The sequence below is a fragment of the Amblyomma americanum genome, chromosome 9 (assembly GCF_052857255.1).
Source record: "Amblyomma americanum isolate KBUSLIRL-KWMA chromosome 9, ASM5285725v1, whole genome shotgun sequence".
NCBI classification, from domain to species: domain Eukaryota; kingdom Metazoa; phylum Arthropoda; class Arachnida; order Ixodida; family Ixodidae; genus Amblyomma; species Amblyomma americanum.
The window spans coordinates 127610834-127672073 of NC_135505.1; the positions used below are offsets into that span (position 1 = coordinate 127610834).

Below are 61240 nucleotides of genomic sequence, written 5' to 3' on the forward strand. Positions count from 1 at the left end.
ACCACGTGACCTAGAGTGACGTCACACCAGCTGTGTAAAAACGGGGCCCCATCTCACGCCGTCGCGAGGCGAGGCGGTAGCCACCAACGGCGGCCTAACTCCCGCTCCTCTCACCAGGGGCGCTTCGGTCACAGTGACGTCACACCAGCTGTATAAAACAGCTCCGCTCCTCTCGCCAAGGCAGTCATACAGCCAGATGTTACGATGGTGCCTACGAACAAGGCAGCTCGGCAGAATGCAAAGAGGAAGCATCAGCGAGCTACGGAGACGGAAGAAGAACGACTTTCTAAGCGGCGTGCCCAGTATGCAGCTCGGCGACAACGTGCAACCTCCTCTGTGGAAACAGCAGAAGCAAATGAAGAAATTATGCCCGACAGTGAGTCTCCTTCTACTAGTTCAGAACGCGACTAAACGGCAGAGGCGTGTCCAAGAAACCCCGGAACAGCGGCAGCAGCGGCTCGAGAAGGAACGTGCGCTTCGAGAGAAGGAAAACGAAAAGCGAAGAAAACAGCGTGCACAAGAAACACCCCAGCAGAGACAAGAGCGTTCGAAGAAAAGACAGGAGAAATCTCTCACCAAGGCTGGCCCGACTCAGCCCGAAGGACACATTGCAGTAGAACGACGCACTATCGCTTCGCAATCACCAGGCTTAACCAAGCTAAGCCACGGCAGTTTTTTTTTAAAGCGACTACTTTTTGAATGCAATTACACCAGTGTACAACGCTGTGTCAACGCATATTCCAAAACCTTGACGGTAGAAGTTTATTCTGGAGCCCTCCGATATAATGTCCACCATGGCCCATCCACAACTTCGGGACATTAATCCCTACGCACCGGAGTTCTCGAAATAGAGGAACAGAAAATAACTGGTCAAATTTGCCGACTACATGCTTACTGGCACAACACTCTGAATGTAAAAATATCTCCTTATGAAGCCTTGAACACTGGTGATAAAATGATTTCGCATCTATTTCTAGGCAGGGTGCGCAAGACTGCAGGAGCAGTACTATATTTGAGATGAGACTTTCAATGCTGGTGTCTCGCATTGTAATACATATGCGCTTGAGTTTAAAAGGTCGCGCCTTTTTGACGGCCCTGCGAAAGTAACATCTGTGTTTTTATTAACTCCTCCCCGGCAATATTTAAACCACGCTTGTGTTCTCGGATGGTTCCATGAAACGTACGTGGAAGTCGGTGCAGATTTACTGTCATTATGGCACATTGGCTGCTGGTTATGGAAACTACAGGGGAGTAGAAAACAGGAGGTTTGCGCTCTCCCATTTTTGTTTATACATGGATGTCCCTGAGGTTAGAGGGGATGCAACCGTATAGCTTCGAAGAACTAGTGCGAGGGACCTTGAATAGCCTTCGCGGCGTGCTGCCCCAGTAAAAGATTTCTGTGAGAATCTAAGTTTCTTTGGCTCGTTGTGCCTCTTTAGGCACGTTAGCTATGGCACGCTTGCTAGTAATGACTATTGGGAGATGCGAGATTTTTTCTTTTTTGTTTTTTCTACCTTTTTACTATGACGACAGGTGCGCGGATTATTTTCATGCGAAAAGAATGCAGGTTATCACACAAAGTAGTTCTAATGATCTAAGAGCAAAGAATGCTTTTAATCACGTTATTCCTGACAAGACAGACAGCTTGGCACTTTGGCAGCTAGCACGTCCTTCAAGAGGGGAGACGGCGAACTTCAACATTTTTTTTTTAATCCGAGCGCCACCAGCGTCAACGTCTTTTTGCCTAAGCGCCACCTGGCATTCCTCCCCTCTTTTTGATAAAACGCCTATAGTAACTGCATAGCCCTAGAAAGTGGCGAACCGCTTTCTTTTCACGTGGCGGTGGAAATTCCGCAACCGCTGCAAGCTTGTCGGGGTCGGGCTTCACGCCGGCGGCGTTAACGACATGGACGAGAAATCTCAACTCCTGGTAACCGAAGTGGCATTTTTGGGGCTTCAATGTCAGTTTAGCTGAACGAAGGGCTTCAAGGACCGTCCGCAGGCGTTCAAGATGTTGATTAAACGAGTCGGCGAAAACCACCACGTCATCGAGATAGACTAGGCAACACTGCCATTTAAGACCCGCAAAGACAGTGTCCATCATCCGCTGAAATGTGGAAGGCGCAGAACAAACATGGAAAGGTAGAACTTAAAATTCATAAAGGCCGTCGAAAGGCTGTGTTCTCACGGTCCCGTTCATCGACCTCAATTTGCCAGTAGCCACTTTTTACGTCGATGGACGAAAAATACCAAGCGCGCCGAAGGCGGTCGATAGACTCGTCAATGCATGGCAACGGGTAAACGTCCTCCTTCGTGACTGCGTTAAGCTTTCGGTAATCGGCGCAAAAACGCTGCGTGCAGTCTTTCTTTTTAACGAGGACGACCGGTGAGGACCATGGGCTGTTGGAAGGCTGTATAACGCCATCTTCAAGCATCTCCTGAACTTGCGACTTAATGACTTCGCGCTCTGTAGACGATACGCGATAGGTGTGTTGACGGATTGGGTCATCGAACGTCACGATGTGGTGCTTGGTTATGGTAGTTTGACGCACTTGCGACGATAAGGCGAAACACTCTCTGAATTCAAGCAACAGTGCACACAGCTGTTCCCGTTGGGTGGTTGACAGTGCGGATTTGACATCGAGGCTCTCGAGGTAGAAAGGAGGCTGCAGTAGTTCTGAGGAGAAACACTCGGAAACATCGGAGATGCGTTCGGCAAATGCTACGGAAGTGCCGCGAAAACGATGCCTATGTTCGTACGTAACATTGGTAGCAAGTACCTGTGGCTGGCCACTGCTAAGATGAATCAGACTGCGGGCCACGCACACGCCTTGCGTCAGCAGTAATGAAGGATTGGTTTCGGCGATGGCGTCACCGTCCTTAAGAGATTCGCACTCGACAGTAATGAAGGCACTGGTTCTAGGCAGCAGGGTTACAGTGTTCGTAGAAACAGTAAGAATCTGGCTTGGTCGCGGCGCGTTGCTGAGGGCGACAGCATTCTCATTTGAAAACGTGACCATGTAATCGCAAGTTCTGTAATCGCTCCATATTCACGCAGAAAATCGACGGCTAAGATAAGGTCGCTCGAACAGCTATTCTGAACAAGACAGCCCATGGGTGCCAGCCCATGGCGCGAGAACCTTTTTGAGAATGGCGGCGAGCTGGCTGCTGAGAATCGAATAATCAGCACCAGTATCTAATAACGCGCGAACGCGGCGGCCATCGAGCCTCACAGGTTTGTCTAAGGAAAACCGCTCGCGAGTTGTAGGCTCTGGAGGCGATGGTCGGGCACAGGCGTCGTTGTCCGAAGGTTTTGCACCGGTCATACGTCGGCGTTGCGTGTGCGACGCAATGGCGTCAGTGCGTTGGAGGGAGCGGTGAGCGCGGGCGTCGTAATCGGCGATGCGCCGTCACGTGTCAGCGTCGAGGTGTCAGGGCGATCGGAGACTGCGGACCTCGTTACCGTCCAAGCGTCTTTATGTCGAGGGAGCGTCGATGTATCGGTGTGAACGGTGACCGCGGACTTTGGAACCGTTGAGGCGTCGTCATGTCGTGTCCGCATTGATGGGGGGGTCCCCCACACAGCGTTTTCTAGCGAGCCCACCCTCTAAGGTCGCTGGCTGCAGTTTTGCCGCCGTGGGCTGGGTAACCGGCCTTGCACAGCCCAGAAAGAACTCGCGGTAGATGGTGAAGGACGACCCCTGGACGATGGGGATCGAGCCTGCTGCCGACGACACTGAAGCCAACGTTGATATTCAAGGAAATCCGCGACGGCCCGCGGTCGTTCGCCATAGCGGGGTCGAGGAGAAACGGCGGGAAGGCCTTCGAGGCTCAGACGGCGATAGAGCCAGTGCCGATAAAAGTGCCCCGGTCCGCCGCAGTGCAAGCATAGTGGACGCCGGTCGGGTGTGCGCCACACGTCAGCTTTGCGCGCGGAGGGTCGGGGAGCTTCCACGTACTGCAGCACGGGTGCAGGCGGCCTCGGCACTTCAGCAGGAGCTGGAACGAAGGACGCCGAATCCGGAGCAGGGCCCCGCAGGGCTTCGGGGTAGGTGGGACTACGGTCAGGAGAGACAGGAGGAGGGGACGGGCGAGGCTCATTGGCAGGTAAGGACGGCCGGAGCGCTTGCTGCACCTCGTCGCGGACAAAGGTCGTTATGGAGCTGGGAGCCATGGGAGGTGCTCCGTACAGCTGCCTGAGTTCGTCACGCACAACCGAACGTATGAGATCGCGTAAAAGTGAAGCGTCGGTTCCGTGGAATAGTAACTCTCCGGAAACGGAGGCGGCTGATACGGGTCGATCGTACGCGGATGCTCTTTGCTGAAGAACCTTTTCAGTCGTGGAAGACTCGGTGAGAAACCCGGCGACAGTCTTCTTGGGGCTGCGGACAAGGCCAGCAGAAAGTTGCTCTTTGACGCCACGCATGAGATGGCGCATCTTTTTGTTTTCGGGCATTGCAGGGTCCTCGCGCCTGAAAAAGCGCTTCATGTCCTCTGCGTACGCGGCAACGTTCTCATTTGTGAGCTGAACGCGAGATTTCAAAGCGCGTTCTGTCCGTTCGCGACGACCAGAACTGCCGTACGTTTCTAGGAGACGACGCCGGAACTCACTCCACGAAGACAACTGCTCGTCGCAGTTTTCGAACCATGTCCGAGCGCCGTCGTCTAGGCTGAAGTAGACGTTCCTGAGCTGGGCGGCATCATCCCTTTGGTTGAACGCGGCAACCCGCTCGTAGTGCTGCAACCAGTCTTCCGCGTCTTCAAAGATGTCGTCGTGGAAGGACTTCGAGGTGCGGGAGTTCCGGAGCGTGAAGTATGGAGTGGGCGCCCCAGGCAATAGTTCGGTCGCGGCAGGCATTGGGGTGACGACGAGTTGTTCCGTGGACATACCCGATGGTGCAGGTTCGGGTGGTAAGCCTCGAATCCGGCGGCGGGGACGGTGAACGGGCGTCTCAACGGGTATAGGGCTGGAGCTCCGGCAAAGCGTTGGGGTACCGGACATGGGATCGATCTCACCTCCACCAGATTTGTCACGGTGTTGGTGACAAGACGGGCAGCTTGACAGCACATCCTTCATGAGGAGAGACGCGAACTTCAGCGTCCTTCAATCCGAGCGCCACCAGCGTCGAAGTCTTTTTGCCTGAGCGCCACCTGGCAATATCAAGGGGTCGGAAGAGGAATAGTGCTAAGTAATGAGGTATATACAAAAAATACTGATGCCGATCCATAGTTTTTCGGTTCTTGTGTTTTCGCCTGATTTTTGTTGTTTGTAGTCGAAAAACTGCGGCATAAAAGAAAGGAACGCTTGCGGAGCACACCTCCAGGCGCATTGATGGGTCCTAGCACTGTTGGGCTTAGTGAGTCCTGCAGGCAGCATTTTATCAATTTGTATGCAATAAAAGCATGGGGTAAAAAATAGTGCAGTGATATTTACCAAGTAACTCCGGCATGATGTATCACTGCGAAAGTTGAACAGGTAGTTGTTTACGCAAAAACAAAGACAAAAATAGCAATTTACTGAAAAAGTCTTCTACCTCAGCTAAGATTTTTTTTATGAAGGGGGAAAATAACTTTTATGGCAATCGACATGAAAGTTCCACTCAGAAACATGTTATCTGGAACCGCAGGCCTTCTGGCAAAAGTGCCTACTTTGCTGATTAGCACACCGCTCTCTACGTATGTGCAAAAGTTCAGCAGGCCTGCTGCGCTCTGGGCCAAATGTGCTCAATGTATTCATGAGACCCCCAAGTCAGTGTTAACTTTGAGCCAGCACAGTATCCCCCCGGAAATATTTTGCCTTGTTTACTTTTCGGGGTAAGACTCAGATGTGTGGTTTCCACTGGCATGCCGGGGTTGCATGTCGGAAGTACAAGCCTCAGAGTTGATGATTCTTATCTCTGTCAAACTCTCACTGATACAGAAAAAGGAACAGTGCTTTATTTTTAGCCAAGGTTTAAAATGCACCCAGGCTGTGGTCCGAAGTGTTGTTGCATTCGGCGATGTCGTTTCCCTCCTTCCTTGGCAGAGAATCATACCACATCGAGGTACGGGGTCGCACATGGAAGTCAGCAGAGCAGAAAGCCTGCTTCTGAGTGATCCTGAATATTCTTACGATTAAAAGAAAAATTCAACGAAACGCAGGCGCTACTTTCTCTTCACGAGCATAGATATCCGGCGCGCCGCGTGTATGACTTCGTCAGCCATCTCAGAGGGTGCAATGTTGTGCAGCCATCGAACGATGCCCAGCATTGGTCCGCCTGGTTTGTAGCTCGCTCGGGGCAAGCATTCTCGTACGGCCATCTTCATGGCGTCGACAACCTCCTGCAAGTCATCCCTCATGAAGGACGTGTGAAGCACTTCGGCGGTGTGCTTGAAGTTGGCGACGGCGTGCTTGTTGACGCCTTTACGCACTCCCTCGGGAAGCAGATCCAAGTCTCGGTCAAACTCTTCCTCCATCCGGGGGTGGTCAACAATACCCGTCCTGCAATAGGGGTCAAAAGAAGCAATAATAATAATAATAATAATAATAATAATAATAATAATAATAATAATAATAATAATAATAATAATAATAATAATAATAATAATAATAATAATAATAATAATAATAATAATAATTATAATAATAATAATAATAATAATAATTGGTTTTTGGGGGAAAGGAAATGGCGCAATATCTGTCTCATATATCGTTGGACACCTGAACCGCGCCCTAGGGGAAGAGATAATGGAGGGAGTGAAAGAAAAAAAAGGAGAAACAGGTGCAGTAGTGGAGGGCTCCGGAATAATTTCGACCACCTGGGGATCTTTAACGTGCACTGACATCGCCCAGCACACGGGCGCCTTAGCGTTTTTCCTCCATACAAACGCGGCCGGCGCGGTCGGGTTCGAACCCGGGAACTCCGGTTCAGTAGCCGAGCGCCCTAACCACTGAGCCACCGCGGAGGTGTCAAAAGAAGCAAAAATGGCACTTTCGGCAGGAAGCTCTAAAGGCAGCATTTTAATGAGCTCTGCCACGATGGCCTGGGATGCTTGTCCAGATATTACGTTGATAAGAGAGCTGAACTTTAGCCATGTTTGCAGTGGTGGGTGCAAAAAGTGTACGGTCATATGGACAAAAGTTTTGCGCGATGCTGGTTCGCGGGTAAAAACTGCTTCTAAGCAGTGGGGCAAATAAAGTCAAGGAGAATAATAATAATAATTGGTTTTGGGGAAAAGGAATTGGCGCAGTATCTGTCCCATATATCGTTGGACACCTGAACCGCGCCGTAAGGGAATAGATAAAGGAGGGAGTGAAAGAAGAAAGGAAGAAAGTGGTGCCGCAGTGGAGGGCTCTAGAATAATTACGACCACCTGGGTATCTTTAACGTGCACTAACATCGCACAGCACACAAGCGCCTTAGTGTTTTTCTTCCATAAAAACGCAGCCGCCGTGGTCGGGTTCGAAACAATGAGAAGTCCATGTCCAGCTTTCTCTGGCAAAAATTTTGAAAATTGGAAAATTGTAAAACACGGTTATGGAAATATTGAAGTTAATGGTTCATTCTTCTGATGTGTAGCAAAATATTTCTTTTAAAATGTTCGCATTGATCGCTTCGAGCAGTTAGGACCGCCATATAAAAAAAAAACAATGGGGAAAGCTTTTGACTATAGCAAAAACGTTAATAGAAAAAAAAATGCCGTAGGATGATCTGCATATATATTGATTCTTATAGTGAAATTTTACATTCTATTAAAAAAATTCGTTCATAAACGATTTCCCGCTCAAAAATGCTTTTGTCCAGCATTGCTGGGTATATACTAGAATCCCGTAAACTTTTGTCCATGACTTAACTTTTGTCCTTGACTGTATATCAACTCATCACCGTAAGAAGTTTCACTTCCCCGCACTGGGAACGAAGGTTCGTGAGTTCTCAGTGCCTGTTCTAATGCCGCCAGTTAACTCTTTGCCTTAGCGTAGCCTGCAGTACGGCCTCGGTGCCTTTAGCAGAACCGCAAGATGACACAATGGAATGCGACTCGCTTGTGTGCAATAAATTTTCGAGAAATACTTGACGGATGAAGAGACCTTCGCCTATAATCCCGCTTTATGTTCAAAGCAATGGTGACGCACCCAAAACTTGCCTCACCCGAGCCCAGTGTGAAGCAGATACAGACCTGTACGCTCCTGGTTCAATCGTGCAGACGTGGAGGCCTTTATTGAAGTACTGCCGCCGCAGGCCGTCCGCCAGCGAAGTCACAGCGCACTTGGACATGCAGTAGGCCACAAACTCGGGCATGGTCATTCGTCCTGAGAACAGTGTAGACCACAGTGATTGTTAATTCTACTTCTCTGCTAGCCTAGTCAGGACATGAACTTGATGCACTAGGCATGTCTGGAAAGTACAGATACAAAGGCCAGCACAGCGCGGCGGACAACTTATACCCCACAAAATATGAAATCAAAAGTAATAATTTCAGATTTATTCATTTACCTTCATTATCCAAATAATTTGCTTAGCTTGGGAATAAGATTTTTGAATGCCGTGGTCATGGAAGTCTCCAGCTCTACAATGTAAACTACGCCATGACTTTTCTTTTAAACGTGTTATCGGTGAATGGTTTTCTATTGATATGCTTTTTCAGAGGAGCAAACGAGTGAAAATAACTGAGTGCCAGGTCTGGCCTATGCTGGGCATGCTCCAAAATCTTTCACTTGAATCTTGCCAGGAATGAGGTGGCGGCGTGCGCGGTAAGAACCCTGCAGGCCGCTCTAATGAGGCTGGCGTAAGCCACCTGTCATCAGTCCCTGCCGTTCGCATTGAATGCAATGGTCTTGTTCCAAGGTTTCTCAGTATGCGGCAGGGTTAACTATTGCGCCTGGCGGCATGAAGTTCCGAGTTCATGAACTATGCCTTATCGTCACCCGCCTATTAGACTGCATTCCATCTTTGATTTTACAGAGGTCACCATTGACAGCAGAAGTGCTCCCGTTCCTTTTTTTCGTGACGATTTTTGGGTTTGTGCCAAGTGAAAGTAACAATTACAAAAATCGAGTAAATATTTTTGACTGAAGGTCGAATCCGCAGCGGGTCGAACAGGTCATCTCCGGTGGCCGCTACGCAAGAGCTATAGGCTATCACCGCAGCCGAACACGTCTCGTGCTAAACTGCAGCACACTCTCGCACTATGCATTGCACATTGTCTTCTTCGTCTACTAATAGTGCCGTGGAACTAATATTCGCGCTTTGAGCTGAGTGGCGGTAGTGCCCGAGAGACGTGCGTTGCATGCATTGGTGTTGGCAAGGTTGAGGCATAAACACGGCACTAGAGCAATATGCGTCGGCGTTGACCACATTGCTGCAGAAACGCGGCACTCGAGCATAGGCCGCCGACGTGCCTTGAGTGTGCATTGACGATGAAAAAATTGGAGACGCGCATAACAGGCTCCCTGGGTCTGTGTGTGCCATTGTGTGAGGACAACAACAACAACAACAACAACAAACTAGGAAACTGGGCTAGTAGAACCCTCAATCGCGCTTTCAGGTACATGGCGGTGGTTTCTACCTGCGAAAAACTGCTTTCGCATATTATTTCGTGCTTAGCATTGGCTAAACCACAAGCAATTTTTTGTAAAGTGTGCTACTCGGCCATTCGCTGGTGGAGCGCTTAAAACGAGATTGGAGGAGGAAGCCTAAGGATGAAAGTATGTGGCAGTTGTCCCATTTCTCAACTGGTTTTTAACTGACCAGGTGGCGCGCAGTAAATTCTCACTTTCTGCATACGCCTTGTAGAAGTGCAATGCAACCAGTTTACTTTATCTAGAGAACGCTGGGATTAGCACCACGAGCAAAAAAACCTCTATGGACAAGACAAGCAATTGTTTCCGTTAACATGGCGTTGGCAGACAGCAAACATAGAAAAGGAACAGAATGAAACCTTAAAATGCAACCGGTAATATATAAAAGAAAACAAAGAACTCATTGTAATTGTACAAGCTACAATGTTCATGTATTGCAAAGAGAACAACGTGTGAAAGGCTACGAAGCAATCAGAGAAAGTAATAAAATGAACATAATGGTTTGCAAAAGGAAGGCTATAAAGCTTTTGATTTCTGTCTAAGTACAGAGCAAATTAGCAAATTAGCATATTGCAAGCCAATACGAGTGAAACCTGAACCACGGTGGGGATACTAGCGAGAAGGAAAGGACCCGCGTTGCCGGCTATTAAAGTCATTTGCTTGTTTGTGAAAAAGAAATAATTTCCAAGTTATCATTTCACTGTTCTAGTTTTTGCTGACGTAATACGGAGCTAACCGCACATAAGTCTCTGAAACCCTTACACTTTTTTTATGTGCGTCTCATTGACAGAGGAAAGTGGCATGGCAAAAAGGTGTCGTGCCCTCCTATAAAACCTGAATATCTTAAGGGTAGCTCTATGAAATGTACTAATCATCATTTAGTCACATAATTTCCGAAATAGAACTACGGCCTTAAGTTACACACATTTTCTCCTAAGCTGATGCTACAAGGAAATTGCTCGTTTCCTCTGGCGTCATCAAAGAAGAGAACAAAATGAATGTAATACGAACCAAAGAAGCTTGACACCAGGACCAATCTTCCCTGAGATTTCTTCAGCAAAGGCAAAAAAGTCACCGTCACTGATAGGGTTCCCAGCGTATTGACGTCGAAGACATGTCTCACTTTGTTTGTGGGCTGCCACTCGATGTAGCCGAGGGTTGCAACTCCAGCGTTTGAGACCACCGCCCAGAGCTCTGCGGTTAGCACATGCAAAAAGTAAGGCGAATGGTCTCAAATGCGAATATTACACTGCTACTACAAATACTAGACTACTAAAGTTACCCTTAGCAATTCAGCTTCAGTCTGCAATAACTATTTGAAGCATAGGTACTTGCAGAATTTACGGGCACTCCACTACAGCACACTCGTGAAAATTGACAGCGTTTTATTGGCAATGAAAGCTGCCGTCACCTTTTGCCATAGCTTGAAGTTCCATGATGTGAATAATGGTAATGTGTGACGACGGCGACCTACGCTGATATGTGGCCGAGGGGTACCGAATTTCCAACATTTCTGCAAACGCACGGCACACCAAGCGCACTGGGCTGTTTGAGAAATTTCTGAACTAGCGCGACAGGCCTAGTAACTGGTATCGAGATGGAGCTTCTGCAACTTATACGCTAACATGGACCACCAATTCTGACGACTGTGTGGTCAACTAGCGACGCTCATCAATCGTGATACTGGCATGGCAAAGACGGGGCAAGGGCTAACCGGCATTCAAGTATTACTCGGCAGCAGTATGGCCTGCGGCCAGAACGCACGCTACCAGGCAGCGGGCTAATGTCACTTGAAGTGTTCATCTTCTTTTCGTCGCGTTATCGCTGTTTCCCATGGTTCTGGCCAAATAGTGACCTCAAGAGCTCCGGCTTTGGCATTAATACCTTTTCTATTTTCCTACACTTACGAGTTTCACCGAAAATTCTTTTTTTTTAAGTTTCGGCAGTCGCCAGTGACCCACTCACTGGATCCCATGAACACCTGCTCGTATTTTTGGTGGAGTTGTCACTTTTTGCAAGATTTTTTTGTGGCATTATAAAAAAAAACAACTCGAAAAGTACTCACGAATGATACTGACTACGTAGAAAGGAATTCAGTGTAATTGAAAAAAAAAACGATATAATAGGCGCGCAGAAATTGTTATGCAGCCTAGAAAATATGCCTGATATTTTCGCTATATCTGGGGCTAAGAAATGACAGCACTGCTTGCTCGGTGCTTTTCATAAGCGCACCCACTGTCTGGCAAACAGCTTTCCATCTGAACTAGCCCAATTAGACCAATTTGCCTTAGGGCAGCTGATGTCCAACATTCTCGGACAAAAATTTTGAAAATGGGTACATTATAAGATACTGTGATGGAAATATTTAAGGTTGTGGACCATTCTTCTGATATGCAGAAAATCTTTCTTTTAAAGTGTTTCCATCGATCGCATCGTACAGTTAGGACTACCATAGAAATCCTTTGGGGAACGCTTCTGAAGATAGCTAAAACGTTAGTAGGAAAAAAATGAAAGACTACTGTCGGGTGATGTGCGGCTATAGATATTTATTGTTATAGTGAAATCTTACATTATATGAAAAATTGCGTTCATTAACGGTTTTCCGCTCGAAAATGCTTTTCTCGGAATTGCTGGGTATAGATGAACACTGCGGTTTTCGGCTGCGACACAAAAAGACGACGTGACGTCTAAGCCAAGGCTTTTCATCTTAAACGAATCACTCTTACAGCTGTCTCTTTAAAGTAAAGAAACATAGGCACTTCACCTTTACGTGCGCAGTTAACCCTGAAACAATCTGCAAATACAGATTTCAGGGCGACGAGATCAAGGTCTCATACTTGCTTTAAGCAATAAAAGGTTGAAGGCGCCTTGAAACACCTACTGCGGAGAGTACATAAACTCAGTCAATCTCTTCACTGCGTGGTCATGAACACTTGAGCCAAATATCACACTTGTACACGCAGCAGTACACCCTCAACCACGCGCAAAAATTGTCGAGCTCTTTCCAACTACTTTTTCATACCCGCGTTCTCCTCTGTTTGACGCTTCGGCGCATGTCGGTTAAGAGATGGCTATTTGATTCATTCAGGTGCCACGCAGATACCATGGACTCGGCTGGTCAGCGCGTCACTCCGGCGGGTCACGAAGCTCCGCCCTTCGGGACATTCCCGCGTTCGTCAAGAGGATAAGGAAAGGTGCGAAAACGATGAAATTCAAAAAAATTATTGTTTGAGGATATTCGTTTAGCGGTTTCCTTTCACACCGCAGGCATACCGCAACTTTACTGAGAACACCTTTCAAAGCCGATCAAATTTTCAGCCCAATATATTAACATGCACAACTTCGGATGCTTTTCTGGGCGTCATGTCAAGCTTGGGGTGAGAATAAGTGCCATGTGAACAAATTGTATGGTTATCTGCGTTTTAGTACTATTGTCTGACTAGATTCCTGCATTATCTTTCGTCTAGAACGATGTGTTTTGTGACTAAGAGTTTTTTTTTCTTTTTGGAGTATATCTCGTCCCCTTGTCTGCAACAGCCTCTTTCATAGGGCAAGCAGTGCACTGTGAAGAAGCTAAAATAAGTAACTAAAAAAGATTGAAGCAAACATAAAATAGTTGCTTTAGGACAAGCATTTACGCGTTTTCTTTGATCGGTATGCTTCATTTATGGCACTTGCATTTATATCAATATTTTCTTCACCTCGGTGGTTCGCTCGAAGGCCAGGCTTTGGACAGACCGGTACGAGCTGAGCAGCGCCATCTCCCGTTACTCAATAGTACTGAGTTGCAGAGATCAGTGCCATCTGCCGTTACTGAAAAGTACTGAGTTGCAGCTCTGGTTCAGGGAGATTAGCGGGGTAAGCCCATAGGATGTGGGCTCTTATCTGCAAAGCAACGTCTTCTGATCACCTACCGTCGACCTCATGTTGCGTTTTGCTTTTTTTTTTCTGTAACTAATAGTTTTCCGCCTGCGTCCTCCTATCGCTATTTTCTTTTTTTTTGTTCGCGAATAGGAAGGGCGCGTGCCCGAAGCTCTCTACATGTTCGCATTATCAGGTGCTCATTCTGCAATGCATACTAAAGCAGTCTTTTTGCGGCGTTTTTTCTAATTTATTGTATGCAAAACTGAAAATGGGTCACCGAAGTTCGAAGCCTCGGATTCTCGGCCTGGCCAGCTGGTAGCTCTGGTCGGGGTAAAGGTAGTCGATACTGTGATGCTATAAAGCATGTCACTTCCCATGTGGATAGGGCGCTCGGCTGCTGACCTCGGCTGCTGATTTAGGTTCAATCCCGGGCGCGGCGGTCGAATTTTGATGGAGGCGAAATTCTAGATGTCCACATACTGTGGGATGTCGGTGCACGTTAAAGAACCCCAGGTGGTCGAAATTTCCGGAGCCCTTCACTACGGCGTCTCTCATAGCCTGAGTCGCTTTGGGACGTTAAGTTCCTTGAACCATAAACCATAAACTTTCCATGTAATCTTTGTTTCTACTCATGCGTGACTGTAGATAATTGGATATAAACACTTGTCGTTTGAGCGATTTGTCTTCGGCGTCTTATGTTGGACGGCATCGTTTGCGTTGTGTTCCATGAAAGTACGCGAACTGAGAGGACCGGTAGGAGGCACTTTTGAACATTTCATGTGAAACTTGCCTCCCCTGCAGTGGAGCCCGTAAATGACTATGAGAGACTGGCTGCGCATTTGACTACGGGGTTAATGTACGACGAATCTCTCTTGCACGTAAACATCGCCATCACCACTCGCCCTTCCCTTGGTAGAGTGTCAGAAACGCGAGGGCAGAACGATGTGAAGTGTATTTTAGGCAAGAGCATTACTGCGTCGTCCGCTAGGACCAAAAACGAAGCAGAAGCCGGTGATGACTGAACTGGTAAATCATGGCACACAGTTCGACTCTATGTGCGTCATGCGAGGAAGTACGTTGAACCCTGTCGGCGGTTTGCAGAGCAGATAATTAAGTATTTGCATATCCCCATCGCTCAAGTAGTGCTGCCGTTTACTCTTCCCGTCCTCCTCAACCGTCAGATGGCATGCTCTTAAGCTGGTGTGTGTTTCAGGTATGTTGTCGAGACCGAGATATTTTTGTGTTAAGTCTTCGATCTTTACTCTTCTCTCAAAATTTATTTATGATTATTACTTTTTAGCTAATTTATTTGAACCCTCACCTCTTTGTTTCCGCGATTTTCATTCCAATCTTTCGAAAATATCTCAAAATTTGCTATTCGCTTTCCCAGATTCCTCATTTTTTTATTTATCCGCCGCTTGAGTTAAGTGTGGAGGAATTTTTCTCTTGTTTGGATGTGCACTTAACCCTGGCCAATCCCACACCGTGAGTATGACCCATCGCTTAAGAGACAACAACAACATAGTTCGGGAAAGGCAGGCGCGCATACTGCACGCTTTAAAATGCTCAGAAACAGCCCCCGCGAGCCATGAAGAATTGGCTGCTGTATGTAACATAGTTCTACAACTTTGATGATAAGATGCAAGACATTTATCTCTTAATATAGTTGCATACAAAGTCTCACCTCTGCCGTCCAGGCTATCTTCTACTACTTTTCGGGCTCGGCTGACTTCCTCAACCTTTGTGACGTCCATTTTCAGTACGAGAATGTTCTCCGCTTTCTTGAGTGCCCTCGCCCCGTCGCCATTTTCATCCAAGCAGCCAGCGAAGATGAAGAACCCGTCGCTGGCCAGCTGCTTCGCCAGCATGTGACCGAACCCTGTGTCGCATCCTGCGGTGGCGTGTGCAAAACTATCAGTGCTTTATATATATAGGAAAACATGGTAGCTTTTGAAAAATAATTTTCTGCCTAGCTATACTTGTGCGCTGCTCAGAAATCGCACTAGACATCCTATACGTTGTACAGCAAATGATTTAATATAATGTATTGCAAACTTCTGTTAATTACACGTGATGTGCGTGTGCGTTCCAGGACACAGACCATACCTGAGGCCTGGCCTGGTCTGACCTGAGAAGGCCTGAGATAGAGGTCGCCTCTTTGGTACTCTTAGGAATTCATGACACGCTTGAGCTCTAGACAGGAAGGTGCTCTCCATTGCTTTCCTTTCTATCTTCAGTACCACAGATCCTCAACATCTATAGGCCCAGGAGCACTAGCAGCCCAATAAGGTTTTGAGACGAGCAGCTTCTTGCAGTAAAGCTAAATTTTGGGAGTTGGAAACCATCTTTTTATATCAGGAACTGAATGCATTCAACGTCAAAAGGAGCCAAAAATGAAATGCACAGAGCGAGAGCTAGTCATGTGTTTTAATCTTCACGCGGCTCTCGTGATATTTCACAGAAAACTTGATTTAGTGAAAAAACTTTTGGCAAAGGTTCCTCATGTATGATTCACCTGGTCAAGGAAGCACGTCGAAGCAACACATTTTATGGAAACCTTGATTTCGTGGGAAAACTTTTGGCAAAGGTTCCTCATGTATGATGCACCTGATCAAGGAAAGAATGTCGAAGCAACACACAGCACGTAACAAAAACGCGAGAGGTAGAATTTTCCACTACATTACTTGACGACGTTTTAAAAGAATATCCTGCATTATTACACGTATATGTGCAATAAAACGATAGTTGACAAAAAACAAATTGAAATGTTAAGACGTCGTGTGAGAAACTGGTGCTGAAAATAAGCCTACAGCCTAATCTTTGTCACCTCTGAAAATTGCGACGAGTACAGCAAAATTTAAATTTGAGTTAAAAATCGCATTAAGCACCTTTAGATTTCACTTCTTCGTGCTGTTTATGTTTTTTGTTGCTTGTCTTGGGCACGAAAGCGCTTAGGTTTTCCTTTTCATCTCATCTACGCGTTCGAAGGCATCACTTTTAATGAATTAGGTGAGGTGGAACCTGTCCTTAATGATTTCCTTGTGAGATATCCTGCTTGCCCTGTTTTATGTGGTCAGAACACGCAGCCACCTGAGCTAATCACATTAAAATGTTATAGAAAGCATTGCCAGCCGAGTGTTTCCCGCTGGACGCACGTACGAGAACATCTTACCTGTGATCAGCACAGCCTTCCCTTTAGGATCGACGAGGCCGTTGAAGAACGCTCGACGAGCATGCCATAGCAACCAGTATCCAGCGCTCAGAGTAAGCAGTGTCAGGCCTACGTTTGTCGCCCCGGCGAGCAAAATAGGAATGCGCGAAGCCACAAGCCACAGCAGAGCTGCAGCTGGAAGCGTTAGCTGGGCCACCGTCAGCATACCTTGCACGTGCGAATCCCGACGTCTTGTGAACGGCGGACCGAAGCAACGACTTCGCTCTTTCCTCTCACGCCCATTTTTTGTTCGAGGAGAAACTGTCCTGGAGTCAAACGCGCAATCTAGAGCCAAAAGTTGCCCTAGCCGCAGAGGCAAAACACACGAGCAAGCTCGTTCCAGGCGCACCGACCTTCATGTTTTAGTGGCACTGAGACAGGACAACGCGTGGCCACGAGACAGCGCAATTGTTCTCCCGGGGAGAAAATGATACGGTGGGAGGTAATGAGGAAAAACACATTCTTGGTCTGGAACCGAGAACTCAGCTAGTGCAACGAGACGGAGAAAGTGAAAATGTATGCAGGCTTATTTATAACTAGGCGTATGCCGTCTCGGCACCCTCCACTTCACGGAGAAGCGTTGGAGGCCGGTGCTGTGAGCGTCACGAAACCTTCCGGATAGTTGAAAGTGAGCTTTGCGTAATATATTTAGGCAAGACGCATTGGTAAAAACCCGGGCAACAGATGGACACAATGGTACGCGATGTAGAAACTCTTGAAATGGGTGGATTTATTTTTGTGACCTGTAGTGGAAACTGTTGTAGACTGATGCGTGAATCACATTGCACAGAATCAAAAGCTCTTTATTCGAAGAATACAACTGCTTAAATAGCTTAGGCGGTGACCAGTTATTAGCACGACTGGTGATAACAAAAGCAAGCACAAAACTGGCGCATGCCGTCCTGTGGCACACCTACGCCTCAACGCGTGATTGAGAAATCTATCACAGAAACAATTGCCTCGTTCTGCGGAACACGGATAACGACTGCCGCATTAACAAAGAGGAGAGCCCCGTTGAAGAGCGTCTCTCTGCTGTGCAGTTATGTTCTGTTCTGACATAAAATTACTAAATTCGTTCCATATACCTGCGCTTGATTTGAGCCTACTTCTAGCAGAACTCTTTCACAGTTGCATTCAGTTATTCCCCAGACGTTGAAATTCTCACTTACGCTGCATGTTAATGCCGAGGCAACGTAATTTAGGAGTGTGTTATGTTTATTTTCAAGAGAGGAACGCTGCTAGGAATAGTACCAGTCATAGCTACTAACGCTGTTGTGACTGGTAGACGTCTTTCTGAAAGGTTGTATTGGTTTCCCGGTGCAGGTTTTAGAGTGAGAGGGTTGTGGTATAGGAGCATTTGTTACTAGAAATTGTGTTGTTAACAAGAAAATTGTTCTTTCCACGAAAGCCGCTTCAGTGAGCACTATCAAAAACTCAATTTTTCTTCATCTGCCATAATAAGTAAAGTGAGAACATTGCGACAAACTTTTTACCTTACCTTAAAAAAATGAGCACTTTCAAGACTGACTAATGCTATACCCTCGGAACCACTTTCTGTTGAGTTAAGGAGTCAATTCATAGTCAACACAATTGCCTTATAAGTAATCCTAAAAAAAATTGAACGATTTCGAAAAATTTGAACTGTAAGCAGGAACTACTTCTTCGTCATGAGCATGGATATTCTGCGCGCTGTATGTATGACTTCATCCGCCATCTCAGTGGGTGCGATGTTGTGCAGCCATCGAACGATGCCCAGTGGAGGTCCGCCTGGTTTGTAGCTGGCTCGGGGCACTGTTTCTTGAACAGCCGTCTTAATGGCGTCGACAGCTTCCTGCAAGTCGTCCCTCATGAAAGCCGAGTGGAGCACGTGGGCTGTGTGCTTGAAGTTGGCGACGGAACGTCCGTTGACGCATTTGCGCACTCTCTCCGGAAGTAGATTCAGGTCTCTGTCAAACTCCTGCTCCACCCGGGACTGGTCGTGCAGAGCTGTTCTGGAAAAGTAGGTAAACTAATTTCGGGTCAAAAACCTTCATCACGGTGGCTTCGTTGAAATGCTCTTGCATAATAGGGCTTCACTCCTGCATGTAGTGGTGGCCCTGGCAAGTGTACTTAGAAGGCCGCAGAATGTTTGTAAGGGAATATCACGTAAGTTCGGCAACAGTGCACGTTTTTAACGCACAATGAATGTCGTGCACAGTTTTTAAACCGAAGAATGCGGAGAAGTGCACGCAATTGGTTTCTTCGTCAAGTAGAACCTTATAGGTGTCTAATTAGCTTCATGCCGAGCGCCGCGGCCTTGCATGCGTAATTAGACTGATTGGGCTGAAATCTTAGACACGCATATCCCAGGACACAGGCACGTTACTAAGATTCTACAAAAAACAATGGTCAACAAATGTCACTATCTCTAAGTTTTCAATATAAACATGCATCCTAACTGCACTGAAGAAAAGTTAATTATTGCATTTAGCTAAAACTGATATCACCATGAAAACTGTCCCTACAGCTACCGCCCGCCTGGACATGAGTCCCATGTACAGCTGTGCAACATGTTGGCAGAGCAGGGCACAGATTTAACGCGACAGTGTTAAGGGCCCTGTGTCGCAGAAAAGCCGGTGTTGTCGGTGTCGGCGGCGTTGGCCGTGAGCGAAAAATCCTTCCTCCTCCTTCTCGCAATGTATGCCACTGCCCCAACAGATGGCGCGCGACGGCAGCGCCTCCCGCTCGTCTCGTTCGGGCGCAGTGGGGCCGTGCGGGCACGCAGGAATCACGCGGTGAGCGGCGAACAACGCAGCGCACATCCAAAGCGCGTTCACCACGAAGCTTGCGGCTTGCTGCCCGTTCTTTCGGCGCTGAAGCTATTCTGGCATTCGTGGTATCGGGTTTGTCGAGAACGATGTGCCGACGAACTACGACTGCAACTTGAGTCCCACGCGTTTCGGCAAGGCGTCTGGCAGCGCTTCTACATGGTTTGCCGCTCCGCGCGTCCGTTTCACCGTACGTAGCAGAGCGATTTGTCCAGCGGGCAGGGCGTCGCACCGAACGGGCGATGGCGTTCCGTGGACTCCCTGGCAGTGCTGCAACATGCTGTCGCGTTCCACTCTTAAAGGCGAAGCTTAAGCGTCCTCCAATTTTTCATTGGCAACTTGAGGGAAATTTACCGGCTTTTCACATCAGAACATGAGTCGGGTCCGCGTAATGATCCTTGTCAAGGGCCACAATTTTTTAAAGCAACATTGCAAAGCAATCTCGTGCTTGCAGCTGACAAGAAGAGTAACTGTTGCACGCTTGCATGTAAGAAAACAACTTTTGTCTACTGCTGCTTGTATTTTATAAAAAATCCTGAAAGTCTCACTTTGAACAACCTGTATATTGCCTGAGTACCTTTGTGAAAACGCTCCGGGGTTGAAAGAAATATTTTTCCCTTGTCTAGGCACGAATTCTAACATAGATAAAAGACTAATATTCGGCAATTTTCTTTGAAAACAATTCCACCTTGCGTTGGCACCGTTATGTAGACTACACTGCAAACACAGCCAAATGTTAAATTTTCACCGATACAATACGGCAGCAGAGAAATCGGCAGAATGTTAGATAGGGTTGCTTCATAAAGCATACATCAGGTCATGCCTCGACCTCTGAAGTACAGTACCCTCAACAGCAAATGAAAGAACGAAACAGCCCTTGCACTGTACTTAAAAAAAGTACAGCCATTAAGAACTCAATATGTATTTAACGGCTCTAGCTGGGCGCTCATTATGTCAAAAGTAAAGCATTCGCCAGATTGAGAGTGATTAGAGTTATCAATAAATAAACGACGATTAAGGTTATTTCACAGCTTTTACTGTCGCGAAATTGTTATTGATTGTGAGAACTACATATTCTAGACACATAACATATGTCCGGATGTATCTAAGGTGCAAAAGTGCAGTTGAAATAATGCTGGCCTTCAGTCGTCCTATGTATTTTTTTAAATTGCACTAGATGTAATTGTTTGTCCACAGATGTTGCTTTTGATGGCAATGGTGAATGTGTTGTTGGTGCGTGGTCTGATGTATACAATCAGAGCAGCCTGTCCTAGATGTTCTACCAGAGTACTCCGCGTCTCTTCATGATATAATGCCTTCGGTAGTTGCGGATACGAGAATTGGAGATTAAATGAATAAATAAATACCCACACATACAAACAAAAGCACCCAAACAAATTAACCCGCTTTGCCCGAACTGAAAAAAAATGAACATACCTATATCCACCAGGTTCGACCGTGCAGATGTGCAAACCTCTGTTGAAGTACTGCCGTCGCAGACCGTCCGCTAGTGACGTCACGGCGCACTTGGACATGCAGTAAGCAACGAACTCGGGCATAGTCATGCGTCCTGCGAAGCGCCGCAATTACAGCGAGTGTAAGTCATTGTTTGGTGTGCTAAGTTAGCTAGCGCACAACTAGGTACAGGAGCTTATTGCAATTAAACTGAGTTAATTTCAGTATCTTAGGCGGTGTGGAGCGTGAGAAAAAACTCCGAAAAACCTTAAGGCAGCAAATGACCCTTTAACTGGGAATTTGCTAAAGGCATCGTATAGAATGAACAAAACGAAACTTTAGCTTCTAAGCGTTAATTTCCAAATAGAAGACTGCCTATGTATTGTGTTGGATTAAGGGTCGCATAAGCAACTAAGGCTATCATGCACCAAGCTCAAGGTATAGTAAGACTGATTTTAGATCCGGTAGACTAAAAGAATATAATATAGTAATGCCCTACCCGCTCCTCCATTGGTACAACAGGCTCCAAAAGGAATCAGAAAGAACTCATTTGTTATGTAGCAAACTTCACGACGATAAGAAGAAACGCGCTTGAAGTGTTCAAAGCTCCGCAAGACCACCTAATACAACACAGATAGTGGTTTCCGTATCGCTTTATGGAAGCAAGGCAGGTATATCTACGGGAATTAACAAATTGAAAACCAACATTAGTGAAGCGTGCTGTGAGGAGGCGTTACTAGCTTCCTGAGAACCCATCCTTTGAAGTAGTAGCATTCATTTGTGACTAATAATGGTACTTTTTTTCAGCAATGCCTTTCAAAGATATGCTGATTTTCTTTTCCGTCGCAAGCTGGCAGTGACAGTTGCCCCCCCCCCCCCTTCCCGTGACCATTGGGCTTCATGTTGCTGGCTTTGCTGTTAAGGCGACCAATTTGTCGCCAGTTGAAGACAACTAGCTAGAGGGCATTAGTTATAATCAAAATCAAATCATAACGTAGGGCTCAACACTAAGAATGCGATAACAAACCGGAATGCTCGCGTCCTGACATTAATGTAACAGGAAGAGCGCCCATTCTCTATCACAAGGCTAAAAAATAGAATGCTGTTTGTACAAACCAAATACGCTTGAGACCAGGACGAGTCTTCCGCGAGACCTCTTCAGCAGTGGCAGGAAGGTAGTGGAAACCAATAGGGCACCGAAAGTGTTGACGTCAAAGAGGGATCGCACTCGGCTCATGGGCTGCCACTCAATGTAGCCAAGGGAGGCAGCTCCAGCGTTGGCGACCACTGCCCACAGGTCTGCATAGAGCGCATATACAGTATGAAAAAACTAATGAGCCGCCGCGGTGGCTGAGTGGTTATGGCGCTCGGCTGCTGGCCCGAAAGACGCGGGTTCGATCCCGGCCGCGGCGGTCGAATTTCGATGGAGGCGAAATTTTAGAGGCCCCGTATACTGTGCAATGTCAATGCAGGTGAAAGAACCTCAGGTGGTCGAAATTTCCGGAGCCCTTCACTACGGCGTCTCTCATAGCTTGAGTCGCTTTGGGACGTTAAACCCATTTAAACCAAACCAAACCGAAAAAACTAATATGCAAATGGCAAGCAAGGCAGCATTGTTAGCTGGTTGGTTGTACATTTGATGGGTATAATGCGCAACACGAGGAAACAAAAACGACCACTGAAACGACGGACACAGCACAAGAATCTAGTTAAGGCTAGTTGGTTCGTGATTCACAAAGAAAACGGCGCGAAATAAGGGGACAAAAGAGAAACATTCGCGACAGGACCAGCGCCAGACGGGCGCAGACAAGCGCACACTTGTCCTGTGTCCGTCGTTTCAGTTGTGTTTTTTTTTTCCTTGTGTGGGGCGTTATTCCCACCAAATGCAAACGACGTCTAAGAATTTAATTCTGCACTTTACTGCTTCTCCGCAAGTCAGTGGGTTTCGGAGCAGCACGGTGTAAATTACTTAAAGCGCATGTATTAATTTGGAGCTCATTACTACAGCGACACCGTGACATGCGGCCAACCGGGCTGTCGCATGGGAGACGCCCTAAGACGCGCCGCGGTGGCTCAGTGGTTAGGGCACTCGACTACTGATCCGGAGTTCCCGGGTTCGAACCCGACCGCGGCGGCTGCGTTTTTATGGAGGAAAAACGCTAAGGCGCCCGTGTGCTGTGCGATGTCAGTGCACGTTAAAGATCCCCAGGTGGTCGAAATTATTCCGGAGCCCTCCACTACGGCACCTCCTTCTTCCTTTCTTCTTTCACTCCCTCCCTTATCCCTTCCCTAACGGCGCGGTTCAGGTGTCCAACGATATATGAGACAGATACTGCGCCATTTACTATCCCCAAAAAACCAATGATTATTATTAGACGCCCTAAGCGATCCTGTTAGAAGGCACTGTCGACCGGACTGACGATGTGCTCGGCACAACAGCAGAGGCTTGGCTTACTCCCATATTTTTCAAAAAGCGCGGAAAGCCGCACAAGTCCTGCCCGTAACTAGCATTTAAATATTGAGCACAAATCAATGAGAACAGCGAGAAAATGGCTTTAGTAGGAATAGTATGCAGTTAATCATGGTCCTTTATTACCATCAACGTGGAGACAAAAAATTGTAGGGTTTGTAGGATGTGCGAAAGCACTTGTGAAAACCGCATGCAAGATATTATCGTCAGCCGCTATCGGCAGCCGTGTTTGGGGAGAGGAAGTGCTGGCCCAGGCAGAGACACAGGCACGGACCGTGGACGATCTTGGGAGTGCATTAAGAAGCGCATCACTATAGACAGTTGTACACAAAGTGAAATCATAAACTTCTCTCAGATTTCAATTTTATCTGTAATGAAAGTAGGAGACACACCCGTTTAGGGAGACACGTTTTAGAAAAATTTTTCAGGCCACAGAATGTCTACGTCGATTACATATACAAGAAACAGAGATGAATTTGCGCAGGGCTGCATTTGACACCTAAGATCAGCGTGCCTCCGATACGCTTATCTTATTAATCACTCATGGCGTGTTGAAATCTGCAGATGCGAAATGAACCAGGCGCGGTTGGCTGTTGCGCTCCATTTCATATTTCTGTTTTGTTGTTATGATACCTAGAAACCTAGAAAACAAGAAGTCACCTAGAAACCTCACCTCTTCCATCCAGACTGTCCTCTACGGCTTGCAGTGCTCGGCTGACTTCCTCTTCTTTTGTAACGTCCATTTGCAGTACGAGCATGTTCTCCGCTTTCTTGAGTGTCCTCGCCCCGTCGCCATTTTCGTCCAAGCAGCCGGCGAAGACAAAGAACCCGTCGCTGGCCAGCTATTTGGCGAGCATGTGACCGAATCCTGTGTCGCATCCTGTGATGGTAGATGCGCCGCTTTCATTGCATCATTTTGCCGCAAAATTATTACGGCTTTGAGGAGTGCGCATATTGGAGCGCTCAAGAGAAACAACAGGAGAAGAAAATAATGATGTAGCCCGAGGAAATAGAGCGAGATGTAAGCTTGCGGTGTGGTGCTGGCCTCTAGATGCAGCAACTTCTAAGAACGCAGCAATTATTCCGTTGAAGCAAGAAGTTCCAAGCAAACGTCATTTAATTACACCTCAGCGTATTGTTTCATCAGGACCTTTCTTTTTTTGCTGGGTTACGATTGCATGCTGTTCTGTAGTTTATAAATTTGATGGCAATCTCTGAAACAAAGTAATGGTAGCACTTAAAGGTGCCTTTAGTTTTTCTTGCGATATCTTGCTTCTCCTCTTTCACGCCCGTTGAAGATCTCTCAATTAGGCGACCAATAAGTCGTGTGAAACATGTCTCACTAAACGCTGCCAATATTCTGACTGCCCACTGCGGTGCTATGGCGTCCTGCTGCTCAGCCCAAGCTCGCTGGATCGAGTCCTGGTAGCGGGGCCCCCATTTCGATGGAGGCGAAATGCAAATGGTCCCGCGTGCTGTGCGATGTCAGTTCCCGTTAAATAATCGCGCGGGGTTGAAATCAGTTATCACCCTTTCACTACGGCATCTGTCGTAGGCAACGTGTCGCTATGGGACCTAAACCAACATAACATAACGTAACATAAGATAACATAAGTTAACGCGAACAGGATAACATAATAGCGTGCACTGACATCGCACAGCACACGGGCGCCTTAGCGTTTTTCCTCCATAAAAACGCAGACCGCGGCGGCTGCGTTTTTATGGAGGAAAAACGCTAAGGCGCCCGTGTTCTGTGCGTTGTCAGTGCACGTTAAAGATCCCCAGGTGGTCGAAATTATTCCGGAGCCCTCCACTACGGCACCTATTCTTCCTTTCTTCTTTCACTCCCTCCTTTATTCCTTCCCTTACGGCGCGGTTCAGGTGTCCAAAGATATATGAGACAGATACTGCGCCATTTCCTTTCCCCAAAAACCAATTATTATTAATAGAAAGTACTAAAACATACCAAAAGATAACGTAACAAAACATAACATAGCGTTTCGTAGGATAACAAAATGTAACGTAAAAAAAGATAACACTATAATGCAGTAAACATAACAAAACGTGACATAAGATCGCATAACATAACAAATATAAGTTAAGATAACGTATCATAACAGAACACAACATAACTTAATGCACCATAACGTAACAGCGTGATTTTCGGGAGGGCCACAAACGTTTAGCTTGCTCACCTGTGATGAGGATGGCTTTCCCTTTTGGCTCTACAAGTCCATTAGAAAAAACTCGACGAGCGTGCCACAGCAGCCAGTACCCGCCGCTCAGGGTAAGCAGTGCCAGGCCCACGTTTGTCGCAACGGCCAGCAAAAGCGGAGTGCGCGACGCCGCTAGCCACAGCACAATTGCAGCTGGGAGCGTTAACTGTGCCACCGTCACCATGTCTTACAGAAGCAAACTCCGAAGCCTGTGTGAACTCCGGAACGAAGTAAGAACTTAAAGGGACACTGAGGAGAAATTGAAGTTGGCTTGTATCCATAGAATAGCAGCTCCTGATCACAAAAACGCCACTCTTACTGAAAACAAAGCTCTTGTAATGTAGAAAATAGCAAGAACCAAAATACAGGTGTCGCCGCCACAGGCCAATCTCGCAAGTACCAGCGTGATGACTTCCTTGGACAAGAGGCGCCACCTTGGAGGAATTTTCGTAACTTCTTGGAAGCCACGAATCTCTGAGGCTGGCAAAGGAAGGTTGCGCACCGCACCGTTAGCCCTCAGAAATCACGGAGTCTGCGTTTATGTCACGTACCACGTCACTCCGTTCTGAGACGTCATAAGAGTTGCCGTGGCGTCATAAGAGTTCCCTGAGTTTGAATCAGAGCGGTGGGAAAAACTTTTTCATCTTCGAATCCAAATTTCTTTGAAATGAATGCATCTTTCGCGCCCGGACAAGCGGCAACAAAGCCATGAAATGCCGAACTATCAGATTTTGCTAACAAAAAAAAATGATAGAGTTCTCTTCAGTGTCCCTTTAAGGCGCTCATGCCTCGCGACTATCTTTGTTCGCTTAAAAACTGGCCTGGGTTGAAGGCACCAGACGTTGAGGCAAAGCCCGCGGAAGAGGAAAAAATGTGGGCACGAGACAAAGCATTTTTTTTCCTCGAAGTAATTGAGGTGGCGGCTGGCCACTGCAGGAAGAAGTTTGAAGTTTGAAGCTTATTTTCATTTCAGTAAAAAATGAGGGACCCGAGACAAAAAGTGAACGTTAATTCACTTGAGGGCGCTCGGGCTTCATTACAAGGCAGAACAGCGAGGTGTCGGTAGTAAGATTTGGTGCACTTGCAATTTAGGCAGTACATCCCAGTACATTTACAGACATATTAGCTCTTACTACTACACATAGTTCAGTCTTTGTGTTGTTAAAGGTAAAGGCACAATATGAATGACAAACATGATCAGCGAATAATAGCAATTGTACATGGCAACAAACCCGCAAAAAATTCAAAAGCCACAGGAGAAACACACCTCACGAAAAGCAGAAAATTTACATTTGCGAGAGAAAGAATGAATGCATTTTTTTCTTATTTACATTTTCAATGTTAACTTTATTTTCGCGAAAATAGTTTAACAGAGTGGGCAGAGTATGTGCAAGCAAGTATGAGCAAGCAAGTCCATTTAGTGTGCGATAAAATTTTAAAAATTAAATACTGAAGAGATACGCAATCCTACATACGACGAAGGTATGTCACCCGTGGCCGAAGGGCGGCAGCTTTAGGACGCGCTTCGCAGTATAGAGTGCGCCCGGGGAGGGGGGGGGGGGGTCGTTGATGCTTCGCAGCCAGTCCTGGAGCTGCCATTTGGTACTGAAGTTTGCTTCTACCGCATGCAGTAACTAACGTCGTGCGTAAACTCATGAGCAACGCGGTGCGTTAAGGTGCGCCCACAGCAGTTCGCATCGGGAAAGACGCGAAAGTGGAACAAAGGTTGTCGCACCCACTCAACCTTTCGCAGCAGGAGCAATGGGCCTACGAATACGCTTGCCGAGGTCACCTGTAACGGTAGTAGCGCCAACCGCAAAAAAAATTAAAGGGGGCTTTTAAACTACGCCTTAAGGTTATGACGCGATAGCTTTAATGAGTTAACGCCCATCTATGCGGAATTGGTCATTCTCAACTGTACAGTCATAGCTCCCTGGGAGTCCCCATGCGTGAAGCCGGTAAGCTTAGCTCTACACTATTTTTAGTGCAAAGGGATTATTTCATAAACTTGACCTTGAGAATGACCTTGGACAAACTCCAAATTAATATTGCTGCCACTGGGATTCGAACCCACGGCGGTTCGAACAGATCAGCTTCGCTGGCAACTGCACGAGAGCTCTATGCTATCACCACTGCCCGTCATTGCTCGTGCTAAACTGAAACACATCCTCGCGCTGTGCGTTTCAGATCGTCGTCTTCATTAACTAATACTACTGTTGAACTAATATCGTTGCCAGACATGCGGACGACTTAGGAAAGCAAAATTATGAGCCAATCAGGCTAAGCAAATGCTTTCGCGCGTCTGCTTGGTTTGACTACGTCAAAAACCTTCCACTTTTTTTTCTCCTGTAATTGTCGTCACGACAAGGCCTCCTGAGTTTGACCTGTTCTTTTTCAAGCTTTGGGCATTTTCTGGGATAAAACATTTATATCCAATAAAATATTTGAAGTATCAAGACCACGCTTAGTGCAGTTCGAAATTTCACTTCTTCCTGATTTACACACTTAATCCAGTGTAGCCCAAAATAATTTAGTAGCTGTATTCGTTACTCAGTAAAATTTTGAACTGTTGTAGCGTTAAAAGCTTGGAAAAAAATTAAGACTACTTACATTGTGGTAGGCCCGCAATTTTTTACCTCAAAAGTTCTGAATCTTGAGCGGAATTTGGACCCTAAGAGCCTTCAAAATTTTTCGCATACAAAGAATTTTGTTGAGATCAGCATAGCATTTGCAAAATCAGCACAATTATACGCTCTCCACGTATTTGAATGAAAAAAATAAAAGTTTTGGGTTGGGAGTTTTAACATCCCTCACGTTTTTCCACCTCCAGACAGAAACCCGGCCTCTTGAGAACTTTAGCTGAGGGCATGGAAATATGCGCCTCGAGTATGGGCATGAAAAACGCTAGGCCCCTGCTTCCGCCAGTGTGTACGAATTTCAGCAAGAAGACAATGGGGGCTGTTCGCGAGGTTGTAATTGTCGCGACTAATGGAGAGGAGGGGGGGGGGTAGGACTTTTCACAGACGCAGTAGCGCAATGTGGCTCTTTCAAGGACAGAAAAGAAAAGGCTTTCGTAGGGCTTTATTTCTATTTTATTGCCTTTTTTATGGGGACCTCCGGATTCCTGGAGCTTTTGCAGTCGCTGTGTTTTTTTCTTTACCATTGTCATTTCGGCAAAGTTAAAACGCAGGGGCATTCTGTTGCGCACCCCACTATTTCTCACAGGTCTTAGGGTGCCGGGCAAATGGGTTTCCTGGTGACATGACGGTGTGTCTAAATTACGCACAGTGTGCACAATGTTGCGGCCCACCGTCTTTACGGTTCTAAGACGTCGCATTCTGTGAACGCTCCCAGGTGTATTTTTTTCTGGCTAGCTATTTGCAGTCATTTCCGCAGTTGGTGTTACATAACGAAATAAGACGCATTCTTGATACCTGCACTGAACTTACCATTTCTCTTCACAGTTGGCCCCTCCACAAAGAGGCAACCTAACAGGCATCATGTATTAGAGCAACGTTGGCACAGCGTTCGACCTCAGCAACTCCCTGCAATACAGCGTCTGGAAAACAAACGCCGCTTTTAGAAACACGATTCTTTTATTGTAGCACTCCCGCGTGAAATGTTTCGAGCAAACGCGCGCCCTTGGGGTGAAAGACCATTCTGGGCGCCGGGCAGCATAAAACCACTTCTCGCCCGCCGCGGTGGCTCAGTGGTTAGGGCGCTTGGCTACTGATCCGGAATTCCCGGGTTCCAACCCGACCGCGGCGGCTGCGTTTTTATGGAGGAAAAACGCTAAGGCGCCCGCGTGCTGTGCGAGGTCAGTGCACGTTAAAGATCCCCAGGTGGTCGAAATTATTCCGGAGCCCTCCACTACGGACCTATTTGTTCCTCTCTTCTTTCAGTCCCTCCTTTATCCCTTCCCTTACGGCGCGGTTCAGGTGTCCAACGATATATGAGACAGATACTGCGCCATGACCTTTCCCAAAAAAAAACCAATTATTATTATTATTATTAAGCTTCGCACTGCCGTCGCTGGGCCGAGTGATTCGCCTGCAGTCTACAAGGCCACAACACGACGATAGTCACCGTAATCACTTCACGAGCCACAAAGCACAAATTGTGAGCCGAAGACTACAGCCGAACCCACGAACCCTGTGGCAGCTGGGCTGGTGTCCGTGTGCTCAAGTGCTCCTTATGCACAAGAAATTCTATCACCTGTGCTTGCTTCACACCGCCGACTGCAGTGTGGTTCAACCGAGCTTTGCTTTAGCCTAACTCCTGCGCCACGCTCTAGTTTGTATCGGCTGTTAATAAAGGCAAAGAATGATCCCCTGGCAAAGACACAAATGCACGCTGTCCCGGCCCTTCAAATGTGATCGCTATTTCTCCGATGACACAAACTTTTCGTCGGCAAATGCGCAGCCTTTGTGTGTCGAAATAGATGCGTTACGTTTCATGATGTGAAAGTCACATCTAGCAAACCATGCCTCCCTGGCCACAAACACAAACACCAATATTAATGCAGAGCTTGTGATCTGCCTCAGCATAGTGCGACCGGGCATTAGTGGTCGCAAATACTCACTCTTAGTTTTCTGGTTCGGGTCCAATGATTAAGGTTTAAGCCCCTTAATATGCGCACTTCTTCTGTGCCGTTCCTTAAATTCCACATATTTTCTGAGTTTACTGTATTTTTCTTTTGCGTTTCAGTAGTATTTTATGCTCGCTGCCAGCTTGGTTTACTTATAAACGATGCGAAGGGCGCGTCTAGGCATTATATGTACAGGGAACCGTTAACACATCAATAACAAGGACCGCAAATTCTGTGAAGAATTGAGAAATAGCTGGTAAAAACACAAGGCGCGAGTCCGCATTCGAAGATTTAGCCCATTACATTTTCGATATTCAGCAGGGCACAGACATGCCTTCTGAAAGAGCCTTTATTGTTCATTCCAACTTCTGTTGATGACACATAGTCTGTTGATTACCTGTGGTAATGGGCAGTACGTAACGATGATAAGCGATTACAAACGAACAGATCTATACATCGCTCTTAACAGGAAGTGTCCATTGCCCACGAGGATAGTCTAACTGAAAAAAAAAATGGAGATATGAGGTTCGATATCATATTGCACTCAGCAAGATTCAGTACTGAGGTTTTAGATATCGCAAAAAAGCTACTTCCTTTTCACTAGCACGGCAATCCTTCGAATTGCGTCGATGACTTCGTCGGCCATCTCAATCGGCGCGATGTCGTGCAGCCATTGAAGAAGGCAGTCCCGAAGTCCACCTGGGCGGTAGCATGTCCGGGGCAGCCGTTCGCGGATGGCCAACTTCATGGCGTCCACGGCTTCCTGTGGCCGTTCGCTCATCACAAGAGAGTAGAGAACATCGGCCGTGTGCTTGCAGCGGGCGATGGAGCGCCCGTTGATGGCGCTGCGCACGCCTTCCGGGAGCAGCTGGACGTCGCGGTCTAGAATCTCGCCCAATTTGACGTGGTTCGAGATGGGTGTTCTGCAAGAAAGCATTTTGGTCGGATTGATTTCGAAGAGAACAGACAAGTGGTGACATGGTTTTCTTTTAAGCACGAACTGCTTTTTAGCTCCTTTTCTCGGCAAATTCAGGCGTACATCGTCCGAATACCACTGTGAACCTCAGGCCGAACACGAAGCCGAACCTGAGGCCTCGCATGAAGCCGAATCTATCTGAAACAGACCGAATGGCAGCTAGCTTTAAAAAAAAAGCTTTTCGTGTTGGGAATTGCGCATAGCCTTAATTATCTTTTATGCGTTTGTCCGTCGCTTTTACTTGCTCGACGTTAGCAGCGCTGCTGTCTCGGCTGTGAAACTCAGCCAGCTGGGTCGAGAGATGAAAAAGTTTGGCTACTTGGCAAATGGAAGCGGTACATAGTAGCACAGAAAGGGAGGTGTCCAACGCGGCCGCATGCGTCGCTATGGCTCGTGAATGGGCAAGTGCTATGGCGCGTCAAAAAGCAAAAACAGCAAAAGGGTCTGAGCGCATTGCACAGCACGAGAGCAAAAGCCGCTGAACGCGGTGGCTTGTAACGCGGCAGGAGCAGCGAAGCAAGGCTAGCGCGCTGTGTAGCTCGAAAAAAACTAGGGGGCTACTTAAGGTCCACCTTTAGGAGTTTGACAGGACAGAGTTAATGGGTCCTGTTAGCGACTCCACTTGATCTGATCAGCATATTACCCGAGCATGCGTTCTTCTAATGTTACCAAATCACATGACCCGTCATTGTCACGTGACACAAGCACATAGTCTTTCACGTACGCTCAGCCCTCACCGACATGCACTATGCCACTTTCTTAATCATTACTCAGTAAAATAGTGCCGAGGGCTTCAGCCCGTGGCAGACATTTAAAAGTGAAAGACAAATAAAATTTCAGTCTATCTAGTCCTCGAGAGTACCTGTAAGCACGAAATGCACCGCATAAAAAGTGTAGCGCATTCCAGTATGCCTGTTAAGTGGCGGTTGCCGGCATGAAAAGCGTGCCTGCTTCTGTTTGTCGAGCTGGGCAGTGCCCATTGCCCTCTTGGGTGCTTTTGTTCTGGCGATCGAGCTGCGCCGCGGAACGTACGGGTCGGAGTGCATCACTTCCAGGAGCTTCAGTGCGCCGCTTACCCGGGAGAGAAGCAGAGACAGAAACACTGTTGAAATCTCTGTAGGCTGTGCAAAGATAAACCTAACCTTAATCATATCCTTTGGGCATGCCATCTTTCCTCTCCAGAGGGTCACAAAATAAAGTCACACGATCAATGGGAGGCTTAACTACTCAGCTCTAGCTCAGAGATACAACTAGAAGCCGTGCGACTGGCCGAAGCCGCAGCCAAGAGTCAAGAGCTCTTGGCCGTCGTCTAGGTGGGGAGCCTAAAAAACACCCCATTCTGGTGGACAAGATAAGTTCTGCAATCCAATCCAATTGTCTTTCACTATCACTTAAGTCATTCGGAAAAGCAGTTTTGATGTATTATGAAGCAGATATCTAAGGGTGACAGGTGCGTTTTTGTCTGCGCGCATAGGCTGTATTTTTTCTGTCAGGCCGCGCCTATCTGACTGGCAGTTTCGGATGCGTTGTATATTTTTGCCGAGATTTAATGGTTAATTGATCCGGTAATCACCAATTGTATATCACTGGTAGTAGCAATTTTGAGTTGTGTGAATTTTATCCTTCTTCTCAGTAAACTGCACTACTGTAGAGTTCAAGTAGAGCTCGGGTAGAGCTTGGGTTTTTTCGTAAGCGTTCGTTCTCCTTAAACGGTTGGCGAAAACTTGACGCTTTGTTTTCGTGCTGATGCGGTACTTTGTTCGCGTTTATTGCACAACGCGGAGTTTAGTATAGTCAATCGAAAACTGTTTTATTCCTGGAGAACAGAATGAAACAAGAACAAACCTGTAGCCTGATGGCTCAACGGTACAGACGTGGATACCCCTGTTGTAGTACTGACGACGTAGGCCGTCGGCTAGAGAGGTGCAGGCAACCTTGGACATGCAGTAGGCGAGGCACTCGGGAATCGTAATGCGACCTGGGAAGGAAAGGAGTATGAGCATTTGACTGACGCCACTTGCGGGCCACCATAACTGCCCGAGGCGGCTGCGTTTTTATGGAGGAAAAACGCTAAGGTGCCCGTGTGCTGTGCGATGTCAGTGCATGTTAAAGATCCCCAGGTGGTCGAAATTATTCCGGAGCCCTCCACTACGGCACCTATTACTTCCTTCCTTCTTTTACTCCCTCCTTTATCCCTTCCCTTACGGCGCGGTTCAGGTGTCCACCGATAGTGAGACAGATACTGCGCCATTTCCTTCCCCCCCCCCAAAAAAAACCAATTAAAAAATAAAATGGAAAGAGATTCAACGCGGAAACGAGGTGAGAATTGCATCGAAACGGCTGCCGCAAAAAAACAAAACGATGTAAAGGCGACTAAAATTGCATGGACCGAAAATGCCATGATATTAGAAAGACAAGGTTAATTTAATGTCAGTATGAATATATAAGGGCTTCGAAATAGAATGACTCGTAATTTCTTTTCAGGCTAACTAATTCCGCGATTGGGTTAAAGGTCCCGTTCACCGGCGACTCCAGCGTCGTAGGCATTGATGTGTCGAGGAAAGCAGGTGGCCAAGCTCTCACCTAGATCACGTAACCTTGTGACGTCATCACAACCTGCCCAGGGGATTTTGAGAAGCTGCCCACCGTGTCAGGTTCCAGTAAAGTTAATGATTGGTCACGGGACGTTGCTTCGGAAGAGAAACCTGGGTCTCACAAGCGTCACTGCTGGCTGTGTCTGAAACAGCCACCTGCTTGGGCAGTGACGCGTCGCTTAACCGTTACACCACTGCGCCAGCAGCGGTATGAGGACACCCATCGATCAGTGAATGTAATGTAGAGAATACCAATTCCACGTATATGGGCATGTAGGCAGAACTTAGGCGACAGAGCAAGAGTACTTGTGCAGGACCAATCTCTAATGTTATTGCACTGTACTTTGTGCCTAGGATGGTGAAAAAAAGAGCAGTGTCCGTGTTTGTGAAGTGATGCGCAAAGAGGACCCCAGGCCGCTGAAAGGACCAATGAATGCTATCGCGTCATACTCTTAGACGGGGGTTGAATGCCCTTAAAGTTTTTCAACTATAAGTATGCAGAACCCATGCACAATAACTAAATAAAAGAAACAAATCGTGTGATGGCTTCTGCGCCGCAATTCTCGCTCAGCACTCATCGCCCCATGTTCTCTTTTCCGCCTCCTATGTGCCTTGTTTTGAATGGCTTCATCATGTATAACATGAGCCTATAGTATTCTTATGAGCGTTTCTATAAGTACATACCGAAGCTCTAGATGCTAGCCAGTGCATCTGAATGCACTTAGGTTCTGAACGCTAAAAATGTCCAGAATCCTTGAACATCAGTTTTAATTGCGAGATAACTGTGGGATATTGTAAGGCACTCTTATGGAAACATTGAAGGTTGGAGGCCATTCTTCCGATGCGTAGGAAAATATTTTAAAATTGGTCCATCACTCGCATCGAGTAGCTAAGACTGCCGTAGAAAACCAATGAGGAACGTTTTTGTCGACAGCAAAAACGTTAATAGCAAAAGAATGCAAACCTGCCGAAGGGAGATGTGTGGATATCACGATAATCAGTCTGACTATGCCCACTTCAGGGCACAGACATCTGCCATATCTCTCCTATTAACCTTGTACTGTGTTAGCTGCGGCCCACCTAACCCTCTGCCGCCCCGTGCTACGCTTGCTTTCTCTTGGAATCTACTCCATTACCCTTAAGGACCAGTGGTATATCTTGCCCTCGCATTGCATGCCCTGCCTAAACCCATTTCTTTCTCTTGATTTCCACTAGGATGTCATTAGCCCGCGTTTGAATCCTCACCCAATCTGCCCGCTTCCGGTCTCTTAACGTTACAGCTGTCATTTTTCTTTGCATGGCTGGCTGCGTTGTCCTTAACCTAAGCTGAACCCTTTTCGCCTCCACGTTCCTTCCCCATAGGTCAGTATCGATAAGATAAAGCTGTTAGTTACTTTCTTTTCGAGGAATATTGGTAAACTGTCATTCATAATCTGAGCGAACCTGCCAAATGCGGTCCACCGCATTCTTATTCTAGTTATTCCACACTCATCATACGGACCCGCGGTAACTGCCTGCTGTAAGTAGAAGTATTCCGTTACCACTTCCAGCCCCTCGCTACCAATTGCAAACTGCTGTTCCCTTGCGACGTTGTTGAAGATTAACCACTTTCTGCCTGCTAATTTTTAGACCAATGGTTCTGCTCGCTCTTGGATTGTTAAAGCAGAATCTCTCGATATATATAAAACAATGTAAGAAATAAACAACTTCACTTTGAAAAATGCGATTGTCCAGAATTTGCGGGTATGTGAGGGAAAATAGCGCTGCTATCTTAAGAGCGGTGGTGCTTACATAACGTGATGATCCTCACGCATGCATGCTGGCAGTTTATTGCATTAGTAGCTCTTGTAATGCTGGAAGTTGGGCCGATAAAATTTAGAACATACGAATGAAAAAGTCTTGTAACTGACTTCAAATGGGCAACAGAGCCAGTCACTGCTATGCATAGATTGTATGTAGTCACTTTCGTCTGAATACAACTGTAGCTCAGGAGAAAGGAGCGTCTTAGCGGCTGCGATGTTTTTCTAGAACACCGATACAGTTTGTTTGAGGTGGGCAAGTTCTTCACCGGATCAGCATAGTAATGGAAATTTGAGACTGCAATGAGCACAAGAAATTGTAGTTTCGACCACAAGAGGTGCTTTGCGAGGACCTGAAGACCTAATACCGTAAACTGAGCCATTCGAAAGGCGTGCACAAAAGTTCCCGAACGGCATTGTCAATAACTACCAGGGCCACCTGCAAAAACCCATAGCTGCTAGTCTTTATCAGTACGTACTTTTGAGGTTGCCCTATAAACAAGAAGATAGAAAGTCCTGAAAATGAACTATCGCTTTCGGTTGTTTTTATCCCGTCACGCCAGGCCAGTCTGTAATAATAATAATAATAATAATAATTGGTTTTGGGGGAAAGGAAATGGCGCAGTATCTGTCTCATATATCGTTGGACACCTGAACCGCGCCGTAAGGGAAGGGATAAAGGAGGGAGTGAAGGAAGAAAGGAAGAAGAGGTGCCGTAGTGGAGGGCTCCGGAATAATTTCGACCACCTGGGGATCTTTAACGTGCACTGACATCGCACAGCACACGGGCGCCTTAGCGTTTTTCCTCCATAAAAACGCAGCCGCCGCGGTCGGGTTCGAACCCGGGAACTCCGGATCAGTAGTCGAGCGCCCTAACCACTGAGCCACCGCGGCGGGTCCAGTCTGTACCACTGTATTACAAAACAAAGCAGCCATTTGGCACGTTTCTTCCTTACAATGGTTTCGTGGTTCAAGTTACATAAACCATGAGAGAGGTAGTTACCACGCATCTCCATTAATAAAAAACCTTCATACATTTGCTTGAATAGCATAGACGTTAGTCTTTCACTTGTACTAGGTGTGGATTTCAGCCAAGGCGTTACGTTCCTTTAAACAAAAAATGTATTTTTTTTTACTATTCTGAACGGCACTGCAGTGCGGAGTGATATTCTGGCATGCGAATTTGCCACTTACCGCATGCGCACAGTTTTGTTAGTACTGGGTGATCCTGCCCGCTTCTAGCCCAGTTGTGCAGGCTGCTGGAGAACAAGGACTAAATATAACGCAGAAGCAAAAAGCACTGGGAATGAACTTACTTGAGGTCGAGAAAATTTCGGCTGTTGTATGTAATACCCTCTAACGAGGGTCTTTAAGGTATTAAAGTGAAGTGAAGTGAAGTTATGTGCATGAGAAAGAGTATACCCGTGTCTAATGTTTAGAGCCCCGCGGGCTTTGCTTCTTGGCCACAGCGTGTGGCTCTTTACGCATCGCCGGCATTCCCGATCTCCTAATGGCGAGAGGACTCTCTCGTTCTTACTCTCCGAAGATCACATCTTCCAACCAAGCTATAAGAGACCCTCTACACGGCTTTAAAGCAAACCGCGCTGGACTTTAAACTCCTGACAAAGGCTGTATGTGTTACAACAGCCCCGCTTGTACAATGTTTTCGTTTACTCCATGCAGTGAGGGGATATGCTCAAGGTAGAGAAGAATGGTGAGGAAGTCGGTGCATACCCATCAGGCTGGTAACGAGGACTAGCCTACCACCAGCCTTCTTCACCAATGGTAAGAACGTGGTGCAGACCGAGAGGGTGCCGAATGTGTTGACGTCAAATACGGAGCGAATCCGGCTCATGGGCTGCCACTCGATGTAGCCAAGAGTGCCGACTCCGGCGTTGGCCACCACGGCCCAGAGCTCTGCATTTTGAAAAGAAAGTGACGCAAGGAAAGTGTCAGATTCATGATGTTTTCACGTCGTTTTCGGACGAAAATTTTGCATCTACTGCTGTAAAAAAAAGAACAAAAACAGCAAACGTGAAGCAACCCCTCGGAGTACATTTAGCGATAGCATGAGGAACGTTAAGGCAACTCTTTCGTGTGTTTCACCACGGCAGCTGAATCGCGCTTCGCGCGTTTGGCTTCAGCTTTAAGGCTGTCGCAGTTCGAGGTCTACCTGGAGCTACCTGGAGATTCCGTCGCATACGCCCCACTTTCATCGCAATCATTGTGGTACAACAATGTAGAGCTTTGTGTTTTGCTGCTATGTGACGTTCGTGTACCACAGGATTCTGACGAGACAGTCGGCACTTCTATTCAGCAGCCCCTGCACGTATCTTCCCCAGTGGTGACACTTCACGAGATGTGTAGCTGGCTCCGGTTCCATGACACGTGTGGACGCACTGAAGATCAGAGATCACCCAGTTTGTTCAGTTTTTAAATCTAATTTGATTATGAATAAATGTGTCTATTCTTTTCAAGCATCAACCTAGCCACAAAGAACCAACTAACAGATGTTCACTAAATAAAAAAACAAAACAAAATTAGTGAGCCGTTTTTAGTGTCCCTTTCACTGCTTACCGGTCATCAAAGATATCACCACTTTACTTACGTTTTCCGCCAATGGTGTTCTTCACAATTTCAAGAGCTCGGTCGAGCTCCTCTTGTTTCGTCACATTCATTTGCATCACGAGCATGTTCTCGTATCTTCTGAGCTGTTTCGGACCATCGCCATTTTCGTCCAAGCATCCAGCGTACACGAAGAACCCTTCTTCGGCAAGCTGTGTGGCCAACATATGACCAAATCCGGTGTCACACCCTGTGGAAGAAGAGTGCATGCATTTAACAAACGGCGCTTCAATTGTTCACATTATGGTTAAATACCGTACTAAGAGGTTGCCACGATATATTGATATTCCCGCCATATTTTAGCTCTTGATGGAGGGCGGCAAAGAAAGCGGTTATAGTCCTTACGCCGTATTTTGGAACACTTAATATCGTTTTTGTTTCATTTGGCAGCGAAATCAGTTGTTGCGGAAGCAACTGGAGGTAGGGAGGAGGAGGGGATATAGTAAAGGCAGGGAGGGTAAACGGAAAAATAAACCGGTTTGCTACCCTGCACGGGAGGAAATGTGATGGGATAAAAAGATGAAAGAGACAAGAGAGTAGCGGGAAAATGAAGTCCGTATGTAAAGTCAGCAAGCGTTCGGTAAAGTCATAGCCTATCGTACAGGCCGAAGTTCTCAAGGGAAGCAAACAAGCAATCACAGGCACGCCCGATCTGGCCGCCACATATAGTGACGCCGCCGCCTCATCCAGTCTGCTTGTGTCAAAGGGACCACGCTGCATCAATTCGTAGCACTAACTAGGCACAGTTTTTTTTTTCGGAAGTCTGTATTAGCGGCGATAAATTTTGTCGGTAATGTAAAATGCGTCGCCATGGTTCGTCGATCACCGGCATAGGCGCTTGCCAGTCTCTGCAGAATTGGCATGAATGATGCTTACTGCGAGTAGATCTTCTCATGAGGTACGTTTATTGAACAATCAGCGTTACGTCATTGTCTACGGACGGCGTCACTGGGAAGCAATTGTGCATTTTCGCACGAGCAGCTGTAAATCAAAAAGCGAAATTAAACGTCACAAATACGTTATCTGGAGCAGTGTTACTAAACCTCTCGACAACTGAGATTTCTATAAACGCCTCCCTCCTATTGCCTGCGCCGACGCTATTCTTTCCCTATAAGCCCCCTGCTGTCGGCGACAAACAGGAGTGGGGCTTTTAGAAAGATCTCACTTGTTAAGTAATATTGTTACGTGACGGCAAGCAGAAGAACTAGACGTGATGACAGGTGGCGATTTAACGAGCGCTCCGTGCCACGTCACTGCCCACTTTGACGTCTTCTACTCCGTGACACTACCCGGGGCCACCGAGCGATAGCCCGATGTGCGAACTAGAAGAATGGCAGTGAAACGTAGCACGTGACGACGGGAGTGGCAGGAAGGTTGAACAAAGAAGAGAAGATGTAGAGCTTGCAGCAACGATGAAAGAGATGAGGAGATGATCGGATGAGCACAGGGGTCCACAAATCTCCCGGCACACAGGTCACCTTGAGCCGACGGCCGAGGTCCCTGGGCGCACAAACGGTTGGACAGGGCGGCTGTGTGCTCACATATGTCTCGGATCGGTTGGGTCGCTTAGGGTCTGTTGAGTAGAATCAGTTCGCCGCGTCTTGTGGTCAGGGCAGGGGACGAGGCTGGGGCGAACGGTGAGGTCGGTTCTGGTCAGGCGGACTGGGGCACAACCGGGCGGTGCGGACCAGGAACACAAGGCCGAAGACTATGACAGACGCAGCACGCCGAAGCTCCAGGAACACCATGGTGATGATCACCCAACAGCTCGCTCCAATTGTAACGTGACGGCAAGCCGAAGAACTAGACGTGGTGACAGATGGCGATGATATGATTTAATGGCGGTGGGCCTAGTACGAGCGCTCCGTTGTTGTTGTTGTTGCCTCAGAAGCGATAAAACATACCCACTTTGGGGGATTGGCCAGGCCTTCGTGCAGATCCAAACAGGTGAAAAGTGCCGTTGTACTGCTCACTTTGTCGTCTTCTAGTCCTTAAAAATATCCTATTACGGCCGCTGTTTATAATGAGCAATTCTAGAAACATGTTTTTCGAACATGACAGCGACGATGTACATATGAAACAGAAAATTAATCAGTTCGGGATTCGTGAGTTTTGAAAAGTCCTTAACAGCTCTAGTTTGGCCCTCGTTTGGATTCTTCCCGTCCGCTGTGGGAGCGGTATGCCATTCAGTATTTATTACAAACTGTAATGTCACTGCTGGCCGACTCTTTGAAGCGGAGAACAGGGTGTTTCGGAGAGCGTAGTGGAAAGGGAGAGACACAATGGCTGGACACAGAGCGGGATTACGTTATGTCTGTCTGTAGATCTCAACACGTGTTGCTGAGAGGGGAGAAAACGCCTCAGGCACAAAGAAATGACGATCTTGTCAAACTATCGAGTCAGGATGAACAAAATATGAGCGAATGTTAGCGGACTTAACAAGCATAAAAATTTATGGCGCACTCAACGAAAAACGGGTACTGCATTCGACCACATAATATGCCACATACAGGTAACGATGGGTCTCAAGGCTAGCCGCAAGGACAATGCAGGCATAGTCTAAATATACGCCGTATATCATAGAATCACACTGCCAAAGATCTAACCCATAAAACTGGCGACACTCATGGGGCGGTGATGCGAGGTGATGACATTAACTAGAAGTTTTGTTAGGGTCGAATTCCTATTAAGGCGTATATGTGAGAAATGAACTCGCCGCCGAAGTATGACAGCCATGCTCGAGGGAATCTGGCCCAGTCAACAACTATGTGCTTTCGGGTTCTTCTCGAATCATATATGTAGACCAGCCCACAGTTTGCACGGCAGTAGAAGGTAAAGGCATAGTTAAGAAAAACCTTAGAGGTGCACTGAAGCGTTTGAGAGAGGTTAACAGAGAAACATTGCCCATTAAGCGGCTTCCTGCACTCGAAGGCTATTTATTGCGCTGTTCCAGTAATATCAACCCAGCCACTGGATTGTTATACCTTATGAGCTTGTGTTGCCGATGCTGTATTTAGGCACGACCACTCTCCTGATGCTATAACGGCAGCTGCAGCTTTCATTTTATTGCAAGCATAAGGCACAAAGAAATTATTATACCATTAAGCGCAAGAAAAATTCAGGGGGGCAGTTTGGTGACCTAAAGTGCGGTGAGGCGAAAGTTTTTAGCGCGGTGTTGCTGCTTGTGTCACTGATGTGTGGAGGATAAGGCGTTGAGTAAGCACACCATTGTTTGCGATTCTTAAATGCTGGAGACTCTGGAGGGTGTTTCGGAAGCATCCGTCTGATCCGAGGCATTTCAGCGAACACTCTCCAGCGTCCTGGACAAGGAGAGCCACATACGTGTTGGCAGGAAGTAGCGTAGTCGGTAGCACGCTGCGGAACGGAAGGATGGTGGTTCGAATCCCACCATCCTTCGAGCTGCTGGATGTTGCTGAAGAGAGTAACGGACGGACAGGGTCGTGGCCGCGAGTATGAGCCATTAAAGGCTTTCGTCTTAAAATCGGCCAAGGTGAAAATGTGGGTATGACGTGACTTCCGTTGTCGTGACTTCCGGTTGGCGATGTAATGGACGGACAGGATCTCGACCGGGAGTATGAGCCATTAAAGGCTTTCGCCTTAAAATCGGCCAAGGTAAAAGTGTGGGTATGACGTGACTTCCGTTGGCGTGACTTCCGGTTGGCGATGTAATGGACGGACAGGATCTCGACCGGGAGTATGAGCCATTAAAGGCTTTCGTCTTAAAATCGGCCAAAGTGAAAGTGTGGGTATGACGTGACTTCCGTTGTCGTGACTTCCGGTTGGCGATGTAATGGACGGACAGGATCTCGACCGGGAGTATGAGCCATTAAAGACTTTCGTCTTAAAATCGGCCAAGGTGAAAGTGTGAGTATGACGTTACTTCCGGTTGGCGATGTAATGGACGGGCAGGATCTCGACCGGGAGTATGAGCCATTAAAGGCTTTCGTCTTAAAATCGGCCAAGGTGAAAGTGTGGGTATGACGTTACTTCCGGTTGGCGATGTAATGGACGGGCAGGATCTCGACCGGGAGTATGAGCCATTAAAGGCTTTCGTCTTAAAATCGGCCAAGGTGAAAGTGTGGGTATGACGTTACTTCCGGTTGGCGATGTAATGGACGGGCAGGATCTCGACCGGGAGTATGAGCCATTAAAGGCTTTCGTCTTAAAATCGGCCAAGGTGAAAGTGTGGGTATGACGTTACTTCCGGTTGGCGATGTAATGGACGGGCAGGATCTCGACCGGGAGTATGAGCCATTAAAGGCTTTCGTCTTAAAATCGGCCAAGGTGAAAGTGTGGGTATGACGTTACTTCCGGTTGGCGATGTAATGGACGGGCAGGATCTCGACCGGGAGTATGAGCCATTAAAGGCTTTCGTCTTAAAATCGGCCAAGGTGAAAGTGTGGGTATGACGTTACTTCCGGTTGGCGATGTAATGGACGGGCAGGATCTCGACCGGGAGTATGAGCCATTAAAGGCTTTCGTCTTAAAATCGGCCAAGGTGAAAGTGTGGGTATGACGTTACTTCCGGTTGGCGATGTAATGGACGGGCAGGATCTCGACCGGGAGTATGAGCCATTAAAGGCTTTCGTCTTAAAATCGGCCAAGGTGAAAGTGTGGGTATGACGTTACTTCCGGTTGGCGATGTAATGGACGGGCAGGATCTCGACCGGGAGTATGAGCCATTAAAGGCTTTCGTCTTAAAATCGGCCAAGGTGAAAGTGTGGGTATGACGTTACTTCCGGTTGGCGATGTAATGGACGGGCAGGATCTCGACCGGGAGTATGAGCCATTAAAGGCTTTCGTCTTAAAATCGGCCAAGGTGAAAGTGTGGGTATGACGTTACTTCCGGTTGGCGATGTAATGGACGGGCAGGATCTCGACCGGGAGTATGAGCCATTAAAGGCTTTCGTCTTAAAATCGGCCAAGGTGAAAGTGTGGGTATGACGTTACTTCCGGTTGGCGATGTAATGGACGGGCAGGATCTCGACCGGGAGTATGAGCCATTAAAGGCTTTCGTCTTAAAATCGGCCAAGGTGAAAGTGTGGGTATGACGTTACTTCCGGTTGGCGATGTAATGGACGGGCAGGATCTCGACCGGGAGTATGAGCCATTAAAGGCTTTCGTCTTAAAATCGGCCAAGGTGAAAGTGTGGGTATGACGTTACTTCCGGTTGGCGATGTAATGGACGGGCAGGATCTCGACCGGGAGTATGAGCCATTAAAGGCTTTCGTCTTAAAATCGGCCAAGGTGAAAGTGTGGGTATGACGTTACTTCCGGTTGGCGATGTAATGGACGGGCAGGATCTCGACCGGGAGTATGAGCCATTAAAGGCTTTCGTCTTAAAATCGGCCAAGGTGAAAGTGTGGGTATGACGTTACTTCCGGTTGGCGATGTAATGGACGGGCAGGATCTCGACCGGGAGTATGAGCCATTAAAGGCTTTCGTCTTAAAATCGGCCAAGGTGAAAGTGTGGGTATGACGTTACTTCCGGTTGGCGATGTAATGGACGGGCAGGATCTCGACCGGGAGTATGAGCCATTAAAGGCTTTCGTCTTAAAATCGGCCAAGGTGAAAGTGTGGGTATGACGTTACTTCCGGTTGGCGATGTAATGGACGGGCAGGATCTCGACCGGGAGTATGAGCCATTAAAGGCTTTCGTCTTAAAATCGGCCAAGGTGAAAGTGTGGGTATGACGTTACTTCCGGTTGGCGATGTAATGGACGGGCAGGATCTCGACCGGGAGTATGAGCCATTAAAGGCTTTCGTCTTAAAATCGGCCAAGGTGAAAGTGTGGGTATGACGTTACTTCCGGTTGGCGATGTAATGGACGGGCAGGATCTCGACCGGGAGTATGAGCCATTAAAGGCTTTCGTCTTAAAATCGGCCAAGGTGAAAGTGTGGGTATGACGTTACTTCCGGTTGGCGATGTAATGGACGGGCAGGATCTCGACCGGGAGTATGAGCCATTAAAGGCTTTCGTCTTAAAATCGGCCAAGGTGAAAGTGTGGGTATGACGTTACTTCCGGTTGGCGATGTAATGGACGGGCAGGATCTCGACCGGGAGTATGAGCCATTAAAGGCTTTCGTCTTAAAATCGGCCAAGGTGAAAGTGTGGGTATGACGTTACTTCCGGTTGGTGATGTAACGGACGGACAGGATCTCGACCGGGAGTATGAGCCATTAAAGGCTTTTGTCTTAAAATCGGCCAAGGTGAAAGTGTGGGTATGACGTTACTTCCGGTTGGCGATGTAATGGACGGGCAGGATCTCGACCGGGAGTATGAGCCATTAAAGGCTTTCGTCTTAAAATCGGCCAAAGTGAAAGTGTGGGTATGACGTGACTTCCGTTGTCGTGACTTCCGGTTGGCGATGTAATGGACGGACAGGATCTCGACCGGGAGTATGAGCCATTAAAGACTTTCGTCTTAAAATCGGCCAAGGTGAAAGTGTGGGTATGACGTTACTTCCGGTTGGCGATGTAATGGACGGGCAGGATCTCGACCGGGAGTATGAGCCATTAAAGGCTTTCGTCTTAAAATCGGCCAAGGTGAAAGTGTGGGTATGACGTTACTTCCGGTTGGCGATGTAATGGACGGGCAGGATCTCGACCGGGAGTATGAGCCATTAAAGGCTTTCGTCTTAAAATCGGCCAAAGTGAAAGTGTGGGTATGACGTGACTTCCGTTGTCGTGACTTCCGGTTGGCGATGTAATGGACGGACAGGATCTCGACCGGGAGTATGAGCCATTAAAGACTTTCGTCTTAAAATCGGCCAAGGTGAAAGTGTGAGTATGACGTTACTTCCGGTTGGCGATGTAATGGACGGGCAGGATCTCGACCGGGAGTATGAGCCATTAAAGGCTTTCGTCTTAAAATCGGCCAAGGTGAAAGTGTGGGTATGACGTTACTTCCGGTTGGCGATGTAATGGACGGGCAGGATCTCGACCGGGAGTATGAGCCATTAAAGGCTTTCGTCTTAAAATCGGCCAAGGTGAAAGTGTGGGTATGACGTTACTTCCGGTTGGCGATGTAATGGACGGGCAGGATCTCGACCGGGAGTATGAGCCATTAAAGGCTTTCGTCTTAAAATCGGCCAAGGTGAAAGTGTGGGTATGACGTTACTTCCGGTTGGCGATGTAATGGACGGGCAGGATCTCGACCGGGAGTATGAGCCATTAAAGGCTTTCGTCTTAAAATCGGCCAAGGTGAAAGTGTGGGTATGACGTTACTTCCGGTTGGCGATGTAATGGACGGGCAGGATCTCGACCGGGAGTATGAGCCATTAAAGGCTTTCGTCTTAAAATCGGCCAAGGTGAAAGTGTGGGTATGACGTTACTTCCGGTTGGCGATGTAATGGACGGGCAGGATCTCGACCGGGAGTATGAGCCATTAAAGGCTTTCGTCTTAAAATCGGCCAAGGTGAAAGTGTGGGTATGACGTTACTTCCGGTTGGCGATGTAATGGACGGGCAGGATCTCGACCGGGAGTATGAGCCATTAAAGGCTTTCGTCTTAAAATCGGCCAAGGTGAAAGTGTGGGTATGACGTTACTTCCGGTTGGCGATGTAATGGACGGGCAGGATCTCGACCGGGAGTATGAGCCATTAAAGGCTTTCGTCTTAAAATCGGCCAAGGTGAAAGTGTGGGTATGACGTTACTTCCGGTTGGCGATGTAATGGACGGGCAGGATCTCGACCGGGAGTATGAGCCATTAAAGGCTTTCGTCTTAAAATCGGCCAAGGTGAAAGTGTGGGTATGACGTTACTTCCGGTTGGCGATGTAATGGACGGGCAGGATCTCGACCGGGAGTATGAGCCATTAAAGGCTTTCGTCTTAAAATCGGCCAAGGTGAAAGTGTGGGTATGACGTTACTTCCGGTTGGCGATGTAATGGACGGGCAGGATCTCGACCGGGAGTATGAGCCATTAAAGGCTTTCGTCTTAAAATCGGCCAAGGTGAAAGTGTGGGTATGACGTTACTTCCGGTTGGCGATGTAATGGACGGGCAGGATCTCGACCGGGAGTATGAGCCATTAAAGGCTTTCGTCTTAAAATCGGCCAAGGTGAAAGTGTGGGTATGACGTTACTTCCGGTTGGCGATGTAATGGACGGGCAGGATCTCGACCGGGAGTATGAGCCATTAAAGGCTTTCGTCTTAAAATCGGCCAAGGTGAAAGTGTGGGTATGACGTTACTTCCGGTTGGCGATGTAATGGACGGGCAGGATCTCGACCGGGAGTATGAGCCATTAAAGGCTTTCGTCTTAAAATCGGCCAAGGTGAAAGTGTGGGTATGACGTTACTTCCGGTTGGCGATGTAATGGACGGGCAGGATCTCGACCGGGAGTATGAGCCATTAAAGGCTTTCGTCTTAAAATCGGCCAAGGTGAAAGTGTGGGTATGACGTTACTTCCGGTTGGCGATGTAATGGACGGGCAGGATCTCGACCGGGAGTATGAGCCATTAAAGGCTTTCGTCTTAAAATCGGCCAAGGTGAAAGTGTGGGTATGACGTTACTTCCGGTTGGCGATGTAATGGACGGGCAGGATCTCGACCGGGAGTATGAGCCATTAAAGGCTTTCGTCTTAAAATCGGCCAAGGTGAAAGTGTGGGTATGACGTTACTTCCGGTTGGCGATGTAATGGACGGGCAGGATCTCGACCGGGAGTATGAGCCATTAAAGGCTTTCGTCTTAAAATCGGCCAAGGTGAAAGTGTGGGTATGACGTTACTTCCGGTTGGCGATGTAATGGACGGGCAGGATCTCGACCGGGAGTATGAGCCATTAAAGGCTTTCGTCTTAAAATCGGCCAAGGTGAAAGTGTGGGTATGACGTTACTTCCGGTTGGCGATGTAATGGACGGGCAGGATCTCGACCGGGAGTATGAGCCATTAAAGGCTTTCGTCTTAAAATCGGCCAAGGTGAAAGTGTGGGTATGACGTTACTTCCGGTTGGTGATGTAACGGACGGACAGGATCTCGACCGGGAGTATGAGCCATTAAAGGCTTTCGTCTTAAAATCGGCCAAGGTGAAAGTGTGGGTATGACGTTACTTCCGGTTGGCGATGTAATGGACGGGCAGGATCTCGACCGGGAGTATGAGCCATTAAAGGCTTTCGTCTTAAAATCGGCCAAAGTGAAAGTGTGGGTATGACGTGACTTCCGTTGTCGTGACTTCCGGTTGGCGATGTAATGGACGGACAGGATCTCGACCGGGAGTATGAGCCATTAAAGACTTTCGTCTTAAAATCGGCCAAGGTGAAAGTGTGGGTATGACGTTACTTCCGGTTGGCGATGTAATGGACGGGCAGGATCTCGACCGGGAGTATGAGCCATTAAAGGCTTTCGTCTTAAAATCGGCCAAGGTGAAAGTGTGGGTATGACGTTACTTCCGGTTGGCGATGTAATGGACGGGCAGGATCTCGACCGGGAGTATGAGCCATTAAAGGCTTTCGTCTTAAAATCGGCCAAAGTGAAAGTGTGGGTATGACGTGACTTCCGTTGTCGTTACTTCCGGTTGGCGATGTAATGGACGGGCAGGATCTCGACCGGGAGTATGAGCCATTAAAGGCTTTCGTCTTAAAATCGGCCAAGGTGAAAGTGTGGGTATGACGTTACTTCCGGTTGGCGATGTAATGGACGGGCAGGATCTCGACCGGGAGTATGAGCCATTAAAGGCTTTCGTCTTAAAATCGGCCAAGGTGAAAGTGTGGGTATGACGTTACTTCCGGTTGGCGATGTAATGGACGGGCAGGATCTCGACCGGGAGTATGAGCCATTAAAGGCTTTCGTCTTAAAATCGGCCAAGGTGAAAGTGTGGGTATGACGTTACTTCCGGTTGGTGATGTAACGGACGGACAGGATCTCGACCGGGAGTATGAGCCATTAAAGGCTTTCGTCTTAAAATCGGCCAAGGTGAAAGTGTGAGTATGACGTTACTTCCGGTTGGCGATGTAATGGACGGGCAGGATCTCGACCGGGAGTATGAGCCATTAAAGGCTTTCGTCTTAAAATCGGCCAAGGTGAAAGTGTGGGTATGACGTTACTTCCGGTTGGCGATGTAATGGACGGGCAGGATCTCGACCGGGAGTATGAGCCATTAAAGGCTTTCGTCTTAAAATCGGCCAAGGTGAAAGTGTGGGTATGACGTTACTTCCGGTTGGCGATGTAATGGACGGGCAGGATCTCGACCGGGAGTATGAGCCATTAAAGGCTTTCGTCTTAAAATCGGCCAAGGTGAAAGTGTGAGTATGACGTTACTTCCGGTTGGCGATGTAATGGACGGGCAGGATCTCGACCGGGAGTATGAGCCATTAAAGGCTTTCGTCTTAAAATCGGCCAAGGTGAAAGTGTGGGTATGACGTTACTTCCGGTTGGCGATGTAATGGACGGGCAGGATCTCGACCGGGAGTATGAGCCATTAAAGGCTTTCGTCTTAAAATCGGCCAAGGTGAAAGTGTGGGTATGACGTTACTTCCGGTTGGCGATGTAATGGACGGGCAGGATCTCGACCGGGAGTATGAGCCATTAAAGGCTTTCGTCTTAAAATCGGCCAAGGTGAAAGTGTGGGTATGACGTTACTTCCGGTTGGCGATGTAATGGACGGGCAGGATCTCGACCGGGAGTATGAGCCATTATAGGCTTTCGTCTTAAAATCGGCCAAGATGAAAGTGTGGGTATGACGTTACTTCCGGTTGGCGATGTAATGGACGGGCAGGATCTCGACCGGGAGTATGAGCCATTAAAGGCTTTCGTCTTAAAATCGGCCAAGGTGAAAGTGTGGGTATGACGTTACTTCCGGTTGGCGATGTAATGGACGGGCAGGATCTCGACCGGGAGTATGAGCCATTAAAGGCTTTCGTCTTAAAATCGGCCAAGGTGAAAGTGTGGGTATGACGTTACTTCCGGTTGGCGATGTAATGGACGGGCAGGATCTCGACCGGGAGTATGAGCCATTAAAGGCTTTCGTCTTAAAATCGGCCAAGGTGAAAGTGTGGGTATGACGTTACTTCCGGTTGGCGATGTAATGGACGGGCAGGATCTCGACCGGGAGTATGAGCCATTAAAGGCTTTCGTCTTAAAATCGGCCAAGGTGAAAGTGTGGGTATGACGTTACTTCCGGTTGGCGATGTAATGGACGGACAGGATCTCGACCGGGAGTATGAGCCATTAAAGGCTTTCGTCTTAAAATCGGCCAAGGTGAAAGTGTGGGTATGACGTTACTTCCGGTTGGCGATGTAATGGACGGGCAGGATCTCGACCGGGAGTATGAGCCATTAAAGGCTTTCGTCTTAAAATCGGCCAAGGTGAAAGTGTGGGTATGACGTTACTTCCGGTTGGCGATGTAATGGACGGGCAGGATCTCGACCGGGAGTATGAGCCATTAAAGGCTTTCGTCTTAAAATCGGCCAAGGTGAAAGTGTGGGTATGACGTTACTTCCGGTTGGCGATGTAATGGACGGGCAGGATCTCGACCGGGAGTATGAGCCATTAAAGGCTTTCGTCTTAAAATCGGCCAAGGTGAAAGTGTGGGTATGACGTTACTTCCGGTTGGCGATGTAATGGACGGGCAGGATCTCGACCGGGAGTATGAGCCATTAAAGGCTTTCGTCTTAAAATCGGCCAAGGTGAAAGTGTGGGTATGACGTTACTTCCGGTTGGCGATGTAATGGACGGGCAGGATCTCGACCGGGAGTATGAGCCATTAAAGGCTTTCGTCTTAAAATCGGCCAAGGTGAAAGTGTGGGTATGACGTTACTTCCGGTTGGCGATGTAATGGACGGGCAGGATCTCGACCGGGAGTATGAGCCATTAAAGGCTTTCGTCTTAAAATCGGCCAAGGTGAAAGTGTGGGTATGACGTTACTTCCGGTTGGCGATGTAATGGACGGGCAGGATCTCGACCGGGAGTATGAGCCATTAAAGGCTTTCGTCTTAAAATCGGCCAAGGTGAAAGTGTGAGTATGACGTTACTTCCGGTTGGCGATGTAATGGACGGGCAGGATCTCGACCGGGAGTATGAGCCATTAAAGGCTTTCGTCTTAAAATCGGCCAAGGTGAAAGTGTGGGTATGACGTTACTTCCGGTTGGCGATGTAATGGACGGGCAGGATCTCGACCGGGAGTATGAGCCATTAAAGGCTTTCGTCTTAAAATCGGCCAAAGTGAAAGTGTGGGTATGACGTGACTTCCGTTGTCGTGACTTCCGGTTGGCGATGTAATGGACGGACAGGATCTCGACCGGGAGTATGAGCCATTAAAGACTTTCGTCTTAAAATCGGCCAAGGTGAAAGTGTGGGTATGACGTTACTTCCGGTTGGCGATGTAATGGACGGGCAGGATCTCGACCGGGAGTATGAGCCATTAAAGGCTTTCGTCTTAAAATCGGCCAAAGTGAAAGTGTGGGTATGACGTGACTTCCGTTGTCGTGACTTCCGGTTGGCGATGTAATGGACGGACAGGATCTCGACCGGGAGTATGAGCCATTAAAGGCTTTCGTCTTAAAATCGGCCAAAGTGAAAGTGTGGGTATGACGTGACTTCCGTTGTCGTGACTTCCGGTTGGCGATGTAATGGACGGACAGGATCTCGACCGGGAGTATGAGCCATTAAAGACTTTCGTCTTAAAATCGGCCAAGGTGAAAGTGTGAGTATGACGTTACTTCCGGTTGGCGATGTAATGGACGGGCAGGATCTCGACCGGGAGTATGAGCCATTAAAGGCTTTCGTCTTAAAATCGGCCAAAGTGAAAGTGTGGGTATGACGTGACTTCCGTTGTCGTGACTTCCGGTTGGCGATGTAATGGACGGACAGGATCTCGACCGGGAGTATGAGCCATTAAAGACTTTCGTCTTAAAATCGGCCAAGGTGAAAGTGTGAGTATGACGTTACTTCCGGTTGGCGATGTAATGGACGGGCAGGATCTCGACCGGGAGTATGAGCCATTAAAGGCTTTCGTCTTAAAATCGGCCAAGGTGAAAGTGTGGGTATGACGTTACTTCCGGTTGGCGATGTAATGGACGGGCAGGATCTCGACCGGGAGTATGAGCCATTAAAGGCTTTCGTCTTAAAATCGGCCAAAGTGAAAGTGTGGGTATGACGTGACTTCCGTTGTCGTGACTTCCGGTTGGCGATGTAATGGACGGACAGGATCTCGACCGGGAGTATGAGCCATTAAAGGCTTTCGTCTTAAAATCGGCCAAGGTGAAAGTGTGGGTATGACGTTACTTCCGGTTGGCGATGTAATGGACGGGCAGGATCTCGACCGGGAGTATGAGCCATTAAAGGCTTTCGTCTTAAAATCGGCCAAAGTGAAAGTGTGGGTATGACGTGACTTCCGTTGTCGTGACTTCCGGTTGGCGATGTAATGGACGGACAGGATCTCGACCGGGAGTATGAGCCATTAAAGACTTTCGTCTTAAAATCGGCCAAGGTGAAAGTGTGGGTATGACGTTACTTCCGGTTGGCGATGTAATGGACGGGCAGGATCTCGACCGGGAGTATGAGCCATTAAAGGCTTTCGTCTTAAAATCGGCCAAAGTGAAAGTGTGGGTATGACGTGACTTCCGTTGTCGTGACTTCCGGTTGGCGATGTAATGGACGGGCAGGATCTCGACCGGGAGTATGAGCCATTAAAGGCTTTCGTCTTAAAATCGGCCAAGGTGAAAGTGTGGGTATGACGTGACTTCCGTTGTCGTGACTTCCGGTTGGCGATGTAATGGACGGGCAGGATCTCGACCGGGAGTATGAGCCATTAAAGGCTTTCGTCTTAAAATCGGCCAAGGTGAAAGTGTGGGTATGACGTTACTTCCGGTTGGCGATGTAATGGACGGACAGGATCTCGACCGGGAGTATGAGCCATTAAAGGCTTTCGTCTTAAAATCGGCCAAAGTGAAAGTGTGGGTATGACGTGACTTCCGTTGTCGTGACTTCCGGTTGGCGATGTAATGGACGGGCAGGATCTCGACCGGGAGTATGAGCCATTAAAGGCTTTCGTCTTAAAATCGGCCAAGGTGAAAGTGTGGGTATGACGTTACTTCCGGTTGGCGATGTAATGGACGGGCAGGATCTCGACCGGGAGTATGAGCCATTAAAGGCTTTCGTCTTAAAATCGGCCAAAGTGAAAGTGTGGGTATGACGTGACTTCCGTTGTCGTGACTTCCGGTTGGCGATGTAATGGACGGACAGGATCTCGACCGGGAGTATGAGCCATTAAAGGCTTTCGTCTTAAAATCGGCCAAGGTGAAAGTGTGGGTATGACGTTACTTCCGGTTGGCGATGTAATGGACGGGCAGGATCTCGACCGGGAGTATGAGCCATTAAAGGCTTTCGTCTTAAAATCGGCCAAAGTGAAAGTGTGGGTATGACGTGACTTCCGTTGTCGTGACTTCCGGTTGGCGATGTAATGGACGGACAGGATCTCGACCGGGAGTATGAGCCATTAAAGACTTTCGTCTTAAAATCGGCCAAGGTGAAAGTGTGGGTATGACGTTACTTCCGGTTGGCGATGTAATGGACGGACAGGATCTCGACCGGGAGTATGAGCCATTAAAGGCTTTCGTCTTAAAATCGGCCAAAGTGAAAGTGTGGGTATGACGTGACTTCCGTTGTCGTGACTTCCGGTTGGCGATGTAATGGACGGACAGGATCTCGACCGGGAGTATGAGCCATTAAAGACTTTCGTCTTAAAATCGGCCAAGGTGAAAGTGTGGGTATGACGTTACTTCCGGTTGGCGATGTAATGGACGGGCAGGATCTCGACCGGGAGTATGAGCCATTAAAGGCTTTCGTCTTAAAATCGGCCAAGGTGAAAGTGTGGGTATGACGTGACTTCCGTTGTCGTGACTTCCGGTTGGCGATGTAATGGACGGACAGGATCTCGACCGGGAGTATGAGCCATTAAAGACTTTCGTCTTAAAATCGGCCAAGGTGAAAGTGTGGGTATGACGTTACTTCCGGTTGGCGATGTAATGGACGGGCAGGATCTCGACCGGGAGTATGAGCCATTAAAGGCTTTCGTCTTAAAATCGGCCAAGGTGAAAGTGTGGGTATGACGTGACTTCCGTTGTCGTGACTTCCGGTTGGCGACGTAATGGACGGACAGGATCTCGACCGGGAGTATGAGCCATTAAAGGCTTTCGTCTTAAAATCGGCCAAGGTGAAAGTGTGGGTTTGACGTGACTTCCGTTGTCGTGACTTCCGGTTGGCGATGTAATGGACGGACAGGATCTCGACCGGGAATATGAGCCATTAAAGGCTTTCGTCTTAAAATCGGCCAAGGTGAAAGTGTGGGTATGACGTGACTTCCGTTTGGCGACGTAATGGACGGACAGGATCTCGACCGGGAGTATGAGCCATTAAAGGCTTTCGCCTTAATAAAGCAGACATCGCGTCATTCCGTATACAGTGGTGAGCAGCCCTGCCTTGAGCGCGCCGACGGTGCTCTGCGGAGCAAGTCAGCGCCATCCAACGTTAGGCTCTGGGTTTGAGTAATGCGTCCCGTGCGCATGCGCGGCAAAAACAGAGGAATGCCTGCTCATCGCTGTCTTGTCCAGCCCCCACCTTGCGAGTTCATTTCGTGCCGCCAGGGCCGCGCTGCCTGCATTTGCGACGCTGTGACGGTGGCCAGGGCGTCGCCATGCCGCCGTGTTTCACGAGTGCAACGAGCCGGCCTAGCAAGCAGGCGCGAGTGATAGCGGATGATTGAGCGTTTCTGCATCCAAGTTCATAGATCTGTACGCATGTCAACTGCGGTGTCCCTTGAAGCTGACAACACAGCGCGAAGACACGCCGTTAAACAACGCCTGCAGCGCATGGTGCGGGGTGGCAACGCCCTAAGCTTATAAGGGCAAGAGGAAAACATACACCGAACAACCAACTAGGCCACATTCTTGCACTCTTAGCCTGGTGCGTGTTTGAAACGCGCTATACCCGGTATCATTTCCACTTGCTTTTGAAACGCGCGATCACCCGATATCACTTGCACTTGCTTGCCTAGCCGCCTCGCGATTCGCGCGAAACGCGCTGGTTTCCGGCCGTTGCTACATAATATTCAACGCGGCCCTGGCAGCGTCAAACGCAAGCACTGAGAGGAAATGAGGCCGATAGCCCTTGAGCAGGCACTGCTTTATTTTGGCCGCACATGCGCACGGGACAAGGTAGATGTACACTGGTAGCGAAGGCTCCATAGACGCCCATTGGTCCAAAAAATGGCGGCTCGTGGGCACTCCAGCGCCCCCTGGATTTTGGGGGGCAAACTACGCAAACGTGACGTAGTTTGACGTCACGCATACGTATGCTTTTGGCGCGAATTATAAAGCGGTCTTTCTGTAGAATCCGCGTTTTCGAGCCCGTACCTCTCGAAGGTTGCTGCCTTTCAGCGCGCCCCAACCTTTGCCAGTCAAATGTGCTCGAGTTCCTGCTAGTTATGGCCTTGTTAATGTGCTATTGGGAACGCAATGAAAGTGACTGTTAAAGGAGGGGCAGCATAGAAAGGCAGCAACACTTCCAGACACTGGCGAAGCATGCATGATTCGTAGTGCAAATACTGGTGCTAGTACTTTTGAGAGCTTTTGAGTACAGCAAGGTATGATGCAAGGTATGATGCACAAAGCACTGGCTCAAGTGCACAGTTCGCAATAGAGTGTACGGCAAGTATGGTTTTCATAGTTTCATATTCATTGTTTATTGCAGCAACCAAACAAATACAGTCACAAAGCCCACCCTTGGCACACAAACAAAAAATACATGTCACAGGCAGCACAAGCAGTATTGTTTAAGTTGGCTAATCATCTCAATAGTCACAGTGCAGATAGGAAAAAGCCCTGAAGTGCCACGAATGTTGTCAGTTAGGAAATTGAAAAGTATAGAAAAGAATGCTACGACAGCTTCAATTGAAGCAAATATAACATGACATAAGTAGGCGCATCAACACAGACCATAGAGCACACTGGGATTATTCTTCACATTTAATTTCTTCAGCTGAAAGCATATAGCAGGTGCGTTTACATCTGCAAGGCAATGTTAAAGCCAGCTTTAGCACCCTCAAACGTGCTCAACGTAGGAGCAAATACCATACATTGAGCCGGCGTACCATCTCCAGAGTACTTCTAGTCGTTAGCCGGATCAATTTGAAGTAATTTTACGTCAACAAAAGTACACATGAAGTACAGCGTACAGTGAAGTGCAAGGACATTCGCGGGGCAAGGACATTCGCACACCTCAGCACTGAAAGTGTGTGCCCTGCAGTGTAGTACATAAATATCCCCGAAAACATGAAGCCAAGTACGCACGAACAGGTTACAGCTATGAAACACGAGCGAACAGCCCGGCGAAACCATATCGAAGCTATCGCGCATACCTAGAGCAGACGACACACCTGTAAAGTCCAGCGGGAATCGGTGTAGCGTGACACCAATGGTACTATCCACGCTGTCGCAGTGTACCACGGAGCATCGTTTCTTCACATGCCGCAAGCTCATCTTGAAATGAAGCGCTAAGCGCTTCAAAAGAAGAGCGCGAAGCGTGCAAAGACGGAAAAAGACTTCGCACTGGCCGCACGCCGAAGGAAACGACAAAACCGAGAAAACTGCCGCAGCGGTGCAGCGGGGTGCAAATCTTACCGAACGGTGACAAAGAAGCGACGTGCAAGGACGACGAAAACTTCGCAAAAGGAGCATTTTGAGACCGGCGAGCTAAATTTATACGCTTTACCAGGTGCGCCATCGCAGACAGCTGGCGATAAGAAATCGCTTCGTGAGCTCCCGCCACTGTGGCCGGGTTAGCCGGGTATCGAAACAAGGCCTGCAAAGACGCGCTGTAATGCACCGCACACTCATGAATAGGGGGCAGGTCAAGAGTGTTGCAAAAATACAAAATTTGCCAGGTTTTAATAAAATGACTTACCTCTTTCATAAAACAAGGTGCTAATATATTTTTTTTCTTTTCTATTGGCAGATTACATTCCAATTTTGTAGCTTTATCATTTCTTTATATGAGTGTTTTGCCCCCCATCCTCTGGTTGTGCTGCAGTCGCGCTAAACCACTTTTCGACCCCTTAAACTGGATAATCTACGACCGATATCGCTGACCTCGTGTTTGGGGAAGCTCATAGAGAGGGTCATCAACACGAGACTGAGTAGATACTTAGAAGAAAACAACCTCCTACCTAATACTCAATTCGGCTTTCGCCCTCACCTATCGACACAGGACGCCCTCTTGTACCTGTACAAAGACCTCCTTGAGACACCTCCCAAGTCACAGACAAGGGCCATCCTGGCACTTGATTTGAAAGGAGCGTTCGATAACGTTCTACATAAAAACATCCTGCAAAGCCTCGCCGATACCAACTGTGGCGCAAGAACCTACAACTATATCAAAAACTTCTTATCAGTCAGGCAAGCCACTATAAACTTCGGTGGAATAAAATCAGATCCCATCACTATAGGCACGAGGGGAACTCCGCAAGGGGCGGTACTGTCACCCCTCTTGTTCAATTTGGCTATGAAAGATCTACCAGGCCTTCTTTCCGAAATCCCCGGCGTCAAACACACATTATATGCGGATGATATCACTGTCTGGTGCAACTCGGGGAGTGACGCCGAGATCGAGGAGCGTCTTCAAGCAGCAGCCGACACGGTGGACCGGTACGCCAGGGAGAGAGGTCTCCAGTGTGCGCCGGAAAAGTCCGAGTTGCTAATCCTGAAGAACCCGAGGACACCCCTAGCGCAGAACATCTCGGTGTATATAGAGAACCACCCAGTACAGAAACCCACGGAGATCAAGATACTAGGGCAGTATATCCCGCAGGGGCGACAGAACACCACCACTATGAAGAAGCTTACAACATCCACCGAGCAAATCCTCCGCATGATACATCGTATCCGAAATAAACACCATGGCATGAAGGAAAGGGACACCATCCGCTTAGTGCAAGCTTTCGTGATCTCTCGGATAATGTACGGGACGGCATTCCTTAACCTCTCCAGGTCGGAAATTGAAAAGTTGGAGGTACTCATCAGGAAAGCCTACAAGACGGCACTGGGGCTACCAAACTCCACGCCAACAGCAAAGCTCATGGCTCTAGGAGTACATAATACCCTCAAAGAGATGTGGGAAGCACAATGGTTCTCACAACTGAATCGGCTCGCACTCACAAAACCCGGCAGAGAACTGCTCGATAAAATCCATGTTAATCTGCCCTATACAATTGACCAAAGGGAAGAGGTCCCACGCGATGTGAGAAGACGCATAAACGTGCACCCCATTCCGCGGAATATGCATCCCGCATATAACACCGAGAGGAGGAAAGCAAGAGGTGAATCCCTGCAGAAGAAATGGGACAAGCAAATTAACACCCTTTACGTGGACGCAGCAGGACCAAATAATGGAGTCATGACTATTGTGGTCTCAACGCCTTCAGGGTCGATGGTGAACTGCGCCTCGGTGAAAACATCTAACCCCACTCACGCAGAGGAGGCAGCTATTGCATTAGCTGTAGCATCTAACCCCAACGCCGTTGTGCTCACTGATTCCCAGAACGGCTGTCGAAACTTCAATAACGGATTAATTCACAAGTCAGGGTTGTCATTGCTGACTAAGCATCCACCCAACCAGGTCTCAGTAATCTGGTTCCCCGGTCACCTGGAACTACCAGGAGGAAACGAAGCCGCCCACAGGCATGCCCGAGCTCTTCTATACCGGACGTCTCCCCCTGATGACCATGAAGGGTGCCGCGACCTAATAGGCTTAGCAGCGTATGCTGACAATCTTGCGCCATACAGAACAGCCAGAAAGGAGTACCCAACACCACACAAATCCCTCAACAAGTTAGAAGAGAACACCCTTAGGAGACTACAAACCAACACCTACCCAACACCAGCTAAATTACACCAGTGGTACCCTACACTATACTCTCCACAGTGTCCACATTGTGGAGCGGTAGCTAACCTCTACCATATGGTGTGGGCATGCCAATATAATCCCTTAGTTGACCCCATTCCCAACCCCTCGGAGGAGCAGTGGGAGGCTATTCTGCTCAGCGATGATCCTGACCGTCAGCACTGGCTGGTAGGGAGGGCCAGCGCAGCAGCAGTAGCCAGTGGACTACCGGACTAGGCGGTCCACCCACATGTTCGGAGAACATTGAAGAAATAAAGACGTTTGTAATCAATCAATCAATCGGCCCAGCCTTCGCCACCACTTTAAATCCGCCTTGCACGGGACGCATAACTCAAGCCGAGAGCCTAACGTTAGATGGCGCTCACTTACTACGCAGTAAACCGTCGGCGCGCTCTCGGCAAGGCTGCTCACCACTGTACTTTGCATGGTTCTTTATCCTAAGCTTGTATAGATGAAAAAAAAGGAATTGTTCCTTTTTGTGCTCGTGCACAAAGCCAAGCTTTAAAGAAGAGAACGGGTAATTTTTTCTGTTCATTCACTTGCAAAATTCTTCATTGAGAGACTCCAGGTGATTTGCACTAATTTCAACTTACGTGTCACACACACGCACAGTTTTTAAAGCGAAAGCGATAATGGCACGTTAAGCGAAATCAAGGCGTCATCGTCGTAAGCGGCGTCAGTCGACCCCAGCCCCACCTCCCACCAAGCGCCATGTGGGCACCCTATGACCATGACCGTTACTTCACTCAACGACTCCACAGTGTGAGCGAAAGAAAAGTAATTCACTCGAGCGTGGTCGAGGCCCCAGTAGTGTTGCTGCGTAGACGCCACAGGTATGTCTCACGCCCTGCGTACAGTTGCTCAACACTCCGATTAGCATCGGTACTTCGTACCACCCTATTCCACCCTCCACCCTCGTACCTCCACCTACCACCCTCGTACCACCGTCGTACCACCCGCTTGCTTTTTTGCTTTGCTAAAAGCGCAAATGATGTTGCGCGAAGACGAGCGCGGCTGCCGAGTGGCGCCGCACAAGCCCCCTTGCGGCTTAGGCGCCCTCGTTCCTGTAATCTTTGGCTACCAGTGCTGTTTAATAAAAAATTATATTCTATTCGATGATTATCTGTAATCTGTGGCTACCAGTGCTGGTTAATAAATGGTTCTATTTTATTAAATAATTAGCTTTATCAGGGGGGTAAACGTCCAGTGAATGTTTTTACTCCATTAAGAAGCGTTAGTACAAACCGTTCACCCTTTTCACGTCCTCAATGGAGGCATCGACATCATTCGGGACCGTACTTAAACAGACTTCTGAGAAAGTTGCGAATTTTATGAAATTGAATGGAAGCTGTTTTGCTCGAATCAGCCGGGTTATGCTGGCCTACATGATGGCATCGTCAACTGACAAACAGAATGCGAAGAATCCAGTGTTTGTCTCCTTCTTGTCCCGTCCTTCGTGCGCTGTGCCTTCAGTTTGAACCATGTACCGACTAGCCCAGAAAAATACCTTTTTATAAACTAGATGTTCAGCAAGATGTTGGCAATTAAATTGGAGCAGTTCAGACATGATTTGGTCAGGTCGCTTGAAATTTGCTTTGTAATCATTCGAAATTCGGCTGAAAGCGGTTTTTACATCAGGCCACAGCTTACAACAACGCAAAAAAATTCGTTGGGTTTCTTGTTATGCCGTCCTTCAACACAGAAATTAAAGGGTTTAACGACAGGAGATCAAGACTGCGGCGTGCATTGATTTAGAAGCAGATTATCCTCTCTTGCAATGGACAAAACTACGTGGGAGCACAGTCTACATTTTTTTTTTACTTCAGATTATGGTTAGGCTGCAAGCATTTTCATTTCTCATGATTTTTGTAAAAGGCAAATGTCCATGATAATGAACGCGGGGTTTGAACAGTTTATATGCAGGAGGTGAACCCGCAACTCCTTTGTGTACATATTCTCTCTCGAAGCCCTGCTTTCACGCTGACTACTACACTTATGTAATATACACCAACCTGCTTAATGAACCACATATCTGGAAAAGAAATCTCTGAAAAAATCCTTCATACTTGAAGTCGGCCTTTTCTGTGGTTATAGCAAAGGCGATCCCTAAAAGAATAAAAGCTAGCCCGCGATTATTACACCCACCGTGTGCAAAAGAACAGTTCGTGGTTGTTGTCACATGCATAAGCCATAAGATACAGCGAATGGCGTCTGCCCTAACGCAGACCAAAGAGAAGACGACACGAGAGACTTATTCTACACTTTAACTGTCGAGTCCCCCGCCTGAGCAATGAGCAAACAGGTTTTCTCACCAGTTATGAGGACGCACTTTCCATCGGCTTTCACAAGTCCGTTGAAGAGGACTCTTGCGACCATGCCATAGCAGCCAGTATCCGCAAAGCACTGTGAGCACGAGCAACCCGACATTGGTCGCAGTGTCCAGAAGCCAAGGTATTCGGGAAGAAAGCATCCACAGCAACGCAGACGCCAGCGGAATCAGTCGAAACACGATCAAGATTGGTTGCATGGTAGGTCCGGCCAAGACGCTCTAACAGCTCGCACGGAAGCTACGACAAGAACTGAGTGTATGCAGGAATAAACACCAGGGGTCGTCTGCTAACTCTGTCTGAAGAAAGAATTATCTTGAAAAGCAACAGGACTACAAAAGGCAACGGCGAAAGTTTAAATAAAAAGCAAAGAATACGTATATAAAGATACAAATGCCTTGCAAGCGTGATGGTCGTTTTCAAGGCTAGCGTCTCCAAGAAGACGGTTCTCACTGATGGACAGCTCGCCGGTGGAACATATTGTACACATCTCCGTAGAAGGAAAGGCAGAAATGTGTGAGAAAAACAGCGAGTACAAATTACAGCGCCGAGTACCGACGAGCACTTTGGGCAGACCAACATTAGCAGGAAATTAGTTATTAAGAGGATAGTTTTGTGCCAGTCAAGGTCGCGGTGTCCACACTGCTCTTCGCGACCTTAGGTACGTCATGAAAAGCTTGTAGTCGCGAACAACCAAGGATAATAATATAGCTAGCGATCCATCAGTTCCTGTATGCGCTCCTAAGCGCGCCACTTAGCAAATTAAACAAACAAATAGAGATAATGCATGATTTGTGTGCGTTTTCTCGAGTTGTGAGAGAAGCCCAAAATGACACATA

At 47.9% G+C, this 61240-nt stretch overlaps 2 protein-coding genes and 1 pseudogene across 3 annotated transcripts; all 3 read right to left on the reverse strand.

Moving 5' to 3' along the window:
* Positions 1-5924: 5924 nt before the first annotated feature.
* Positions 5925-16988, reverse strand: LOC144105480 (retinol dehydrogenase 7-like). Its single transcript, XM_077638600.1, has 5 exons — positions 16596-16988; positions 15108-15314; positions 10571-10753; positions 8158-8290; positions 5925-6481 (listed from the first exon to the last, which is right to left on the reverse strand). Exons 1-5 carry the CDS (start codon positions 16798-16800, stop codon positions 6145-6147), a joined length of 1065 nt encoding a protein of 354 aa, XP_077494726.1. The 5' UTR covers positions 16801-16988; the 3' UTR covers positions 5925-6144.
* Positions 16989-18117: 1129 nt separating this feature from the next.
* Positions 18118-24238, reverse strand: LOC144105481 (D-beta-hydroxybutyrate dehydrogenase, mitochondrial-like). The gene is made up of 4 exons (XM_077638601.1): positions 24040-24238; positions 22013-22195; positions 20879-21011; positions 18118-18625 (listed from the first exon to the last, which is right to left on the reverse strand). Exons 1-4 carry the CDS (start codon positions 24122-24124, stop codon positions 18289-18291), a joined length of 738 nt encoding a protein of 245 aa, XP_077494727.1. The 5' UTR covers positions 24125-24238; the 3' UTR covers positions 18118-18288.
* A 6423-nt stretch (positions 24239-30661) lies between these two features.
* On the reverse strand, positions 30662-60601 carry LOC144103666 (short-chain dehydrogenase/reductase family 9C member 7-like; annotated as a pseudogene). Its single transcript, XR_013308315.1, has 5 exons — positions 60387-60601; positions 38148-38354; positions 37274-37456; positions 32992-33124; positions 30662-31093 (listed from the first exon to the last, which is right to left on the reverse strand). The product of XR_013308315.1 is annotated as a short-chain dehydrogenase/reductase family 9C member 7-like (transcript).
* Between the last annotated feature and the right edge of the window lie 639 nt (positions 60602-61240).

Coding starts and splice junctions, on each gene's coding strand:
- LOC144105480 (XM_077638600.1), bottom strand. CDS start 16,800: ATGCTGACGGTGGCCCAGCTAACGCTTCCAGCTGCAGCTCTGCTGTGG. Junction 15,315..16,595: donor GAAGGCTGTGCTGATCACAG/GTAAGATGTTCT, acceptor ACGCCACCGCAG/GATGCGACACAGGGTTCGGT. Junction 10,754..15,107: donor AGATAGCCTGGACGGCAGAG/GTGAGACTTTGT, acceptor TGCTAACCGCAG/AGCTCTGGGCGGTGGTCTCA.
- LOC144105481 (XM_077638601.1), bottom strand. CDS start 24,124: ATGCTCGTACTGCAAATGGACGTTACAAAAGAAGAGGAAGTCAGCCGA. Junction 22,196..24,039: donor GGACAGTCTGGATGGAAGAG/GTGAGGTTTCTA, acceptor CGCTCTATGCAG/ACCTGTGGGCAGTGGTCGCC. Junction 18,626..20,878: donor GTCGAACCTGGTGGATATAG/GTATGTTCATTT, acceptor CTACTTTTCCAG/AACAGCTCTGCACGACCAGT.